Source organism: Amborella trichopoda, chromosome 4 (assembly GCF_054954075.1).
Source record: "Amborella trichopoda isolate Santa Cruz 75 chromosome 4, AtrichopodaSantaCruz75HAP2 v2.0, whole genome shotgun sequence".
Taxonomy (NCBI): Eukaryota; Viridiplantae; Streptophyta; class Magnoliopsida; order Amborellales; family Amborellaceae; genus Amborella; species Amborella trichopoda.
This window is the reverse complement of record NC_142339.1, coordinates 36,907,947-36,980,035: the sequence shown is the minus strand read 5'-3', so window position 1 is coordinate 36,980,035 and position 72,089 is coordinate 36,907,947. Positions and strand designations below refer to the sequence as shown.

At 36.1% G+C, this 72,089-nt stretch overlaps 1 protein-coding gene and 2 long non-coding RNA genes across 9 annotated transcripts in view; all 3 read left to right on the top strand.

Annotated features, from left to right (window-relative positions):
• The first annotated feature begins 3,598 nt into the window (after positions 1–3,598).
• On the top strand, positions 3,599–4,941 carry LOC148782429 (uncharacterized). Its single transcript, XR_016053537.1, has 2 exons — positions 3,599–3,722; positions 4,158–4,941. It is a non-coding gene; the product is annotated as an uncharacterized LOC148782429 (long non-coding RNA).
• Positions 4,942–25,766: 20,825 nt separating this feature from the next.
• Positions 25,767–53,544, top strand: LOC18423849 (Outer arm dynein light chain 1 protein). 7 transcript variants are annotated; one of them, XM_011629865.3, is made up of 11 exons: positions 25,767–26,595; positions 39,324–39,581; positions 39,905–40,147; positions 40,407–40,556; positions 40,767–42,304; positions 48,013–48,086; positions 48,202–48,283; positions 48,363–48,485; positions 48,599–48,705; positions 52,437–52,591; positions 53,038–53,544. In XM_011629865.3, the coding sequence occupies exons 1-11, from the start codon at positions 26,155–26,157 to the stop codon at positions 53,278–53,280; spliced, it is 3,414 nt and encodes a 1,137-aa protein (XP_011628167.1). In that variant the 5' UTR covers positions 25,767–26,154; the 3' UTR covers positions 53,281–53,544. The 7 variants fall into 7 exon arrangements, 4 of the variants coding, with proteins under 4 accessions (XP_011628167.1, XP_020531537.1, XP_020531540.1 ...); XR_002283336.2 differs by having other exon boundaries at positions 25,768–26,595; positions 48,609–48,705; XR_016053536.1 differs by having other exon boundaries at positions 25,793–26,595; positions 39,335–39,581; positions 48,609–48,705.
• Positions 53,545–65,863: 12,319 nt separating this feature from the next.
• LOC148782428 (uncharacterized) overlaps positions 65,864–72,089 on the top strand; it is an 8,454-nt gene continuing 2,228 nt past the window's right edge. The window contains exons 1-2 of the long non-coding RNA XR_016053532.1: positions 65,864–69,837; positions 70,062–72,089. The exon at positions 70,062–72,089 is cut by the window's right edge and continues 2,228 nt beyond it. This is a non-coding gene — a long non-coding RNA (uncharacterized LOC148782428). The remainder of the gene's footprint in view (positions 69,838–70,061) is intronic.

The following is a 72,089-nucleotide window of genomic DNA, read 5'->3' as shown; positions in this document are numbered from 1 at the left end:
TTTTCACTCTTTCTTTGTTGATGATGTTTTGCGAAAAGGTGAGGTTTGTATAAGACATTCTCTTTATATTGTAGAAGCAAGATGCACTTCTAAAATTAAATTGGATATGTATTTCGAATGTCAGAAATCTTATGATGGCTTAAAACTGTATTTTTATCTTAAGTTTTAAAATTTTGAATTTCAAAAAATAGTATAGATGAAGCAGATCTATAAGAAATAGAAAATCTTGAAAATCTACGTTCCATATAAATTGTTAAAAAATGTACTATTTCTAAGAGTTGAAAATTTCTTTTTTTTTTCTTCATATCCACATATCTTGAGGTCGAGATGATCAAGTGGAAGCTTCACCATCAGCGGAACACTCCCTATCTAAGGATTTTTTGGGTACACATCAGTTCAATATTATAAGGTTGCCTTTACGCACGTGAATATGTTTGTTGGGCAATGATCATGTGTATTTCCAATATTGTGTTATGGTGCATGGGGCTTATAGACTGTACATTTAGATATCTGAACAAATTAAATTTTGTTAGCCCATGTAGGGCCCTAAAATGTTTTCATGTAAAATTAATGTTTACTTTTTTGCCACTTCTCTCTTTCCCTATTGAAATGATCCCTCTTTTTTCTCTTTCCTCACTACTATTGGGTGAGTGTGGTCATTAAAGGTCTTATTAGTGCTTGTAAAATGAAATTATATAGTGGAACATGAACTCACTGGGAGTGTGGTCCCTTGGGGACCATACTAAGTAAACAATATTTGCTGATACTGGACTATGTTTCACGTGCTAGGTTAGTTTCGTTGGGGAAAACCATGTTACCTGGGCTCAGAGAAACAAACCGATGAGGGTTATATGGGTTCTCCCTTTGATGAGGTCGGAGTATGTCTGGATAAGTAAGCCGATGGATTGTGTAGCCCTTGTGTGTGATGCAGACCTTCAGAGACAGGGCTAAAGCGTCATCATTTATACCATCACACGGAATGCACATCAATAGCCTTTTTTAGAAAAGGGTACTACCTTTAGGCTGAAGCGTGTGCATGTGCAAGAGATACCCCTTATTTACCATCAAGCTATAGATTGCATCAGGTTAGGATGATATTGGTTTTGTCTCTAGAGGGACCTGAATTCCATATACTGGGTCTACGACTCATGGCCCATTGGCTAGACTTTAGTGACCCCCTAATGATCCCCTGCATAGACTGTGGGTCATGAGCAACACTGGGTCTGTTTGAGAACTCATGTGTGGTTTGTAGTTCGCGGTTGAACATGCAGTGCCCTAATGGATATTTATTCCTATACCATTTTTCCATCAAAGTTTTTAATTGTGTTTATTTTAATAATATATGATTTTTGAATTGTTATTTGAACTTTTCTAAATCTTTGGATATTTTATCTATTAAATTTGGATTTAACAAAATAGAAATATTGATTTTATAATGATTAAATATTCAAATAATAATCTTGTATATTTTTAAAAATATAAAAATAACATAATTACATGGGAGGCGTAATAGGTCTTTTGGGGCCACCATTGCATAATAGATGGCGCCCATTATATGCCACCATGGGAGGCACGCCCCACCTAGAGAACCTTCTAATTTTGTAGTCAAGCTTTAAAGCTTGAGAGATAAGCTTTGAAGCTTGAGAGATAAGAAAGTATAGATTTTGGAAAGCTTAAGCCTTGAGGAAATTTTGAATAATATTTTGGTATGCATGAGACAGGTTATGCATAAAATAAGAAATGATAACATTATGATACATTGATTTCTTATTTTGAATTAAATGATAGGAAAATGGTTTAAGAAGTAGGGGATAATAGTCTAACACCTTCTATAGGATATTGATGGCCCATCTATGGAAGGGATAGCTCACATCTCTCACCTCACAAGTCACCCAAGATCAATGATGCATATTCAATCTCACATGAGTGGCAAACCAAGGAAAACCTTAAGAAACTCGAAATCTTATTCAAAGCACTATAAAAATGGATTGATCTCTACCAAATCTCTACACCTTATCTCTTACACATAGTTTCCATTTCTCCTTCTCTTAACCTACTAAAGGGGGCACGCCCCACTCAGAATATCTCTCTCTCAAATATAAACTCTCTCTCTCTCTCTTGAAAGCCCTAAAGGGGAGGCACGCCCCGGTCTCTCTCATCTTATGGTTCTCTCTCATGGTGTCTATTATGATCTCTTATCTCTCTTTGGGGTTAGACTATAGGGTTGTGATAGAAAAGATAAACACATCTCTATCATACTAGGTTGCAAAAGGGATTCACTTAGGGTTTGAGTTTGTGATCAAAGGGATTCATGTAGCTTGTAATCAAATGGATTCATGTTCTATTGGTATGGCTTGTCCAAACTTGTTTTCCCAATTGAGATTGAAAGTTGACCATTAGATCTCACACCATCGGAAGGTGGTGACTCGGTGTGAGGGTATACCCGGTTGATGTAATCTCCGGCATTCTCTTATATTTCTTCTACATTTATTTATTATATCTTTTATTCTTAACCATAGGTTGTCTTTTCTTTGTTAATGAAAAGTGTAGTTTTGAATGGCTTCAAGTTCTTGAGATCCTATTGTATTATTTTCTTTTCTTTTATTTGAAGTTGTTATGTTTTAAAAGGGCTTCTTGTGAGTCATCTAGACTGTGAAGGAAAGAAAAGAATTGAAAAAAAAAAAAAAAATTTGTTATATAATCCGATTAGATCACACGTGTTCTTTTTTCAACTACTTGGTAGCACCCCACTCTCCTCTCCCTGGTGGATTGTGATGCTGACTAATTGAACTAAGTGAAAGACATCTCCCTCTTGCACTGGTTATCTCTAATTATTTTCTCTCACTAATTCTCCTTCTCTCTCTAAGGAACAATGATATCTATGTGAAATTGGCTAGGAATTTTCAATTAAAAGTGGCCTCAATGGCTTTGGCAAGTATTGAAATGATGGGTGGAGTATAATTTGTTTAAAGAAAGAAGATTTTGAAACGCATGTATGCCACTCTTAAACTTAGTCCCACCAAAGTTTAAGAGGTTGTTTGTGTTGTTGTTCAAATCAGGACCCATCTAGCAATCTTTAAAGTTAGAGCAGCGCATTGAAGTCAATAGGCTTGTTGGTCTTTTGCATAAGATTTTTTAAACCAATGAAGGATTGTTCTATAGAGTGAGGGATGTTTGTGGGATTTGCTCTCTGAGAGAGAGAGTTCTTTGCCATGTGCATCACTCATTCTACTTTGCATAAACTCCCTACACTCAAAACTAGAAAAATTATAAAATGAAGGTTTGTGGCATAAACTCCCTACACTCAAAACTAGAAAAATTAAAAAATGAAGGTTTGTCGAGTGAGAGAGACAGAGAGGGAGGAAGATCTGAATGGTTTGAAGGGAGAAAAGAGAAGGCCCTATAGGTTAAAAAGGGATTTGTCAAAAAGGAAGAATGTAATAAATGTGCATACAGAAATAAAATGTATAATTTTCAGTTGTCTTTTATTGTCACTGTATATTTGTATAGGGATAATGTGGTCTACACTAAATATGTATTTGTATATAAACCCTTTTAAGGTTTCATTCCGTGTTATTGAGAATTGATCGAGATTGTTTCTCTCTCTAGACTGCTCCTCAGCTTTTCATCTTCTCTAAATCTAATATGGCATCAGAGCCACAAGGATCCGATAGTCTATATCTCTTATCTGTTGCTGCTCACAGATCGTCGTTTTTGTAAAGGTCAGTAATCAAATAATTTTTTTTTTTTTTTTATTTCCCTTGCAAAAATTTACCTATCAAAAATTTCTCAGCAAAATTTCTCCGTCAAAATTTACCTCACCAAATTTCGCCCGTCTCCATCAAAGATTTGTCTCGCAAAGCTTTGCCTTGCAAACTTTGTAACAACTGCAAATCTTTGTCTCGCAAAGCATCCACTTCTCTAAAGCTTTCCTTTGCATATCTCCGCTGCAAAGATTTGCCTTGCAAATCTCTTTAACTGTTGATGCTTGCAAAATTTGCTTTACAAAATCACTTTGCAACCCTAGACGATCACTTTGTTATATTTTTTTAGCACATTTCCCTCCACCAACACTGCCCACACCCTAATTCAACCACACATGGACCTGAGTTTTTTCATAGTTTTGATATTCCTACTTCTCATTATCTTGAAATCAGGGATTACCACCTTCAATAACTAACCCTGATGAGCCGTCTTTGTCAAGTGTTGATCATGCATCACCTCCAGTTGTTGATCCTTCTATCGGTCTTATTCCCCTTTGGCGGTCACTTCGAAAGCCCGTTCCACCTGATCGTATTAACTTACCAGTGGTTAGCCCATACCATACTTGTTCTCCTGCAACAATTACTACTCCATTGTTTCATGAGCCATCTTCTTATTCTCAAGCATCTAACCTCCCATGCTGGCGTATAGCTATGAATAAGGAAATTGCAGCTTTAGAGGCAAATCACACTTAAGATTTGGTCTCATTGCCCCCAAAAAAGCGTGCCATTGGTAGTAAATGGATTTATAAAGTCAAGTTACAGGCTTATGACACTCTTGATCGGCACAAAGCCCGATTAGTTGCTCAAGGTTATACCCAAGAACATGACATCGATTATGAAGAAACTTTTGCTCCAGTTGCTAAGATGACAACTATTTATACTTTATTGCACTAACATCTATTCGTGAGTGGCCAATATGGCAGATGGATGTCAAAAATGCATTCCTTAATGGCTAACTTCAAGAGAAAGTTTACATGCGTCAATCACCTGGGTTTGTTTCTCAAGATAAGTCATTGGTTTGTCAAATTCGTAAGCAATTTACGGTCTCAACCAAGCTTCCCCTGCGTGGTTTGAGCATTTTCGGGTTGTCATTCTTGGAACTGGCTTCACTCAAAATAAATATGATAACTCCATGTTTATTCGTACCACAAAGAATGGAATTTACATTATTTTATTATATGTTGATGATATTCTTATATCTAGCAATGATTTCACTTCCATCAAGGATACGAAACTACGATTGCAAGTAAAATTTCAAATGAAGGATCTTGGGGAAGTATCTTATTTTCTTAGCCTTGAGATCTCTCGCTCTAAACGTAATATTTACATCCATCAATAGAAGTATTCACTTTATCTTGTTTCTAGTATTCATTTGAATGATGCGAAGGTTGTTGACACACATATGGAACTCAATGTTAAACTTTCTGCACATGTTGGAGGTCCTCTTCTTGAGCCTACGATTTATCGCAAACTCGTCAGCTCCCTCATCTTACTATGACTCGCCCAGATATTGCATATGTTGTCCATGTTGTTAGCCAATTTGTTTCAGATCCTCGACTACCACATCTATCATCAGTTCATCGAATTTTACGCTATGTTCGAGGTACTTCCAATCGTAGACTAATCTTTGACTCCATATCCTCTTTAGATCTCAGTGCATATGCAGATGCAGATAGGGTTGGTGATCCAAACACTTGCCGTTATACTACAGGATATTGTGTATTTCTTGGGTCATCATTAATATCATGGAAGAGCAAGAAACAAGACGCTATTTTCAAGTCAAGCACTGAGGCTGAGTATCGTGCTATGTCCTCTGTTGCTAGTGAGAATGTTTAGGGTCGTGCCATTCTCAATGAGTTTGGTATCTCTTTTCAAATCCCATACCTTTATATGCAGATAACCAAAAATGCAATTAAGATTGCATCTAATCCAGTTTTCATGAGCAAACAAAGCATATTAACGTAGATTGTCATTATGTTCGTGATCGCTATATTGATGGTACATTATCTCTCCCTTATGTTTCTTTTACTGCGCAAATGAATGATATTTTCACCAAATCTATGACTCGGAGCCGCCATGATTTTCTAGTGGACAAGCTAATGCGTTCCTCATGTCCGCATCAGCTTGAAGGGGAGTAATAATTATGTATACAAAAATAAAATGTATAATTTTTAATTGCCTTTTATTGTCATTGTATATTTGTAAGGGATAATGTGGTCTACACTAAATATGTATTTATATATAAACCCTTTTAGGGTTTTATTCCTTGTTATTGAGAATTGATCGAGATTGTTTCTCTCTCTAGACTGTTCCTCAGCTTTTCATCTTCTCTAAATCTAATAGAATGAACTATGTACAAAGTAACCATGTGCATGAAAATACACATTATCACTCGTCTTGGTACTGTCTCACAATGGAAATTGTCAATATTAGAGGTATTCTGATCATTTTTAATCACTTATGTTCAAGACATACCCAATGAAGAGAAGATTTTTTTAGAAGAGGATTTAAATGGTCATGTAGATAAGGATAATAGAGGATAAGAAGGGGTACAAGGGGGATATAGTTTTCAAAAAAGAAATGAGTTGGAGGAGTCCATTTTAGACTTTGCTAACCTACTAACTAGCAATGGAAAACACTTATTTTTAAAAACAAGATGACTATTTAATAACTATTAAAGGGGGGATCATATAAAATGCAGATAGATTTTTTTGTAGTTAAGAAGGTAGATCAACCATCATGTAAAGACTGTTATATTTTCCCAAGAGATAATTTAACCATGCAACATAGGCTCATTGTTCTGGATGTCTGCATAAAGAGAGAGAATCAATAGGTATCCAAGAACTAGGTGGTAGAATTTTAAAAAGAAAAAAATAGACCTATTTAGGGATAAATTAGTAAAAAAAGAAAAGTGTAACTCTGAACACGAAATTAGTGTCATGTGGAATGAGATGACTAACTGTATTTAAAAAGTGGTAAAAGAAGTTTATGAGAAACTAGAGTAAAAATGACTTCTACTTTGGTCAATGATTTCTTTCTTTTTATGTTTTAAATTGTACCTTGCAAAGAATTATAAGCATGAGTATGTGAACTCTTCTTAAGACTCTTTAACAAAATTCGGGAGGAGGTAGAGCCTAATTGTTCTTGAGTGCTGTCTGAACATTTGATGTGCCCCATTCATTTCAATGTAACTCTTAAATTGGTCTTGAGTGTTGTCTCAACATTTGATGTGCCCATTCATTTCAAAGTTGCAATATTTAGGAGCTCCAAAATAAATTTTGAAGCCTTTTTTTAGCAAACATTTAAATATTAAGGGATTCTATACAACAAGACCATTTACTTTTGATATATGGTGGCCACAATTCCTTACAACCATTTGATGTGAAATTTGATAGCTTTGATGAGTCACAAAGTTCGAAAAAATTTCTTTTGAAGTTTGAGCTTGGTCAATGAAATAATTGCAGCCACCAAGTTTCACATCCAATGGTGAAGATTAATGTAACCACATTGTATCAAAAGTAAATAGTTGCGTTTTATACTTTCCCAAATCTTAAAGGTAAAGGAAAAAATAATAAGGGCTTTTTAGTTAGTTAATCTATGAAAACGAGAATATGGATTTTAAGGAGGTATCGTCTGGTGTTTTAGTCGGGCCCCAAAATGCAACCCTTTCCCAAAACTTAATGGCCAGGGGGCTCAGCCCACCCGGCCTGGTGGGCTTGACCCTAAAAAGATAGAGCCTAGGCCATGAACGGTGGCTTGAGGGTTGGGGCCGGCCCAGTTCGACCCAACTGGGCCCATTTTTTTATTTTATCTTTTTTTTTTCTTCATTTATTTTGACCTGGCCTTGTCCTATGGGGATAATGGCCAGGCCAGGGCCAAGGCTGGCCTAACCTGGGTCAGACCCATTGCCACCATTATAGCCATACTAGTTCGACCAACATGTCGAGTTTCATCATTTTTACAATCCTTTTCTCAACATGTCAAGTCATCAAACAACGATTCCACATTACAAAGATCGATAAAGGTTCTCACATGTATTCATTTTTCGAAAGTTCCAACAAATTACAACGATTTTGTCGATCTATAATAAAAAGAAGAAGAGAGAAAACAAAATTTAAATTCTTTCTATGTTTTCCTTTCAATTGTATCCCAGTTTGTCATGTCGACTTCCCCAATTCGCAAAGCCTCATGAATTTGGTCAAATCCAAGGGCACTGCCGTCATTTCCCCTACCACACGCCAGCCGCAGCAAGCGCGAAAGTCTCGTCACTGTAACCATGACATGAGCCATCACACCCACATGAGTCACACCCCATGACTCCCAAGTGACGAACCAACGCCTTAGATGACTTGGATCCGAGTCTCAAGCTGAGATACAACGCCGGTGGCTTAGCTTCTGACAACCAGCTCTTATTACTATTCTTGCCCTTAGACAAAGGCATCCAACCTTCTAGAGTAGAGCCTTTGGCTTTAAAAACTCGATCCCACTCTACCTCGACTCTGCCAACTGATTTTGAGCCGGTAACTGAGCCGACACTCCTATGCCTGAGCTCAAAAACCACAGTTCCTCTGCTAAATTGAGCCAAGTCATTCCACTCGAGCCTTGCCGACTCGTCCCACGTTGGATTGGCTTGAGCCGACACGACCTGGGTCTCAAGGTGAGTCCTAGCCTTTCCCTTTTCAAGAAAAACCCTAACAAAGAGTGTTCCCCTCTGGTGTGGAACATGTCGAGCTTTAACAATATTGAGGTCGCACGTTAGAGTTGAGGTTCTAACCTTGATGCCGTCCATTTCAAGGGATTTCAATCCAGATAGGAGTTTTTTAAGACCCTGTCTGATATTGCCTTGAGTTTGGATGAAAATATGGTTCTTGGTTAGAGAATTTTAAGTGAAGGGAAGTTAGTGTTTTGGGGGTGTATATATAGGTTGAGAGGGGTCAATGTATATCTGTATTAAGTGGAAAGTTTAATGGCTTTTGGTGGTTATTTAAATGGTTCAAAGGCTGGATATGAGGGATTTGGTGGTTTTTTAAGTGGATTATGATCTCTTGGGATTATGGAGGGCCACTTTTATTGATTTGGGGGATCATCTTGTGGGTTTATTTAATGGCTTATTTAATAGTTTAGTGGATGTGGTGGAGAGATATGGTTAACACGTTGGTGGATCTACATGCTAAGCTTATCTTTTACATGTGGGTTTAATGGGCAAAAAAGAAAGGGCGGATCTAGGTGTCTTAGAATGACCCCTTTGGTGGCAATCGAGCTGGAGTTTTTATTGTAGAATGAGAATTGGTACTCTCAGGCTTTTCTCCAAGGTCGCATTCTAGATGACAAAATAATAGAAGCGACCCTATCCTTTTTATTTTTTATTTGTTTTTTCCGATCTTTCTTTTTGGAAGATGTTTTGTAAGAAGGTGAGGCTTTTATAAGGCTTCTTCAAGTAAGGTGCACTTTTGTAAAAGAAATTGAGAAGAAGAGTCCTGAAGAGAGAGAAGACAATACAGATTTACGTAGTTCAGTTACTTAGACCTACATCCATTGGTGAAGGGTTATTCTTTTGTGCCCATTACTTCAATCATCCAGTCTTAAATAGAAGTTTACAAGATAACAACTAAAATAAAAACTAATTCCCTACATATCTCTTGAATATATCACCAACTTATCATCAAGATATTTTTCAAATTTAGTTACCCAAAATAAGAGATATGGATAACTAACGGGCAATGATTTAATGCAACGGTTGTATCATAGTATAATGCAACCACTCTTCTAGAAAACCATGTTTGTGGTATTTGTATGACCCAAAATTTTGTACACACACTCTCTTCATCTCAATAATCAATCTCAAATTTATTTTTTTTAATTTGAACCCTAGATATGGTCAAAATGGATCCCCTTCAACAACGAATCTAGACCATTCATTTGGTAAATTTCAAGATTTTAGCCTTTACAAACTCAAAATAATTTTTTTCTTTTTTAACATTGTTCATCTAATGATAATAAAGCCATCTAAAAAAATTAGAAAAGAAAAAATCCTTCTAAGGCCTAGATCTGAACATCATATCAACATGGACGGCCTGTGTTACTTGGGCTAAACAAATACTTTCTAGTTTGTGTTTTCATTTTTTTTAAATTTTTTTTTTTTTTTATTGTTCATTAGAATGAAAATAGTGTATATTTTAAAATTTCGGAACAAATAAATGACCTTAACATAGTTTTTGAAGATTGTTGCATTATATTACAATACAACCGTTGCATGAAATCACTACCCATAACTATGGGAAATTATATCATCCGTATACCATATCGAGTAGCTAGTTGTACACGGGATATGGATAACTATATCATCTGTGTACCATATCAAGTAGCTAGTTGTACATCAAGTAGCTAGTTGTACACGGTTATTTCAACACTTCATATCTATCAAGCCCAACTTGCTTAATGGTTCTTGAAACTGTACTTTGCTTGTGGCCTTTGTGAGGATATCAGCAAGTTGATTTTTGCTTCTGACAAATGGAGTAGTAATTTCTTTGCCTTGAACTTTCTCTCGCACAAAATGACCATATGTTTCTATATGGTTAGTGCGTTCATGAAATACAGGATTTGATGCGATATATATAGCAGCTTGATTGTTGCAGTTCATAACCATTGGACGCAAAATATTGAAACCCATATCTTTGAGAAGAAATTTTTACAAAATTAATTCGCAGGTTGTAGTATTCATAGCTTTGTATTTGACCTCTGCACTAGATCGAGCAACCACCGACTGTTTTTTACTTTTCCAAGTTATAAGGTTACCCCCTACAAAAGTACAATATCTTGTGGTGGATCTTCTATCTACATGACTACCTGCCCAATCAGCATAAGATTAGGTAATAATATCAGCATGACCATTGTTTTTCATTAAAATTCTTTTCCAAGAGGTAATTTAAGGTACCTTAAAATTCGATTGATAGCTTCAAGATGAGCAGTTTTTGGAAAATGCATGAATTGACTTACCATACTGACCGCATAAGCAATATCAGCTCTAGTGACAGTAAGATATACAAGTCAACCAACCAAACAATGAAACATCTCATTGTTTTCCAAAGCTTTGACTGAGTCTATGTTGGTTTTATAATTTGTCGCAATTGGAGTATCATTAGGTATATACCATATTTCACTAGTTTCACACAAAAGGTCCAAAACATATTTCCTTTGGCAAATAAAAATTCATCTGTGAGAGTAAGCAACCTCAATTCCAATTTTTTTTTTTACTTTTCGCAAATCTTTAATATCAAACTTCGTATGAAGGTAATCTTTCAATTTTATTATGACATTTAAATCATCCAGTCTTAAATAGAAGTTTACAAGATAACAACTAAAATAAAATCTTTCAATTTTGTTATTGCATTTGTGCCTCCAACAACCCACGCAGTGCCCAAATTTTTTACGTTCAGTGCTTCTAACTGCAGCAGTTGTGCCTCCAATGACAAGATTGAAACAAGCAATAGCTTCATTAAAACGACTAGCTAATTGTACATGGTTATTTCAGCAACTTCAAAAAAATTTACTTGGAGATGTAATTCTAACATCGGAGATTTTATGATGGCTTGAAAATTTATTTTTATCTCAAGTTTTAAAATTTAAAATTTCAAAAAATAGTGTAGATGTAGCAAATCTTTAAGAAATATAAAATCTTGAAAATCTATGGACCATATAAATTGATAGAAAATGTACTATTTTTAAGGTTTAAAAAATGCTCTTTTTTCTTCATATCAATATATTTCGAGGTCGATATGATCAATTGGAGGCTTCATCAACATCGGAACACTTCTATCTAAAGGATTTTTAGGGTACACAATACTTCAATAAGAGATCGAAATCATGAAGTTCATTATTTTAACAACAACAATTGATGGCTTTTCAAATTTCTCACCCCACAAGTTTCCCTAGATTGACGGTTAAGATTTGACCGTACAAATTGAGGCAAACCCAAAGGTATAGGAAATCTATAAAAAGAGGCTCTCACACTTCATAAAATCTCTACATCTATTCTCTCTTCTTTATCTAAGGGTTTATCTCTCTCTATAGGTGGAACGCCCCACCTAGGGCTTCAAAATCTCTCCCAAGTTTTTCTAAGGGGGACACGCCCCAACGAAAATCTCTCTCCAGCCAAGGGGGGCACACCCAAGTAATCTCGCTCAAGCCAAGGGGGGCATGCCCAAGTCATCTCTTTATCTCTCATTTCTAAGTAGCACGCCCAAGCTAAGGTTAGCTTGTGGTGGTTTGATTTTTGGGTAGCAAATGGGATGATCCTTTGCTAGTAAATCTCTCCATCTCACTTTGATCTATCTCTCATCTCTTCAAAGATAAAGCCAAAGGGGCTTGAGAAAGACTAAGGCATTGAGGCCTTAGGTAATTGATTCTAGATGGAGATTCATATGTCATTGATAGAGTTTTGCCCATATGTAGGAGTATCAAAAGACCGAACATTGATCCCAAGCACCAACGGAAGGAGGAGACTCGGTGTGGGGTGTACTAAGCCCGGTTGAGATAATCTCCAGTAATTTTACTTCTTTTAATCTTTATTTGTGATTTGATCTTCTCTTCCCATAAAGTAATAGGTTAGGATTTTGATTTAAGGAATTGTATTTAATAGTAGTGGCAAGTGAGAGCCATGTTTCTTTTTCTTTTATTGTGATTTAAGGTTTTGATTGTGAGTTCATTCTAAAATCTCATATTTTTTAAAACTCATCTCTGAAGTTGTTGAGCTTAATAATGGTAGACATATATGAGATGTTAACAGGAAGGCTCTTTATGAAAATTGTCTAAGCTCAATTTTGATGAAAGTTTGAATAGAAACCCAAACCCTGCAAGATTTGGTAGAACTATTAGAGATCATATAGGTAACTACAATTACACATATTTAGGGCCATGTGGCCACACAACAATTAACGAAGCTAAGGTAAGAGCTCTCTTGGAAGGACTAAAATTAATAAAAATATTGAGGGCCATAAGATTATTGAAGAGATTCAAACAATGGCATTGCTTGGGCAAAAGGAGAAATGAAGCCATCTTGGAGATTATGCAACATTTTAGTTGAAATTCTTTTTATTTTAAATAGTGGCTTCTTTGAGCTATCTCATTGTTTAAGGGAGGCTAATATGGAAACTAATATTTCAGCGAAGAGTGGTGCACTCTAGCAATCATTGGTGGTTGCATCCTTTCTTTCTTGAACCTCCTTTGTACTCATTCTTGGATGGATGAAATTCATAGTAATCGTTTTTTTTAAAAAAAGGTTGCAATATTATATGAAGCTTTTCCCTTACGGAATGATATATTTACCAAAAAAAAAAAAAAGTAGACATTTCCCGCTCTATAAGCAAGTGGTTTTAAGGCTCGTGAATATGTTTGTTGGGCAATGATGGTGTGTATTTCCAATACGGTGTTATCGTGTATGGGACTTTTGGACAGCACATTTAGATATCAGACCCAATTAAATTATGTTAGCCCGTGAAGGGCCCTAAAAGGTTTTCAAGTAAAGCCATTGTTTACCTTTTTCCTACTCATCTATTTCCCTATTGAAATGATCCCTCTTTTTTTCCCCTTCCTCTCTACTTAGTATCACCCCTCTCTCCTCTTCATGGTGGACTGTGATGCTTCAATTTAATTAAAGTAAGTAAAAGACATCTTCCTCTCTCACTGGTTCCACTCTAATGATTTTCTCTCACTGATTTCTCCTCTTGAAGGAGCAATGTTTTCTATGAGAAATTGGCTAAGAATTTTCTGTTGGGTTTTTGTAACTATTATAGGGCTTAGGAGAGCTTGTACTAAAAAATTTGATATAGTGGAAAATAATTTCAGTGGGAGCATTGTCATGTGGGCATGTAACAAAACCGATGAGGGTTTGAAGGTTCATCCCTTGATGAGGTCAAGGTTGCCCAGGAGAGTCAGCCAAGGGACTGTATGACCCTGGTGTATGATGGTTGGCATCTAAATATGAGGGCTAATTGCGATGTATGTCCCAAACAAAATGTCATCAAAATCTGTTCCTAAGAGCCCTTATGAGTTATGGACAGGTAGAAAGTCCGATCTTTCTCATTTACGTCCTTGGAGGTCAGCTGTATATGTTCACATCCCTTCTCAATTGACATAGAAACTAGACATGCGGTCTCTTAAGTGCATTTTTTATCAGATATTCTGAGCATTCGAAGGGATATGTGTTCTGTCAAGAACATGATGTTGGTGGGATGAAGAAAATAGAATCTCACGATGTACTAACAGGAAACGGTCTCGTATGTCTAAAGAGCTCTATGAAGAACTTTAATATCAAACAAATGTTGAGATAGTTCCTTCACTTGAGGATAATAGTGGGAGTGAGCCACTGGTTGAGAATGAGCATATAACACATACTGAGTCACCGACCATGCTAGAGATACCTATTGAGAGTGGATCGCAAATCGAACTTCGAAGAAGTCAACATGGGAAACTTCCTCGTAGACACTTTGAAGTAGAGGGTCTCGCATGCATTTCACTTGATGCTGATGAGCCTAGCTCATTCCAAGAGGCCTTAAATGCTCTTGTTGTGGACCAGTGGATATCTGTTATGAAAGACGAGTTTAGCTTTATGTTGAAGAATCAAGAATGGGAACTTGTGAATCTACCGCCTAATAGAATATCAAGTGAAATTAAGTGAGTCTGAAAGTCAAGAGGAAGGCAGATGGAACTATATATAAGTATAAAGCCCACTTAGTTGAGGAAGTGGAGTACAATAAGACATTCTCTCCGATGGTGAGAATGACCTTGATTCGGCTAATCATAACTCTTCCAAATGGATGTGAAGACTGTTTTCTAAATGGTGACTTGATATAATAGATCTATATAAAGCAACCTAAAGCTTTTGTAGCCTTTGGTCTTGAGCTCAAAGTGTGCAAGCTCAAGAAGTCCATATGGTCTCAAACAGTCATCAGGACATAGGTATATCGAATTCCATAGGGCTATAATGACTTATGGTTTTGAAATATTTCAAGAAGACTATTATGTATACATTAAGAAGTATAAGAAAAGCATCCAGATATTGTCTTTGTATATTGACGATATTTTATTAGTTGGGAATGATCTGGAGCAACTTGTTGCCACAAATGAGTGGTTGTCCTCCAAATTTGAGATGAAGGACATGAATGAGGCGAGTTACATACTCGGTGTTAAGATACATCGAAATCGCTTTCAAAAATTTCTTACTATGTTACAAGAAGCATATATCCAAAGGATTCTTAAGCGATTATGTATGCAAGACTTGAAAGCCATAGATACTCCAGTTGAGAAAGGACATACTATAAGTCTTGACATGTGTCCGCAGACAGAAGCTGAGAGGAACAAAATGTCTCGTATTCCATATGTAAATGCAATTGGTAGTTTGATGTACATGATGCTCTGTACGAGTCCAGATATTGTCTATGCAGTAGGTCTCTTTAGCCAATACCGAAGTAATCCAGGAGGCAAGTAGTGAAGAGGATTTTTCGATACCTTCGGGGAACCTCGAGTCAGGTGCTATGTTTTCAAGGAACCGATTTGCAGTTATAGGGATATAATGGTGATGATTGGGCAACAGACGTAGATGAGCATCAATCGACTTCAGGTTATGTCTTTTTGCTAGGAGGCGGTGCAGTCTCATGGTGTAGCAAGAAGCAATCGTGTGTCACTCTTTCTACGATGGATTCTGAATATATTGCTTGTAGTGGAGCAGTATAAGAAGCTGTATGGTTGAAAAGATTCCTAAGGAATTTGGGTGTTGTTGCGGCTGGTAATAAACCTACTACTGTATTTTGTGATAATACAACGGCACTTGCTTTTACAAAAGATATCGCTATATTTGAGACATTGTTGCACATGGACATGTGGTACTAAGTCATATTCTTACAATTAAAATGGTGGGGGATCCACTGACTAAGGCAATGGTCAAGACCTCACATCAGACTCATGTAAGAACTATTGGCCTCAGGTCCCTATGAGTTTATGTTACACTATAGGATCTTAGTACCCTGTTATAATTAAATATGGATGTTATTTTATGGATGGTTTGTGCACTTTAATACATACTTGTTCACAATAGAGTGAAATTATCATTTAATTCGTTGGCAGGTCAGAGCTTACTACTTGCATGAGCTACCCTCAATTTCTAGGATATTGGAGGATGAGATATACACATGGTGCATTTATCGCCTCAACCAAGGGTTCGAAATGAGATTTCATAAGGGAATTGACATGATCAATTCAAATTGATGTCCTGAAGATCATGTAGTCTGTAAGTAGCCAGGGATGAACATCAAGGATGTTTGAGTTGACGCATGGATGTGACTATGGGGCGCTAGGTGACGACCAGTTGTATGACTGCGAAAAGACTATAACCTGTATGGTGTGGATTGCACATTTGATGTGATCCACCATGACGTGTAATTCATACCACACGTGTTATATTAGTGACCAAAATACCTACTCGTGTGGAAAAAGATGATCATATTCCTTGTTGCCACTGTGCGAGGCTAATAAGTAGGTGACCCATGATGCCCTCATGGACCTTAGACTGTATTAGGAAACTTTACTTCGATCATTCACTTTGGCATGTACTCCTTAGGGTCAAGTATGAGACTTGTCTGGGATATTGTTGAGACAATGGTCGGGGTCAGAGTAGAATATGTATGTTGTAAGGGAAAACCATTTGATGTCACACTCTATTTTGATACCACAAGAAAATAACACACATTACGCGCATTGAAAGTAGTTATGTATAAATGGACGAAGTAGTCTTCTAAGCTGGGCTCATGAGGGATTAGTTGAGAATTTAGTCCGGTGTGGTCAAATAGAATCTAGGGCAGTTGGAGCAGTTTTTTGTTTTGCAAGTATTGGAGAGATGAGGTGTTTTATGTAAGGTGGTTGGAAACTTGATATAGTTCTTTCTAACAGAATATTCGCTCCAGTACGTCGTACACCACACTTTCCCTTTGTATGGAAGAATACTCACTACGCGATAACGAACGACAACTCTTATTTGGGCGTGTAGCCCCTCCTACATACGGGATGAGTGGGAAATGTAGATATGAGGGTGCATCCCTAGTGTGAGGGTACACCTAAGTGGATCACACCCCTTCATGTTTGACTTAGGTTATTACATGAAGGGAGGTGGGGAGAGTTTTCATCTCTTCATGAAGGGGTTACCCTCCCATGAATGGTATGCACCATGTACCATAACAGTGCCCATTCATGAGGAGGATATTCCCACATGAAGGAGAGGGCCCCTTTCTCTCATTATAAAAGGGGGAGGGGTGGAGGTCACTACACGCATACGAGAAGGTGTGAGAACTAAACTCTTGAGAGATAGAGAAAGAGTGAGAGAGAGTACAATCGCTCGCCCATAAAGAGGGACCCAAACCTGAGAGATACAGAGTTGTTGAAAGAGTCGAGCTTGGACTGCTCCTATCACATTTTGTGAGAGTATTCGTGAGCTTCCACCTTGCTCAGGATTTACGGTGCGGAACAAATTTCGGCAGCTCTAGTGATAGTCGAACGTGCCTACGTGAGTTGATTATTCATCTCCACATTCGTTCACCAAAACTGTTTTGCGAGTACTCAGGTATGATGCTTGGTTCCCGATTGTTTTATTTTGCTTTTGCTTCGGCCGTTGGACCGTATTTTACCAACATAACCTTATATAAACTTTTTACCTATTATATTTATCAATGGCCAAAGCAAAATTAGGGGCATATCAAGCAAACCCAAGTTTCTAAAGAAAAAAAACCATGTATTTTTCCCATTGTCAAGCTCACAAATCCTCTACGACTGCATAATCATTGTAAAAAAGAGAAGCATTTTTTTCTTTGTTGTAAGTGAGAAGCGATTTTATTTTAACAAAGTTTCATAAGAGATATCAAGAAAATTACAAATTAACTGAAAAAAAAGCTGTAAAATCACTAATGAGTTTTTTTAAAAAAGGGCATCTTTCATTGGGTTATTTTATTAATTTCATGCTTCATTTTATTGAGACAAAGTAGAGAGAAAGGGAAAGAGAGAGTTACCTTGGCACAGAGAAATGAGAATGGGGAGATTTTTTGTGCAAGTTGAATGGCTGCTATGGGCGATATAATTAGCATAGACAAGGTTAGAGAGAGAGAGATTTAGGAAAAATAGAAGAAAATTGATTTTTAAGGGGAGGGGCATGGATGCAGATTTTTTAATTTTGAGCTTTAAGAGTTAACTGTTTCTAAAAAAAAATGTTTCTGCTAAAAATTAATTTCTATCCTAAATTTTGTTTCAAACGGAGAAAATGAATGATTTTCCTAAAAAATTATTCTGGAAATATTTTTCCAGGGATCTAATCGACATGTTGCAAAATTATTTATGCTAATTTTGTAATTTTTAGAGAAGAAAGGAGGGAGAAAGAATGAGAATTGATGGGTTTAATTATTTTTTTGTATTCAAATTGAGTAATAGTAGTATTCTCAGATTGGCCCTCGAGTCCTGAGCCAACTCATTTACATAAAAGGCCAAAGATGATTTTATGATATGGAACGAATTGAATGCAAATATCTATGTTCAACAATCTCATAAAATTTTTATAGAAAGGTTAAAAATAAATGAATTTATGAAAGAAAAAAGACCAATGAGGACCTCACCACAATGTTTGAAAAGCCGGTTAAATAATTTCTGCTCGGCCAAGTTTCTCAAGCTCCTGAGTTGTTTCGAATTCAAGGTACAATTCGGATATCTTAAAATAATTTTAAAACTATAAAAATCTCAAAAAAAGTAAAAAATATATTTGTTATGTTTATTTATGTCTTATATCATTTTAGCAAAGATTGGAAAGTATTTTGCCCATAAATACTTATTTTTACTTTTTCCCATCTTTTTTTGAAGAATTTCAAAAGTACCCTCAGTCACAAACTCATTTTTTAAAATCTACTTATTACTACTTTTTTTACAGCAATTAGTTGTATTTTGTCAAATTTTACTTTGAATATATTTTTCCTATTTTTTGATATTTTTTATTTTTTAAATAATTTTCAAGTGCTACAGTAGTTGGCCTTACTTAGGCCGAGTTATTTGGACTTGGACAGGTCCGCAGCTGCGGCATGGGATGAGTAGTTGACCTAAGTCAACTTTTCAAGTACTGGTCCTCTCTATTTATTAAGGAAAAAGTTTATATAAGGTTGCAACCTTAAAATGTAGAATTACAGATGCACATCAAAATCCATTGAAAAAAGTTGTTTTAATGTTGAAAAACCCTCTAATTGATCATCTCGACAACAAGATGTATGAATATAAAAAACGATTTTGAGTCCAAGAAATAGTGCATCTTGCAACACATTCAAGATTTTCATATGTTTATAGATCTACTTGATTTTAACCATTTTTGGAGTTTAAAATTTTATAATTAGATATGAAAATAGATTTTGAGATAATTCTAAGAATTTTTATACCAAAATTACATGTTATAATAAAATTTTGAGCAGCACCTTAATTGGATCGTTTAAGGTTGTAACCTTATAGAAACCACACCCATTTATTAAACCTCTCTATTTATTAACTATAGAGAAGGAGAGAACCCTTGCTTTTTATGCGACTTGAAGTGAGAAACCTTGCTTTCCCTAATACCCGATGCAGGAAAACTCTTGGCTTTTTATTAGTCTCACATTGTGGACATTGAGGGCTTATATAGGGCGGTGAGGCTATAAAAGAGGGTACGTTTTATTGGCTTGAACGTTTAATCTTAATATAAGCCTTTAAATAAAAGGGATTGTCCACCTACTTTTGGTATAAGGAGGTCACAATTATTTTCAACCATTGTGAAAATTGGATTATTTTCAACCATTGTGAAATATTGGAGATGGGTTTTGTGGTACATTATGAAATATACCATTGTGAAATATTGGAGATGAGTTTGTGAAATATTGGAGATGGGTTTTGCGGTACATTGTGAAATATACCATTGTGAAATATTGGAGATGGGCTGAAGATGGTTTTGTGGTAAACTGTGAAATATACCATTGTGAAATATTGGAGATGGGTTTTGTGGTAAATTGTGAAACATATATACCATTTGTGAAATATTGGAGATGGATTTTGTGGTACATTGTGAAATATTGGACATGGGTTTTGTTAGGCTACACCACAAGATTGTGAAATATTCGAGATGGGTTTTGTTAGGCTACACCACAAGATTGTGAAATATTCGAGATGGGTTTTGTTAGGCTACACCACTTGTGGTGTAGATCCTTAAAATGTTCAACATTATTATCCTATAGTATAGTAACTTTTTGTTTAGGGGTATTTTAAGTAATTAGTCAATGGTAAACTATAAATTCCTAATATGTCACACCCCAAGAATTTACAATACTGATATTCCTGAGATGTGATAGTCAAAACATATATATATTTCTTGATAGGACAAATTTACAGTGGCGAGGTCTTACAAAGTAACAAAAGAAAGCTAGCACAACAACAATATCTTCCAAGGTTGATCTTGACTAGCACTCAAAATGAATCCGTAGTTATCCTGAAAAAAATGTTTACCATAGTTTGATGAGTTTGGCTACTCAGTAAGTGATCATCATAATCCTAAAAATAATCATCGATGAAAGATATAAACAAACTTTCAAAATGGAAGTCAATAACAAATAATGCGAGCACTAGCATTTATAGATAACAATTTCACCTTCAGAAATGCACAATTAAATACAATCCAAATGATTGAAATGCATATAACACTTTAACGGCAGTGCATAATTCAAAGGATTTCACAAAATACTCTACTGGCGTCCCAAGTAGGTCACCTATATACCACATCAGCGTCCTGATGCGTCTACTTAATCCCTATCGGCGTCCCAGATAGGTCCACTTAATCCCTGCAGGTTCACTTATACCTCACCGGCGTACCGGATGAGTCCACTTAATCTCTATCGGCGTCCCAGATAGGTCCACTTATACCTCACCGACGAACCGGATGAGTCTACTTGTATACTTAAAGTATTTCTAAATCTCTTTAAACATTCGAAAGCAGCAATATCATGTACTCAATATATCACTAAAATCATTAATATGAATTTCACTGAAACCATTAATAACAGTCACTTTCATTTTAAAAATAACCAATCAAATATTTGGGCTCAAATTTAGAAAGGTAGCAGTTCGTAAAGATATTCTAGCGTAATTGCCAATCTAATATGTATAGAAAAACTCTTCTAGAAATTCAAGAATACGGAATTATCACAATTTATGGGTTGTTAATTTGCAAATAAACATTTCACAACAATGCTATAATCAAATGCAAAAATATCAATTTTCAGATAATAAGGCAGTCATTTGCACATGAAATTTACAATGTCTAAATATTTAAAAACAGTAGAAAGAAATCTCACAATTTTACTCAAAGCAGAAATATCAGATTTATTTCTAATAATTTGATAGTATCTAAAATTTTCTAACAATAGACAAGAAAAATAAATAAAATTATATTTCTAAGAATTTACAGCATTTAAAACTTCTAACATAGATAAAATATCACAATTTTTATTAAAAAAATTATTTTTCAAGATAATGAGGTCGCGTGCGCATAAAATTTATCGCGCCTAAAATTCATGATAATAAGCAGAAATAATTATTTCATTTTATTTTTAAAAAGAATGGATTATTTTTCGAGACAATGAGGTCACTTATACACAAAACTTATAAAATAAAGATCCTAGACGGAAATATCACTATTTATTAAAAACAGACTATTTTTCAGGAAGACGATATCACTTACACACAAATATTTGAGAGGGAGCTTCCGATAAAAAATTCGGTTTGAGAGAGGAGTTTACTGTGTTTCAACCAGAAAGAGAGAGATCTCAAAATTTTCTAGGTTGGGAGTGCTCACCTCCCCTATTTAAAATCTTATAACGTATTATTATATTATTTTATTAGGCTCTACCTCATACATGAGGTGTCGCGTTAAAAGTCTGTTTTTAACATATGAAAACCACGTCCACTAAAGGACGTGGCAAGCAGCAAGCAAAAGTTTAAACCAAGTAAAAACTTTTGAAAATAGTGATGGTCCCTAAGGACCATCATGCTCAAACGGACCATCACCTATTTAAAAGTATCTTTTCTCTTTTTTCTTTTTGTTTTTTTTTTTTTTTGTTTTTTTTGTTTTTTTTTTTAATTTTAGGATTGTTACATAATATAAACAAAAAAATGTATTAACAATAGTAGACAATGACATCATCGGTATTTTAAGTAATTAATCAATGGTAAACTATAAATTCTTAATAGAAACATAAACATTTATTAACAATAGTGAACAATGATATCACCGTTATGGTGTGTGACATCACCCACAAGATGCGTTAATTGTTTTTAACAACTAATAGAATGCTACTATTTTCTTATAAAATATCCATTCTATCATTCTAAATGACAAAAAATGCCCCTACTTGAAAAATTTTGTATTACAATTCAAGGGACTTTTAGTGTCAAAAAATGTTGAGCATTCTAAGGGTATAACAAGATGTAGCCTGAAAAAACCCTATAGAGATACTCAATATTGAATTGGAATCTATATTTCAATCTTGAATTGGAAACTATTTAATTTTTAGAGGGTGAAATCCAAGTGTTAGAAAACTCAAATTTTAATTTTTTTTCTTTTGATAATAATCATCTAATGATTCTTAGGTGATTCTCAAAATTTCAGATCGATAAAATCCTCCAAAGTAGGTCTTAGTCCTCCAAAGTAGGTCTTTTGATTGAGGGAATAAAAAAATAAAACAAAGTAGGTCTTTTGATTGAGGGAATATAACTAAACTATAAGGGGGAATAGAACAAAGTAGGTATTTTGATTGAGGGAATAGAAGTAAACTATAAGTAAACTATGCATTTTGATAAAATCCTCTAAAGTAGGTATTTTGATTGAGGGAATAGAAGTAAACTATGCTCTATGCATTTTGATAAAATCCTCTAAAGTAGGTCTTTTGATTGAGGGAATAGAAGTAAACTATGCTCACAAGGGAACATAGTGTATATACTATTAAATCAGCGTTGTTAAAAAATACCTAATCATAGTTCTCTCTCTTTTCTTTTCTTTCTTTTTTTATTTTTTTATTTTTTTATTTTTAATGTGTCCCCGCAAAGTTATTTTTATTTTAGGAAGTAAAAGATGAGACCATTTATGTTTGGTACAAGGTGGTCACAATTAATCTTGACCATTGAATGTCAAATTGGGTGGCTGCATTTATTTCATTGGCCAAACTCAAAGTTCAAAATAAATTTTCTCGTACTTTGTGACTTGCAATCAAGAAATTGTTTTATTGATGCCAATCTATGGATTAAGAGTTTATATCCCCAAAATTTGGGTTCCTAAAATTACTCCTAGTTGGGAATTTAGCCGCGGAAGTAAATGGACCATATACTCCTGAGGGAGTAGATTATCTTTTGGCCTATTGAGCACATATACTATGCTCCCTCGAGCATAGTTAACTTCCTCTCCCTTAGTCAAGGACCAACTTGAGAAGATGTTTTCAATCTAAAATTTTGGGAACCACTTAAGAATCACTAGATGATTATTATCAAAAGAAAAGAAAATTGTAACTTGAGTTTTCTAACACTTAGATCTCACCCTCTCAAAATTGTATTGTTTTTATTCAAGCTTGAGGTATTATTTTTTTCTAGTGCTTAGAGGGCGTAATTAGGAATTCTTTTTTATCGATAATCCATGTGTTAAGAGGTTATATCCACAATATTTGGGGTAATCAGATCGTATACTCATGAGGGAACATAATATCTCTTGGCCTGGTGAGCATGTATAATATGCTCGTTTTGTGAGCATAGTTTACTTCTACTCCCTTAGTCAAAAGACCTACTTGGGAGGATACTATTGATCTGAAATTTTGGGAACCACCTAAGAATCACTAGATGATTATTATCAAAAGAAAAGAAAATTGAAATTTGAGTTTTCCAACACTTAGATCACACCCTCTAGAAATTGGACAATTTCTATTCATTCTTGAGATATTATTTTTTTTCAAGTGCTTAGAGGGCGCAATTAGGAATTCTTTTTTATTGATGTTAATGTATGTGTTAAGAGGTTGCATCCCTAATATTTGGTGTCCTAAAATTAATCCTAGGTGGGACTTTACATGAGGGAGTAAATGGATAGTATGAAGTAGAATATCTTTTGGCTAGATGAGCATGTATACTACGCTCCATTGGGAGCATTCTACTCCCACAGTCAAAAGACCTACTTGAGCGAATTTTTTCAATCTCAAAATTTTGCAACTATTCTAGGTAGAAACAAGTTGATATTATCCTTTTTTTTTTGTCCCCATGTCCTTTCCGAGGTGGCAACATGGGGGCACAAAAAGGAAATAGAGGGATGGGCTTCCTCTCCATTTTGGCATAGCAAGGGAGCCCTTCCCTGTATGACGTGCTATTAGCTCGGTGACATCTAAGAATAACTAGATGATTATTATCAAAAGTACAGATTTGAAATTTGAGTTTTCTAACATTTAGATCTTACTTTCTAAAAATTGGATGGTTTCCATTCAATTTTGATATATTATTTTTTTCAAGTACTTGGAGGGTGCAATTAGGAATTTTTTTTATTGATATTAATGTATGTGTTAAGATATTATATCCCCAAAATTTGGGGCCGAAAAGTTAATCCTAGGTTAGATTTTACCTGAGGGAGTAAATGGACAGCTATGGGAATAGAATGTCCTTTCGCCTAGTGAGCATGTATACTATGCTTTCGAGAGAGCATAGTTTACTTCTTCTCCCTCAGTCAAAAGACCTACTTGGGAGGAATTTTTTCAATCCGAAAATTTGGGAACTATATAAGAATTACTTGATGATTATTATCAAAATAAAAATAAATATTGGAATTTGATTGTTCTAACACTTAAATCTCACCCTCTAAAACCGGATAGTTTCTATTCAATCCTGAGATATTTTTTTTTCAAGGGTTTTGAGGTAGCAATTAGGAATTTTTTTATTTATTGATATTAACCTATGTGTTAAGAGGTTATATCCCCAAAATTTGGGGTTCTAAAATTATTTATAGGGATTTTACCCAGGAATTGAACAGACAATCTACACTTCATGGAGTAGAATATCTTTTGGACAGTACACTCCCAAGGGAGCATAGTTTACTTCTTTTAATTGTTTGCAGTTTTGCGTGAGTTTTTCCGGTAAAAAACAAGAGACATCCCCATAGATGGGTGTGTAGTGTCTCCAACAAACAAGTATGAAATTCGCTACATCCTATCTTTATCAGACCCCAATCGATTATTTCTCGGGTGCGCTTTGTATGGAGCCGAGGCTCTAAACAATCAAAGTAATGCGTACCTTCAAATAGTATCGAGAAATATGGTTTCCGTACTAAAAAGCCTTGTAATAGCTTTAAAATATATTTTGATCTTTAATTATAAAATTTAAACCTTCAAAAGTAGTGTAGAGTGAGTAGATCTATTAAAAATTGAAGATATGAAAAATTGACGGTCCAAAAATTTGTTACAAGATACATTCTTTCCAAAACTTGAAATTTATTATTTTTTTTCTCATGTCCATACATCTTGATGTCGAGATGATCAATTTGAGGATATTTGAGCATCAAAACAACCTCTTCTAGTGAAAATTTTGATGTGGGCTCTATTTTGTTTGTTTAAAGCCTCGGCTCTATAAAAATGTTTTCCTTATCTCTTGTATATAACATTTACAATTCAAAAATTATTTGATGCCGTCTTGACCGGTCTTGATTGCATTTCTATAATATGCGGTCTAGAGGTATAAAGCATCCATCGACAATATGGATGCAAATAAATGGTCTATCTAAAAACAACGGCAACTAATAGGTTGATATGTTTTCTTGATATAATTATTATTTTTAGTTTTTATTTTTAAAATATAACCTCTATGTTAAAGATTGTATATTCTTTAAAAATTAGGATCCAATAATATTTAAAAAATATATTTATTGCCAACGCCGCATTTCTACCATATGGGGGCTGCCCCATAAAAACCATACCAGCATTAATCCATCTCTCTCCAACTGAATTGTCCTTCCTCTCTCTATCATTAGTGCGGCAGCGCACAAATGATCCTCTGTGCATCGTTTCTCTTTCTAAATTGATCCCCTCTCTCTCTCACATATGCGCAGTAATTCATCTCGCTCTCATTAAATTGATCTCGCTCTGTCTAAATGATTCTCTCTCTCTCTATCTTCATTTTTGCGCCAAATTGTTCCGCTCTGTATCATTTGTGCACTAGTGCACTAATTCATCTCTCTCTCTAAATTCTCCGGGCTGGCCATGGTCTACTTTGCGAATCCCCCTGCAAAAACGCCCTAATTTTGCAGCCCTTTCATTACCAGCAATAATGCCTGGTCATGGCGATCGTCACTGGGGACCGCTACCTGGATCTCCTCGTGAAATTCACAGAGAAACACGCTGAATCCCTATTAGAAGGAACCCTAATTCTGAAACTGAACCCAGTGGGTCTTCACTATGTTCATTCGAGGCTTGAAGCCCTTGAAGAATTGGAAGGCCTCATTGCAGGGGCTCCTGTTGATTACCTTCGTGCTTATATCTCTGATCTTGGAGATCACCGGGCTCTTGAGCAGCTTCGTCGAATCCTTCGACTCTTGACTTCTCTGAAAGTGGTTTCCGTTCTTCCTCCACCTGCTAGGGATCCGGCTCCTCTCTCTCTCAGGCCTTTCAATCGACTGAGGTTTCTTGAGCTTCGAGGGTGTGATCTCTCGACTTCGCAGGCTAGGGGGCTTTTGGAACTCAGACACACTTTGGAGAAGATAATATGCCATAATTCAACAGTATGTTTGGTTATTTTTTGGATGTTTGCTCTATAATCTGTTCTGTTATTTTGTTGGAATCCTCTATGTAATGTGGAATTTTCTTTATCTCGGCATTGGAATTTTCTTTATCTCGGCATTGAATTTCAATAAGGTAGTTGATATATACTATAATAGCTAGAGTTCCTGGTCCATGGTAGATTACATGAAGCACTGGATTGTATTTTCTGTTTTCTATGACTGACTCAAGAAGTTTGCCTGTATAACTGGGCATACCCTCGAAAGTTTTGCAAATTATGGAAGCAAACAAGAGTGCTCTTATAGATGGAGAAGCAATGCTAAGGAATACTGAAAAATATCTGAATTGTGGTTCTGTGGATACACTGATACAAGAGTGCTCTTATAGATGGAGAAGCAATGCTAAGGAATACTGAAAAATATCTGAATTGTGGTTCTGTGGAAACACTGATACAAGTCTGCTGCTTAATTCAATTGGCGCTTCAACTACTGCATGATAGCCATCATCCAATTTTGAGTTTTACCTTATTTTTTTTGGTTCTGAGCTTTCTAGATAGAAGATAAAAGAAGGGAAAGGTGGGAAAAGTAGGATTCATAATAGGAAAATAGGAGTACAAGGGATCAAAATGGGGAAAAACAACAAGAGAGTAACAAGAAGGTCGGAATGAACTTTTAGTCTGCATCATACATCCCTTTGCAGCCAATTAAAGAGCCAGAACTCATAAATTTTTAATTCTAAGATCATCCCTAAAAGAAAAAGAATAGGAAGAATTGAAATAAAATCAAATATAATGTAAACTCACAAAGCTCATCTAACTCATCAGATAACTCATCCAATTCAATGGAAAACACAGCTTTTGTTAGCATCACCAGGACTATTATTTAGTAGATAAGAAATGAGTGGGGTTACTGAAGAAGCAATCTGTGTTCGACCAAGGCCCATAAGCCTTAGAGAAAAGAAAGAAAAACACAGGCAACATACTTGTGAATAGTCATAGAGGAAAAAGGTGGAAAAGAAATGGAAATCAAGTATTAAGAGGAGTGGAGGGGAGGTATCGAAAAATATCGAAACACAGGTATCAAGGGAAGCAAAAATGTTCTCAATCAAGAGAGAGCAGCCCCTCCACTCTGTCCTAGGTAAGAGTAATACTGTCATCTTTATCTTGTGGACACAGAGGATTAGGATAAAGATGACCCTTTGGTCAATATTTATTTTATATTGCCTGCGGATCACTTGAGTATCATTTTGGTTAAGGGTTTGAATTTGACTGTCTAAAGTTTCCAGCCCTCCTATTGAAATGCTCCAATTTCAAGATCCCTTTTGTGGTAGTGTAACTTCTCATTCTAGCCATCGGTCTGTGTTTTGCTTTTTCGTTCAATGAAGCTTCTGGAACTGTTATTCATTGTTGAGCCACCACCCCATACCATTTCCAGATAGGGATATTGTAGGTGGTATAAAACCAAGGGGCTAGATTCATAACTTTAAAAATTTTCCATTCTGTTAAAACACAAGGCTTTAAATACATGAAGAACTCAATACAAAACCATAATACATAAATTCCAGCCTTCAAACTTGGTTTATACCAACCTTAATAAATAAAATTACAACTCTAATAGGTCCCTTTCTCAAAATACAATTAAGGGCAATACAATGTCCAAATATTGAAAATGTACATCTTTACAACATATTACAAGACTTATGCTCAAATTCATCATTCTATAAAAATTACATAATGATATTTTCTTCAATCTTCATTCTCATCATATGCCACATTGTCTTATACAAATCATATAGTCACTCATAAGAATCAAATGAGATTTCAATTCACATAAACAAAAAGTATAACATTAAAGCTCATATCACAAGATTTTAAGAACAATCTCAATATTCACGTAACATACTCAATTCTATCATTCATTAATCACTCAATGACAGTAAATATCAAATTAACATGCAACCAATCATGGGGGAGGCCATGGTTCAAACCCCTTGTGCCCGGTCCACGATCAGGGCTTTTGAGGACTTAATTTTGTCCCAAAGATGAGTTTGGGAAGCTTATACACCTTTACAAACATTTCATATGGTCTATAATCAATAATAAAAACAACCCACATCAGTTTGTAAAAAGAACGAGAGAGATTCGATTAAAATCGAGCAAGATAGAACAAAACTATGTAGTATAGTCCACCGGACCACCAAAACAGATTGCATGCAAAAGTGTGGATTCTAAATGATTGAAAGAGGTAATGGATCTCTGGAATTTGAAACCTAAGAAATGCATGAGAAAATTCGTATATAGAAAATCAAGGGTAAACCATACTCAATCAAAGAATCACCAAGGTATGAAGCATATACTCAAGTAGATGACCACCCTATAAAAGGCAATCATAAAGATCACGTGAAACAAAGGATAAAAGGATTACAAAGCTGGTGTAACGAAGAATTTACAGCAAGATTTGAAGTGGAATGGGGTGAAGAACATTAGTGAAAAACTCGATAGAGGGTTACCTTGAAGATGGCTCAATACGAACTAGATCTCATGTAGTGAATGATCACCCCAAAGCTTCAAGTATGATCAATGGAATGCAAGTTCTACAATGGCTGTTGCATAGAGCTTATAGGAGTTCCTTCTCTCTCTTTCTCTAGGTTCTTTCTTATTTATGAAAATTTGTTTTTTAAAAATTAGGTTAGGTTGGACTATAAGATTGTATTTATATGAAGTGTGTAAGTAGGATTAGATCTCAACCCTTGATGCACATCATCAATGGCACATGAGAGGCCAATTATCTCTAGCCACTCATCCCCATTTACTACCAAGATGAAGGGGCGAAATTTGCCACCATTATCACCCACTAAATCCCTATGTCAAAGCCACATTTACCTTCTTGTCCTTAGCGCCATACTTTTATTATAAACATGTCCAAGTGTACTTGCAAAAATACCCTTAACATTTAATAAATTCATGAGTCTAGAGATTGTCCAAGGGCAAGGGGCAAATAAGTAAATGGTGTCTTTGCATGGGAAAGGCAAAAAGAGGGTTATGACACCACCGATAGGATCGGCCCAACTCACACCCTTCACATGTACTCCACACCTTCACATGGGTCACACCAATGAGGTGCATCCACATGAAATATTCACATGCAATGTAATCTATGTGGATATTTATTTTAATAACAATTTTTATTTAAAAAATTCCCTTGGCTTCGCACAAGCCAAGCATGTCACATGTGTGACAGTTACCCATGTGATTAAAATGCAACTCTATGTTATAACCAAATAACATAAGGTTTGGAAATCAAATTACATAGTTAAGTGTTAAAAGGGGGCCTAATGTGAGGGGCCCATGGTGCCACGTGGTCACCCTATGGCCACTCGGGTGCTACGTGGCATCCATATGGATGTCCTCATTTGTAATTAAAGTCAAACAATTTTGAAAAACACATTTTTGGTGCTTTAAAAAATCCTGAAAAATTTTCAAAAATCCCATTAAATATTTGAAACATATTTTACATATTTTTACATTATTTCTCATCATAATTAAATCGGACTAAAGGATATGTGAGATCTTAATGTTTTGACTTAGTAACATGAGTATTCCATTGGGTTAATCCCGAATGATGTTCCACCGGTATCTCAAGCTGACCCAACAGATTTGTGCTCCACAGTTTATGACAGAGACACATAATTGGTCACATCAAAATCACTAAGCCAGAGCTTCCCACTATCCGGCTTCTCAATGGATTACAGGTGTACCCCTGTGGGACATATTATTACTCTATTACAGAGGTCCTCTCAAAGCACATTTGTACTAGTTCTTCTAAGTCGGATAACACTAGAGAAAAGTGGCTACCCCATACGATTGTGGTGCACATGCCATAAAATGGTCTTGTGTCTGGATACGGGCTCATGTCCCATAAGCAATAACCATTCCATAGAGGGTCAGCTCTCAATCAAACACTCAGGTTCTATTGTTCTCGATTTGGAATCTCCAAGTCGTGGCTTATCACATCAACTATAAGGCATTCTAACCTATACAATCCTGACTCGGAGGTGACCCTCATAACTCCCTTGAGAGATTACTCCTTCCAAAACGTAAGCTCTCGATGCCTCATAAAACTCGGGGTAATATGCTGGGCCCCATTGCGCCAAGCACCCAGATTCAGTCTCTCTCTTTAGTTCGCACTGAGTGGAAGACTCTTTAGCTTTAAGGCCTTGAAAGGCCATATAGCCAACATATATCTGATGCTTTGTTGTTGAATTCTAAAAGTTCATTATAAGAGGAACTTTGAACAAATGTTGCTTATGTAACTACCATGAACTATTCTTGAGTTACCAAAGATATAATAGTCAAAGACACTGCCAAAAGCAGTCAATGGGTGCTTTCTTTACTCCAGACTCCGGACCTGAAGTTTTTGCAAAAGAAGGTAAAGGAAAATCAGAAGACCATTGAAACTAGATTTTGTCCTCAGATGGCTTGCATGCTATGTTATGTCTGGTGCAGTGATTGGAAACTCAAGCCTGAGCAAGGAAGAAAGCAGAGCCTGAGCCCGAGTACCTAGTCTGACTTGCCCGAGTCTTGGGCAAGACTTTGCTGAGTCTCTTGAAAACTAATATAGTAGGGTTTCAGAATGGGTTGGATTTGGGTAACTCTTGAGGTTTTGGACCCAGAACTGGGACCTTACAAGGTCTCATTGACACTGGTGAGTCCCAGACTGAGTCGCCGAGTTTTCAATCACTGGTTTGAGGTTGTTGGGCAATATGATTAAAGGTTCAAGGCCTGCAAATTTTGTGAGCTTTGAGAGCCCCTACGAAGAAAAAGTCATGTGTATGATTGCATGCTTGAGAACACAAATAAGCATGGACAGAAGATATGGGGTTGCGAGATTGAAGGAAGAGAGCTCAATAATTCTTGTTAGTTGTCCTCTGGGAACAATATTTTTTGAAATTAGTTGATATGCTATCAAGCCTTGCTCTATCTAGTTCCCTTCGTAACCAAAATATCCCTTCTCAAAGAGACAATGACCTTCTTTTGAGTATAGACTTAGCACATCTCCCAAAGCTTAACGTTTTACTTTGTGAGGATTGCGTTCCAAGCTCCTGAGAAATTGCTTTCTCTTTGATATCCTGAATAACCATCAATATGGTCTTTATATATTTATCACCACCCTTTAACATAAACTCTGTCTTGGGGGTTCCATTTCTATATTAAGGTTCTTGTATTCCAATGGTTATTATTCTTGTAGTGTAAGTGTTGACTGCAATTTCTCGCACTCAGTGTTTCAAAAAGCGCTAGGCTGGTCCTTGGCGGCCTTGGGAATCTAGGCCGCCCAACGCCTAGGCTGGTGCCCAGAACTTGGGCGGCTAAGTTGAATCCAAAAAGGATTCTACAGTTATATATTGTATAAAATATAATAATTAGGTATTTAGGGCACATCAGAATTCAAAGTATACTACACATTAGCAGACACTCTATACATAACCATAAGTCGGTCCATAATCCATATCCAATTAAAATTTAAAATTTACTAGTAATAGTTCAATCAAAGTTCAAAGTTTAATAATTATTCAACATTCATCATTCATCATCAAAAAAATTAGGGTAAGCTGCATTGGCATTATATTCATCGGAGTCGTCACCCTCCTCGACATATTGGTCATCCTCATCCGTCTCTTTTGAATCTGCCTCTTCTTTCTCCTCCACCCTCGTTCTCTGTGCAAAAGATCTAGTGGCCCTAGGAGGGTCAGCTGATGTTCCTGAAGCATCCATGACCATGTCCCTTGTCAATTCTTCATGCCCCTCGACTTCATCATCATCAACTAACCACTCTATAGCAGGGGTCTCTCTTATCTCTCTTAGCAAACCCGTCTTTCAAGAATCGATTATACTTAACAAAGACTAGGTCATTGAGCCTCTCTGATTCAAGCTTGTTTCTTCTCTTTGTATGAATCTAACAAAATCAAATCAAACTAATTAAAATCTATGGTTCATGTATTATTAATACAATTATATAAATTACCCTTACCGCCTTACCCCTTCAAAAGTACGCCAATTGCGCTCACAACTGGATGAAGAAGTCGTTAGGTTTAAGATCCGAGTGGCCAACTTTTATAAATTTGGAGAACTACACCCATGTTGGCTCTACCAATTGGCTGCAAAGATATAGAATAAAAACATAAATAAATATTAGAATTATAAAAATGAAACTTGATTATTATTACTACCTGGATCACTTTTGATCCTTTGCCTCATCGCCATTGGACTCCCTAAAGAGTTTAATGAGCACTTGTAATTTATCAGCTCATCAACGCATATAATATCCTGAATATCAGGATCAGGGACTAGCACATCTACACACTTATTAAATCCAGTCATAATTGCGTCATTTGTGTGTATATCCTTGTTAACATAAAAAAAAGCTGAGTTCAAATAATAACTAGCTGCATGCAATGGCCGATGTAGCTGCCTATCCCACTTCTCATCAATAATCTCCCAAATAGACTTATAGCATCAAAATTTTGGGCTCTCTCTCTTTTGCATTTCTCCATAGCCTCATATATAGCCCATAGAAGGCTTGTCACTATCAACTATGCGAAGGACTTTGACAAGAGGAAAAAATACCTTAAGAGCGCCCTTCATCCCTCGCCAAAAAACCTTAGAAAGGATAATATCGCTCACCTTGCATGCTCTCCAGTCATCCGAGTTAAACATCTACCTCAACTGCACTCTCCTCGAATGTATGCTATCTAGGCATAAATACCAAGTCGCAAATCTCGTGACCCCAGGCCTCACAATCTCTTTCTTCTTTATAAATCTTCGCATCATGATGAGGGTGAGATGGTGGCCATAGATGAAATTTGTAACTGACTTTGCCTTCTTCACTGCACCTGATATCTCGGTTAAACTGTCAGGAGCCTCAAGCATGAGGTCTATACAATGTGCTGCACATGGTGTCCAAAAGATTCTAGGATAAGCTATGCGTAACAAATTAGCTGCAGCAACATTACGAGCAGCATGGTCTGTGACAACTTGTACAACATGATGCTCCCCAACCTACTTGATTCCCTTCTCTAAAACTTGGAATATGTAATGGGCATCATGGATATGATCAGAGGCATCAATACACCTTAAAACAATAGTCCCTAAAGGACAAATTCACAAGCAAATTCATCTAATTTCTTCTCTTCCTATCACTCCAAGCATCAGTCATAATAGAAACCCTATACTGAGCCCATGCATCCTTAACTTCTACCGCTTCCTTCGTAACACTCCCAAATTGGCCAATTGCCTCTACCACGGCATAAAAGCTACTTAAGCGAGCGGTGTTGAAAGAAATGCTCATCTCATAAAACCATGTAGCAAGATAATAAGCAGTTCTATCTCTCTCTTCCTTCATTTTATTTTCAATGGTGGTTTGCTTCTTTGCTTTCTCTCCTGCAACCTCAGGGTCAGGCCGTGGCAAAAATCTATCCATTGGGCCTTTAACCCGAGGCTTTTTACTCCCAGAACCAGAACCAGAACCAATTACAACTCTCTTTCCCTTTCCCCTAATAATGAATTGTTCTACTTTAGCTCTTGACATCTCTCCCCAATCCCATCCTTATCACTATCATCATCATCATCATAATTGACCCGATCCCCAGACCTATTCTCTGCTATGGAGGCAAATCTCTCATCTTTTTTCATTTTTACCATATTAAAAAAAATGGTTATTTCCTCTTTAACAACATCAGGAGTCTTTTTACATGGGGCAACATCCCCCTTGATACCGGCTAGATGTTTCTTGAACCGGTTTATGCCTCCTTTTATATCCTTCTCACAAAAATTGCATTCTATGCAATTTTATCATTAGGATCTGGGTTGCCGTCATATTTCCAACCGGGATCATCACTCCTATTAGATCCTGAAGAAGACATCTCAAAATAATATAATTTATACAAGCAATAAAAAAAATCACTTACTTTGAGTTTGATTGCTCAATCTCCAAACTTCCACCTCAAAGATGCTTCTAAGGACTCAAAATCTTCTAAAAAAAACCCCAATAGATTTATAAAATATAAAAAATTAAATCTAATATCAATGGGTGATGTTTTGTTTAATTTCTTATAACTTTGAGAAACTCTTCGATCCTAAAGAAATCACCAAAAAGTTAGTTTTTTGGAGGCTTTCTCTCTAAAATGGGTTCCAATAAGTTTTAGGTTTCAAATGAACCTAAAACCCCTATTTTTTGCCTTTTAGTATAAAAAAAATGAACAAAAACTGACCCCACTGAAAGCAATTTCGACCTATGGATAGGGCGTTGGACCTGGGCGGCCGCCCAAGTCTGGGTGCTGGGCGGCCGCCTAGGTGGTTTTCTGGGCGTCTTGGCAGGCGCCCATGAACCACTGCTTTTTAGGGCGGTTAGGCCTGGGCGATGTAGCCAGGATCCCAAATCCGCCTACGCACTGGGCGGTCCGCTTTTTGGAACACTGCTAGCACTATCAAGCCTTGCTCTATCTAGTTCCCTTCATAACCAATATATCCCTTTTCAATAAGACAATGAACCTTCTTTTGAGTGTAGACTTGCCACATCTCCCAAAGCTGAACGTTTTACTTTGTGACGATTGTGTTCCAAGTTCCTGAGGAACTACTTTTTCTATGAAATCCTGAGTAACCATCAATATGGTCTTTATATATTTATCACCACCCTTTAACATGAACTCTGTCTTCAACAGGTTGGGGTTTCCATTACCATAGTAAGGTTCTTGTATTCCAGTGGTTATTATCCTTGTAGTGTAAGTGTTAACTGAAATTTCTAGCACATGGTAAGTTTGGATGTTAATGTTTAGACCCATGCGCATGCCTGAACTTGATTGTTGACATTTCAGGTTTGGACATAATTGCCTCTCACCCACTTTTATTTTGCCCATTGTATTTATTGTGTGCAATTGTGGTTCTTCTCTCTGCTTCAAATTTTTGGTTCCTAGCGTTTTTAGCCACCTAATTTATCATTTTATATTACCTTTGTCCACAATGTATTGCTCTTTCCCTTTCGTTATTTTTGGTGAATGGTAACACTTTTTTTATGCCAGTGGTCTCTTTTGATTTCTTATCCTTGATACTTATTAGACTACCTGGTCTCCCCCTTCTACAATGACCCTTGTGATGATTAGTGACATGGATACCAACAAGAGTGTCAATGTGTCATGTATAATACATGTCTAAAGAGTCTGTACTTCATTGTAAAAAGCTAACAGTGACAGGTCCATACAAGCCATTATTTGAATAAAATAGTAGAGTTTCTAGATATATATGTCTATAAATTTTTTTTTATAACATATTTTCTGTTTTATTAATCTATAATAAAAAATGGAGGAGTTCTAGAGTTGGGGATCCCAATTCATGAGGTTCTAGGATCGAGCTCCAACATTAGTTAGTGCCATTTTTTTATTCACCTGCCGGGTCTACCTGTGCTGACTCGCAGAACCAAGCCGAAGGGGGTGTCAAGGTGACACTGGTGATGATCCTTCTTCGGTTCTCTACTTGGGTGCCTCATGGCTCTCTCCACTAGGAGGTGGTTTGCAGTCATCTATGGTCTTTAGAATTCCTATTGCACTTGGTACTCAAATTCTCAAGAACACTGTAATTCCACATTGTTCCATCTACTAATTTCGTTTGCCTGCAAGCTACTTGCACTCTTGCAGTAATCTTTCCTTACGTTTTCCTTTCTGTATTCACCCCTCAACAAAAAAAAAAAAAAGGTCTTCCTTTCTGTCTAATGGGAACTAGTGGGCAAAAATATCGAGGTTGAGAAACTATTATGTGTGTGTGTTGTTTGTGTGTTTGTGCTTATTTCTAACTATATATTCATGAATATGTGTACATTGTAGGAGATATATAAATTCTGGATCACGATGTTACTGTCTTGTGTGATGCCTAGATCCTAGAGAGTCAATTACTTCTGAGTACTGGACTTGGTCTGAGCATTGCCAACCCAATAGCAGCACTTTTAAGGAAAAATAAAAAAAATTGTTGAAACTTTCAAATTGTTGTTTCGGCTAGGGTAAAATATGTAAGAAAAATAGAAGTTAAACCTTTTGTAATCATTTAAAATATACTTGTCATAGTCTTGTACTTTTTGTTTATGAGAAGTTCATGCTGCCCACATACACTCTCCAGCCCATACGAATACCTGTTCATCTAAAGTCTTGGAGGGCATCTCCCCCTTTCTCTTATTCGAACAGTTGGAGGGCATATTTCTCTCTCTCTCATTCACTCAAACACACACACACATGCAGATTTTATGCTGCCCATCTCTCTTTCTTTCTTTCTAATTTCTGCAATATCAGCTTATGACCAAAACAGTCCTTAAAAGAATTTGTTCTTGGGATTTGTTTGACCCATAGGCGTTCTAAAACATGGAGAGCAATAAAGAAGAAACTGAAAAGGCCTAGAAATATATTTATTTAGGAGGGAAAATTTAGTGAACTTTGGCCATCCATTTTACATCTAGGCCTTTAAGACTTTAAAAATCAAAATTTCCTTTTTGTTTTAAATTGTCACTGGTGTTAATGAGGACCTCTACAAACTTAGGTGTCAAACAAAGCCTCGTAAGGCTTCAATCTAGCACGATTTTTCTTTCCCAAAATGGATGGGCTATATTTAATTGCATTTTCTGGGATAACAATGCCATTTTCTGGGATTTTCCTTTTTAGGTCCTCTTTTCATGATCTTGTTCGCTGAGGCAACCCATATTCATCTACAAAATTTGGGACCAACAAACCCCCCTTGATAGGTTCTTTTATGAATTTTTAGACTATTAGTTAATGCTGCCCGAACTATGTTATGTGGATTCTTTAGTTTGGGTGTTGTACGCATGTCAAACACATGTCAACATACATTCTAGCACATATTCTTTTGGATCTTGTTGTTAATTAACCATCGATTACATTAGAGGCTTAAGCAGATGAAGTAGATTCAGGATTCTTAGAAAGTTTTGGCAAAGTCTTACGTTGGCTGCGTACCTAACATAACCCACCTCCTTTATGCAGGTTGGGATGGGTTAAGGGAAAGTTTAAGGTTCGCACCCTTTTTAGACCAACATCAAGGACTTGACCTTCTTTAATAAATAATTAATTATTTCTTGCTAATCATCATGAAATGAAATATTAGTAATTCACTGTTAGATATGATTGTCTCTTCGTGACATAGCCCTGCTATTGAATCCTCTTCTTCATTGCATGAGGAATCTGAAGTACCATACTTATGTCAGACGTTGACAAAGGTACCCATTTCCATGCAACATGGAAATGTTGTCTTTGTGGTGCCTCAAATATAAGGTGCCTGTATAGGCAGTGCCTTCCTTCTTTCAAAAAACTGGTTATACTATATTGGAATTTAGCAATGACTTTAGTGCTGTTCAAATCACTATTTAGACCGAATTGTGATTCACACGTCCTTCAGTTCTTGAACTGTAGAGTCAAGGTTCTAGAGTGAACACATCTCTCCAATGGCCTGCTAAAATCTGTCTGATTTGAAAATCTTGGTTGCACCTATTTGCATCACATCGTCTTGCAAATGTCTATACCTTTGTGCATGTGTGACTCAAGTAAGCCTCGTTGTATTCTTAGTGACCAATGTGCTCCAGGGTTACCGGACAGTTTGGATTGTTAGCAATGGATCTCAATACATTCCATTGGATTTGATATTAAAAGCTGAAGCTGAATATGCCCTAGTTTATATACCCCAAATGGTTGGGATAAGGCTTGGATGATGGAGCTGAATATGCCTAGTTCATATCATATGATTTCGTATCGGCTTAGCAATATCTAGGAACTTATGAGAGTGGTAACTATCTCATTCTGCCCTTCTCAAGGGGTATAAGTTTGAGTACAATGGGGTAGGATGATGGAAGTACCCCACATGTAGTTTTGGGCTCATACTTGGGTTGGTGCTTCTCTTTGGAGCTTGAATCCCCTTCAGATCTTTGTATCTCGTTCCTTAGCTAATTACTTGGCTAGTAGACTAGTTCAACGAAAAGCACCACATGGATGCAAAAGAATCATTATTAATAAAGTCAAAGGTAGGATTATGTCTATTACACTTTCAGCAGTGGTCTTTTATTGCTGTGCTTTTTGAATGACTCACGGTACATCTGATCAAATTGAATTATTGGGTGGCTTTAGTTTTTGAACAGTGTTGGATAAATGACACATCCATCAATGCATGTTCCTTGTGTTAATACTGCTCATTCATATGTATAGGGATTTTTTTCCTTTCTAACTTATCAAAAAGTTGGAATTTTTGTCTTTCTTTTATCTGTAGACCTAATATGTAGGGATTTTTCCTTATGATGTTGTTCTTCGCATTGAATAGATGGTCTATGTCTGTCGAATAGTCTCGATGATCTGTAGATTTGAATAATTTTTTATAAAGAGTGTTAATTATCGATTTACTTTTAAAGCCTTTTGTAGTTTGGAATATGATGCTTCTAGTTACATATTACTTTTCCTAGGCAATAATTTCCCAGTGAAACTTCTACTTTTGGTTGTTATATTGATCTTTGCTATCATATTTATTGTTTGTGACATGACTTTATTCATCATTTATATTATGTTGTGAAAATAGTCTTTTCCTACACATTGCTTCTTCAATCATGATACTGGCTCAAATGCTCATGCATAGTGCTGTGCAAATGTAACCCTATTTGTCGTTTTCATGTATTGGCATGATACTATTGTTAATTTTCAGGATGCTCTCAGGCATGTATTTGCTGGAAGGATCGTGGATATTCGTGATTGTCCCTTGTGGAATCGTTTGTCATTTGTTTCATGCTCCTGCAATGGTTTAGTTCTTATGGATGAATCATTGCAATTGCTTCCAGTCGTGGAAACCCTGGATTTGAGCCATAACTCTTTTGCCAAAGTGGATAATCTTTGGAGATGTACGAAATTGAGATACCTGGATCTTGGATTCAATCACCTTAGAACAATTGCTTCACTGAAGGAGGTACCCTGCCTTGTCACCACCTATTCTTAGCCATTTTTATTCTGTGGTTCATTTTATGTGATTTGGGTTGTATACAAATGTACCTTGCCTTGCCACTGCCTATTCTTACCCGGTTTTATTCTGTGGTTCATTTCTTGTGATGTGGATTTTATGCAAGCTGGTTAGAGGAATATCGTACCATAACAGACAATCCTTGTTGCCTTCAGCACAGCATAGTGATTCCTTAGGACATCATCTAAGCATGGAACCTACTGTAGTATTTCACCTTTGTCATTTCGAGATTCAGCCATTGACCTCTTCCATGGATTTTGTTCGCCATGCAGGTGACATGCCCAATTACTAAGCTTGTCCTGCGTAACAATGCTTTGACAAGTTTGAATGGGATTGAAAACTTAAAATCAGTTGACGGGCTTGACCTTTCTTACAATATTCTTTCCAACTTTTGTGAGATTGAGCTTCTTGCAAGCCTACCATCTCTTCAAAACTTGTGGTTAGAGGGCAATCCAATCTGTTGTGCTTGGTGGTACCGACCTCAGGTTTTCAGCTTTTTTACCAGTCCAGAGAAAGTAAGGCATTATTTTCCTACCTTGGAATTGGTTGCCACTTTTTGTGTTCTTTGCCCATATCTTGTATAATTATGATTTGCTGTCTATCTTTGACATGCTTGTCATAATATAGTGGAACTTTTTATTGGAAAAGTTTCCTTGGGCAAGGGATATTATGCTAACACTTCAACATACTTTCCTTCTTTAGTTGGTTCTCCCATTTCTCTTTTCAGCTCTGAGGCATTTGACACTTTCTATCATTTTTTGGTTCATTCTCTAGTTACAAATAGACGGTAGAGCACTCAGTGCAAAAGAGACATGGAAGATGCAGATCCTCGTTAAGAAGAGGCAAAAGCGCCCTGCTGGATTTGGGTTCTATTCTCGCGCAAAGGAGTATGTTCAACAAGATGGCAGTTTCAACAGGCAAAGCGTAGGCCGTTTCTTTGAACTTATTTGTTAGATATGTTCATACCTTCCTTGACTACACTTCAATGTTTGTTATGCTTGCTATTTTTGTGGTGACAATAATGGTTTTATTAATGTGAGAGTTAGTTTAGAAATTGTGGGCTCGCCATTGGCCTTCTAAATCCCTTATGTTACCGAACTGCTGTATCATTCTGTTGTTTTGTTGTTTCTACAGAAAAAATCGTCCAGGCTTGCTTGTATTGAGGATGCAGAAAGGAAGAGTATTTTCGAATCAAACGATCATGAATCAGGATCCTGTGATAGTGAGCAACAAAGAATAGACGACAATTATGTTCCTGAGGATGAAGCAGAAGTTCTGGGCCTAATGAATAGAATTGAATTGATGAAAAAAGAAAGGTCTATTCTTTGGTTGCGAGAGTTCAAGGATTGGATGGATCATCAAAGTGACGGGGATGCAGGGGAGAACAGTAAGCTTATAGGCTCAAGTCCCAGGAAAGCAAAGTATAAGAGAAATAGAAGTCATAAACGCCTTGGAGAGATCTCAAGATATGTTTCAGACTTGCAAGATTCAGAGGATGAGTCTAGCACAAACATTTTAGAGTCTGATACTTTATCTCAAGATAATTTTCATGGTGACGATAGCCACAGAATTATCAATTCTAGCAAAAACTTCATTTTTGGACCTTCAGCGATGAATGATAGTCGGGAAACCACACCACTGTCAGCATTCACGAAGATGGATCCGATGAAGGACCTAATGAGTGCTTCTGCTAATGAGGTGCAGAATTTACTGCAACATCCTGATGTACTTATGAATGAGATGGGCAGTGAGAAGGATGGAAAGAGAAGTACTAAGTCTATGACATCCTTTGATGAGATAATGGAATCCCGCTCTTCTTCTGTTTTCCTGGCTTCGCCACCTCATTATAGAGAAGACATACTTCATCGACGGCAAAACCTTGAGGAGGAATTCATGCAGCTATCAGCTGGTTCCTATACGGGTGGCTCATCAGATAGTGATACCAGTAGTGATGACACTGATTCCTTCATACTCAATGCCTCCTTTGCTGGAGTTGATCAAACACTGAATGGAGATGCCCTGAAGGATAATGTAGGAGGCAAACTTGACGAAGAACTCTCTGTTGAAGATTATTATGAGAATATTCATGGCAGTGATCATGACTGTCGCAAAAATGGAGGAATTAGTTATGAATATGCTGACCAAACAACTGGAATTGTGAAAGTTTCTATGTTAGATCATGCCAAACCATCTTGTATGGATGATATTTTGACTGACTCTGGTGGTGGCATTGCTGACCAAGTTATGGCCCAAGGTGTTGATCTTTCAGAAGTGCCTAAAAGGAGGCGAAAACCAAAAACAAGGGTTGTTTCACTCCCTGAGAGTTTGCCTATCGGAGAGATCTCCCAACAAATTACTGGTGTTTTGGATACTGATTGGGCTAACTTGGAATATGTTCAACAATTGTCTGAAGGGAAGAACTCCAATCGTTCAGTTAATAATGGTGCAAACTGGATGCTGAGAAAAAGAATGGATGAATCTCTAAGAGATAGTGCTGATGGTTCTCTTTCAAAATTGAAGTCTGATGAATATCCAAGTGATGAAAATGATGACTTCATAAGGAACTACTTCTGTTTGAAGATTGCAGATCCAACAGTGTCTGAAACTTGTCAGCGTTATGTACTTTGCAGCCATCTAGATTTACGCCACCATGGCTCAGGTGTTATGGAGAGGTATTCTTGATGACCCCGTGAGTTATTTCATGGATGAATTGTCTGGGAAGTTTGTTAATGGATTCATGTTTCTCTGTTTTTTTATGAATAATTTTGCAATTTATCTTGGGGATCGAAATTTTCTGAGCTTTCCAAGTACATTATGAAGGTGTATGTGCTGAAATGATGGATGGCTCACTTTATGCTTCATAACCCAAATATCTTTTGGCTGCAAACATTTGTGAAGATGGTTTATTAGTATTATCATAGCTTGATTAACTACTAAGATGCTGGATTTTGCAAAAGACAGATTTATAAATTTCATGCCGCTTTTGTGATACTTTTATTTCATGGTGCAGTTATTATGGTTATTGCCTTTGTTGTTGATGATATTCTGGTTTATAATTGTATAAGTAATATGCTTCTCTGTTTCCAAATTGTGCATCCCAAGAGGATAATTAACATGCTGAAGTGGGCTAAATTTATACTATGTGCAAAATATTACTGCCCTGTGGTCTGCTAGAACTCATTCAAAATGTGTTTGTAGGACCAGTTCTTGCTGAAACAGATAATTTTTAATCTGTCTTTCTTATGTAAGTGTTTTATTTTCATTTTGTATGTTCTAGTGTGTGGAGCAAAAAGTATTTAGGTGATTTAAACCAAGGATTCTCTCAAGAAATTGACACCCATGTATTGCACATAAGATGTCCTTTATAATATTTACCTTAACTGTCTTGATCATATGTTTATTTTCGTTTTATATATTTTCGTGTGTGTACCAGAGTCACTTATAGGTGATTTAAAGCGAACTGTCAAAGTGTCTCTCAAGAAACCCCCACCCATGTTCTACCCTTTTAAATTTCCTTGTTCTTGTATAAACTACTGGACTAGATGACTATAAGAGGCATTCGGTATACTATACTCTAGTATAGAACAGAGGCATTCTGGGCTGACTACTACGACTACATGCGCATCTAGATCAGTGGCTTGGAAGCCGTAAGGCACCCTTGACCATCTTCCAAAGTTCTAAATAATCTACTGGTCAAATGCTGTAGGAGCGGACTGCTCTACATTCAGCCACGCCATAGCCCTCAGCGCTATGGACGGGGTGACAGAGGTGGAAAGAAAGCCCGTTCACTCATAATTGCATAAGGGGCCTTCCTTAACGTCGAAGCTAAGTGTGTCGCCTTCATTGAAAGCCTATAGCACGTCTCGTCCGGCTTGGCTTGGAAAGCGAGCTTAGTTAATTGTATCCAAATTGACATTCTAGTATGGCACTGGTGGTGGCCAAATTCCACAGATTGGGAAGTTGATAGTCGCAATGATGTCTGAACTTAGATGAAATTCAATACAGAAGATTTTAGATAACTACTAATCCCTCCAATGTGAGTTACTGTTAAAGGCAGTTAACAACTCTGTTCTGATCGATCTTTCTTTCTTTTTCTTTTTCTGTTTTTGTGTGGAAGGTAACCATGCCATTCAAGTGTGAATTTATACTTTTTGTGGAATTTGAGAATGCAAACATACGGAGGCGCATGGATGGGGAAAGAGGCAAAAAGGAATAAGAAAAAGAAAATGACAGGAGAGCACCAAAGTGGCCTCTACTGGGTTATGTAGTTTATTCTTACTAAGCCTTCCTCTACCATCCCATTTTTAGCCAAAATATCCATCTCCCATTTTGCTTCTCTACTGATATGATAACATGATCTGCATGCCTTGTGTGAGCTACTACCTCCTCCATAATATCAACGAGTCTCCCAGGAAAACAAAATCCCGTAGATCGGAAATAACTAAATTACTGGAATCTCCATGTACTAGAAAAATCTTCAAGAAGAACTTGCGGTTTAGTCCAAGATCATTGAGAACGGCTAATACTTCCAAAGAGGACACGGAGACAATGCTCTTGGGTACCTCAATATTCCTCCCACCTCAACCATCAAAATAGTGAATCATCATTGTCATCCCAATTGTCCTGTGAGACTGTCGAAATTAATCTTGACTACCTCCGCCGGAGGAGATCGCCTAGAGGTAGCTCACCCCCCACCTGATTGTCAGCTAATGCCACATCCTCCAGTTCCTTAGCATATCTAAAATTCGGTTTCCCGCTAAATCTTTCTAAAAGCCCATGATTTAGTGTTATCTTGGATTCTCACAAACTCATCGGCCCTGTACTAAAAACATAGTTTACAAACACCAAAAAAACCTTGATAGTAAGTCCATATGTTTTTATCATAGAAATGATATCCAAATATGTTTTGCTGATTTTTTTTATTCCATTGATTGAAAACAAATTTTTTTTTTGGGAGAAAATTCACTTGTATTGCATGAAAAATGAGTTACATCAAAGGGGGGCCGGGGGAAACAATGCTATACAGCAAAAGGGAAAAGAAAGGAACTTGTGAAACAATTAGGAAACATAATTTTAACGAGCTCCCTCCTTAGCTTGGGAGTTAGCATTGTAATTGGCTTCCCGGTAGACATGGATCCAGGAAATAGTGAGACCTCCGAGTTGTCTTGAATGGTTAATTCGGGACTCCAACAATGGTTAAACTTGCGAAGGCCCTTCATGAGGGCAAGAGCCTCAGCAAGAGTCAAGTCCACTAAGCCAATAGGACGGGAGCAAGATAAAAGGGTCCTGCTATCATGGGTTTGGAAAAGGCCTCCAATTCCTCGCGGCCCAAGGTTTGCCTATAGAGCAACCATCAAAATGGAGCTTGACAAAGCCAGGCTCCGATGGAGATAGTCTCCGAAGCAAGGCTTGGGCAATTCTAAGGGGTCAAGAGATAACAAAGAATCCCAATTGCTGAAAAAGTCGTGGTAAGCATAATCTTTGAAGAGGCGGTGGTTTTTGCCCCAGAAGGAAACAAGATTTTTGACTTTATCAAACAATGAAGCAACTCTCAAGTACTCTCCTGAATATTCGATTGCGGTAAATGAATATTGGTCATCATAGGGGCAGGAAATCCCATGGAGATCCAAATAAGCTAGCATTGAGTGCAACAGAATCTTATTATCTAGAAAGGTTAATGAATGAAATAGTTAGGACTAATCATCATCATCATCTGACTCTTATCCAAACTAGTTGGGGTCGGCTACACGAATCTTATTTTGCCATTCCACTTTATCAAGGGCCATATCCTCAATCAGGCCATAAGTCACCATATGTCTTCTCCTACTTCCATCCGTATCCTTTTGGGTCTTCCCCTTGCCATGTTAGAGCCTTCTACTTGAACCAAAATGCCCCTCCTAACCGATATTGTTCTAGGGCAACGCTGCACATGGCTAGCCCACTTAAGTCTACTTTCCCTCATCTTATCGCCTATTAGAGCCGCCTCTAAGTTCTCTCGAATGTATTCATTCCAAATTCTATCATTTCTTGTTTTGCCACTCATTCTATGGATATATTGTTTCTTGACCGCCAACTCTCTAGCCCATAAAGCATAGAAAGTCCCACAATCGTCCTATAAAACTTTCCCTTTAATTTCATATGCATGCGGCGATCACATAAACTGTGGAAGCACATCCCCACTTCGCCCTGCCAGCTTCAATTCTATGTGCGACATTTTCATTTTGCTCTCGATTCTCATGGATTATTGACCCTAGATATTGAAAATAACCCTTTAGTTATTTTTTGGCTATCATTCTTAACTATTTTCTGTACTCCTATTATTATTAAATTTGCATTCCATATATTCTGTTTTAGTCCGGCTAATTTTAAAACTTTTAGATTTTAGAGCTGCCCTCTAAAGTTCTAGCTTTGCGTTGACACCGTCTCTAAGTCTCATCAATTAAAATTTTATCATCCACAAACAATATACACCATGGTACCTTATCATGTAGATGCTTAATGAACTCGTCCATAACCAAAACAAGAAAATATGGGCTTAACACTAACCCCTGATAAAACTTGCTTGTCTCTCTACTAGTTGTTCTTACATTATTTAGCACTCCCTCGTACATATCTCTCACCATGTTGATATGTATGTTAGATATATGCCCTTTAGAGACTCCTTTCTTTTCCTATACGACTAAATTACCTCTAGAAATCCAGTTGTATTGAGCTCTTCTTAGTTGTTGAGGGGGATTCCAAGAACATTATTCGATGGGCCTCTGGCCTTTCTCCTTGGCCTTGGACGCTTGCTCATATATTTGACAAGATTGTGCACATTTGTAGGGGTATGGACGTCTCTTGGAGGTATATATGGCAAGAAGGAAACCATGAAGCTGATTCTATCGCGACGGAGGCTGTGTCGTTGGTTTAGACACTTCCATATTCCTTACTTTTGTTTCCCCATGGGACCTGTTTTGTACTTACGATGACCTCTATACTGGTGTTTTTATATAGGGTTCCCCTTGGGGGGGGGGACTTCTATATTTTTGTACACAACTCCCTTTCTTGGGGATGCCATTTTTTATATTGAGCTCCTAGCTTGTGGGATGCCTCATTTTTTACCTACTATACTGGTATCTCCTTTTCTTTAGTAGTATTACACTGTTAACGTCTTCAAAAAAAAAAAAGAGAGAAAAAGACCATGTGGTCTTTTTTCTTCTCCTTAAACTTCTTAATCAATTGCCTAAGTACAAAAATAGCCTCAATCGTTGAACTCCGGAGCATAATCTAACTGATTTTCTGATACACTCATTTTATGTCTTAGTTGTTACTTAATTACTCTCTCCCACAACTTCATAATGTGGGTCACAAGTTTGATCCCTCGATAGTTTGTATAGTTTTGTATGTGTCTCATTTGTTCTTGTAAATAGGTAACCACAATACTTGTCCTCCATTCATCTGCCATTTTCTTTGTTCTCATCATCTTAAATAATTAAGGCGAATAATAGTTTATTATAATTCGAAATAAAAGAATGACCAGAATTATGAAATACTAAAAGAATGACCAGAATTATGAAATACTCAACATCGAAGGTATTGTAATTCTTTTCCTATTTGTTGATCTGAGGTATTGTATTTCCTAATTCCCATTCCTTTCTGAGCTGTCAGATGGCATTTTATAATTACCTTGATTACTTCTCAGCTCAAAAATCCACCGGCTAAAATAAAAGCCTTTGCCTTTTTGATGTGGAACATGCAAACTTTCAGATTGAGTAAATATCTAGCAAATTTTTTTATTTTTAAGACTTCTTACATTTTCATGAAGATAAATTGAGACATGAACAGGTTAGAGCCCAACCGGCAGACAATTGACACATATGCCTCAAACTTGAGGCATAAATACCTTCCAAACTCCGCAGTTCTTGGGTTCTCTAACCGTCATCTGAAGGTTTCCTTAGGCATTGTTGTTTGCCTCAAATTCTCAGTAATGATTTAAACTAAATTCTTAGATATTTGTACACTCTTCATATTAGGCATTACTATTATCCTACTGATTAGACGGGGATTTGTGGAATCAAGATTTCTTGGCCACGGTATGGACATGAGAATTACTACCTGTTATGAAGGATTATTTAGTTGAACATCATTTGTCCACACAAACATGACTGGCAAAGTAAGAGGTGCACCACCTCTACCATGAATATATTTACATGCTATTCTTGGGTTATAAAAATACAAAAATTATAAGAGTATCCTATCTGATTTTCCAATGTTTATTTATGCTCTAATTAGGCTCTTTATATTCATAGACGGTGTTAATAAAAGCATCTGTTCATTGCTGATATATATGCATACTTCATCATACATTTCTGATTGCCAGTCTTCCCTTTGTTTTCAGAGAAATCGCTGTGTTGCTGAGCAGTGAAAACAAGCTCTACTTGTTGTCGATATTCTCCAGAAACTGTAGGCAAGGTTGGATTTGTCTTTCCCTTTTTTCTCTGGACTTGTCTTTATCTACCAGTTGTTTGTGAGCCATATTCAATTCATAGGCAATGTTGCTGCACTTTGTTTTAATGAATATTGGCAGAGGTTGCTTTGGAAATTTTGGGAATCTATAGGCTTGAAGCCATAAAAGAGGTGGTGGTTGGAATGGGACTTCAGATTTTGAGGTAATGTAGGTGCTTTTCTTCGTTGTGTTAGGAAACTAACCAGTTTCTTTTTCATTTGACTAAAATTTAATATTGGTAGGTTACACATTGATGGAGGCGCAACTTACTTGCTCATAACAGAGACAATTGAAAAATCAAAGGAGCTGCTGGCTCTACTGCAAATCACATCCAACAAAGAAATGGATAGCTGTCGTTTGATAAGGTTATTCTTACAGGATTTGATTGTTTATCATCCCTCTTCAGTCACATGCTTCTGTTTTAATGTAAAGTATAGATTCATGGATTGAGGTTGGCCCACGAAAATTGAAATGGCAGCTGGGAGCAGGTTCAAGTCAATTTGCTTTATAAGCATATCTGTGGGGGTATGAAGATGAGCATTGTCCTATACTCATTGTTGCTGTTTTGGCAAAAGAGTTCCAAAGGTATGTTTTTGACTAACCTTGCATGATTAGTATTTATATTTGATAAAACAGCCAATGTTATCTGGTCAATGTGCAACCCACTTGCCATGTCTGTTAAGTATGAGAAATAATACTTCTTGGTTATAAGTGTTTATCAATGTGTCTATCAGGCTTTGGCTTAGTGGTGGACGTAGCGTTTGGGTGAGGAACGTCAGGGATTGGACCTTCTGAAGTTTGTCCTAACCATATCAAACTATTAAGGATATAACTTGTGGGGATCCATGGATAACTCTACAAATCTCATTCTTAATTTGTTCATACCGGATCTGTACAAAATCTTGTCAAACTTATAACTATGCTGGTCTTATTTGTTTTATACTCTTGTAATATACTAATATCTGATATTGTCATGGGCATGTTTGTATTATTGGCAATATCAATATGTATATGTGCACACACAGACATACATACATATATATAAGGACATTCAAGCACGCAATGGTTAGCTTTGGACTATTCATTGCAGATTTAGCCACTCTCCTCTACTCGCGCATTAGCTCTGTCTTCTTTCTTTTATGGTATCATAGCTTGTTGGTTGGAGAATGGTTCAAGAGGCTTTCATCGAAAGTTGACATTTAACCCTAATTCTATTTCTTTCCCTTTTCTTTTTCCTGGTATTTTTCTTCTCAAATTCAAACCCTAACTCTACTTCTTTCCCTTCTCGAGTCTAACCTTTCTTTCACTACATACCCTAATCTTCCTACCTCCTCTTAACCGTTTTATTCTCTCAATCAATATTCTTCTATCATACTTACTTTTGTCTTGAAATCAGATTAGAATCTTTCATATTCTTCCTCTCAAATCAGATCTCAAAAATCCAAATCAGATCTGCAGGAACCCTAAAATTAGATGTTAAAACCTTGAACATGATATGCTTGACCTAAAATCAGATCTAAAAATTTCAGATCAGATCTAAATTTTCTTTCAAAGTTTATATTTAGGGTGTGAAAGTTTCAAACCCTAAATTCTCGTTTTTTTTGTGAAACCTAACTAAAGTTTCAAAAACCAAATTCTCTTTGTTTTGTGAACCTTAATTTTCCATCATGTATTCTTCCACATGTGGTCTCTATTAAATTTGATTCTACCAACTTCATTATCTTGGAATAGTCAAATTATTTCAATGATAGATGGTTTGACACAGGCCAGTCATTAATATGCTGGATAAACTCCACTCCCTCTGGACATTATATCTCAAGTGATAGGTCTTCATTCGACCAAAGAATTGTGGGATTTCCTTCATGAACTTACTCTCAGTCATCTAATGCAACTTGATGCATATATCTACTCCAGCTGTGTAAGAGATAGAACTTCTCCATTAGTAGTACTTTAATAAAGTGAATGGTTTTTGTGTTCAACGAGCTGCAGTTGGTCATGAGGATGATGATAAAATACTTTACCTACTTAGAGGATTAGGTGAAGAATGTGACATGTTCATCCCATCTGGTCATGTCTGCACCACCTATGCTTAGCTCTAATGAACTTCGCCCTCTCTCATTACAACATGAAGCTTCATTTAAGAAATATCAGTCGCAACTGAAAGATGTTTATGATGCCTTAAATGCCAACTCTTACAACTCCAACATGGCTACTAGAGGATGTGTAATCTCCATATCAGTCCAAAGGATTTAGCACACGCCACTCTGGATCACCTAGCTCGATGGCACATTAAACTCGATCCTTGCTGAATCTTCATAAGATGTTAATCTTTATGGAAAATCTAGAATACTAGATAGGATAGATAGAAGAGAGCAAAACCAAGCAAGAGACACCTTAACATAGTAATGTTTACACCTCAATTCAAGATCTAGTGCTAGGCTTACATGGGCCATGCCACCCTAGGCTATCTTGGGTGGGGTGTGCTACCCTGTGGTGTGTGTGTGTGTGTGTGAGAGAGAGAGAGAGGGGCAGGAGGGGGGGGGGAGGGGGGAGGGAGAGGCTTCTTACGTGATATGATTTCATGGGGCAAGACCCCGTATTTATGGTGATGTCTAGGTTAGGGTTTGCTATCTTATTTGAGATTCAATTGGGACTATTGATCCTAGTGATCTGTGGGGTGAAGCGAGGCTTTTAATCTCAGCCTTCAATTCCCCAATCAACCATCATGATAGAGGGAATAATCTAGAACCATATACCTCAGTTCCTTGACCCATTCTCTTTTAATTTAAAAAGATAAGAGACTTATCCAACAGATCTTGTTAATCCTTATCGCAATTCAGCTAGAAGGTTTCCAAACCTTCTAGAACACTTCTCTAACCTTTCCTAACTTTTCCAAACTTTATCAACTACCAAGTTTAACTTGGTCAACAAAGAAGAAGGAAGGAAAGAGAGGGTTGTGTGGGCCTAGGAGCCCAGTGTGGGCCCTTTGCCACTAGGCCCCATGTGGGTCATAGGTAATTTTAAAGGCCCCAGACAATTTTATACCCCTCCAAGTACTTTTAAAATGAGTCATAAATTTGTATTGAAAATTACATTTATTTAAAATTTAAAATTTATCATATAAAAATAAAATATATTGTGCACTTTAGAAATTCATTTTTTTGATTAATGAATTTTCTAAAACATAAACAAACGTGATTAAAAGAGAATTGGAATCATCGGGTCAGGAATATGTGAAAATACTAAGGCACTTTACCTATGCTAGTTCCCAGGGTCGACAGACTATCTTCTGAATTCAACCCTATGGAACCCATGACCCATAGTCAATTTCAAGGAATTTCAAGGGCTCATGCTCGGTCCATCAAATATGGCCAATAAATCGAGGGAACGTAGGTCTAGTGCATGGATTACATGTTACCCTCTAAGGACAAGTCAGGTCTCACATAGATATGTGCACACTATTGCAATAGTGCGGGGGGCTTCTCTTTAGCACATGTACATGTGTCACCTCAACACGTCATTCCCCTAGATGTAAATATCATGTGTATATGTTGTGCGGTGGTAATGTTGAGGATTTTGCCCTTACCCATCAAGCAACCAACCACACACAGGAGATCGGTCACCTCCTAGCTAATCCACCTTGGGCATCTCTCTGACCTCAACAAGAGATGACCCTGGAAACTATCTACCGTTGTGCTTTATGCCCAGAGCTAAAAGGTTTTGGACTTCGCTCCCCGACCTAGACTCCCAACTCAGGTGAGTCAATATGCACTATAGAACATGCCTCTCTAGTCCCATATGGACCGCACTCCTACTAGAATCATAGGTTTTTACATGCTCTCATGGCTTTTGAAGGCCACATGCCCCAACAATTTTCCCTTTATGTGCTTTGACAATTGAGCACAATTAGAATACTTTGTAGTTTAAGGATTCACACATGGCTTGACCATTTGAGTCCTATTTTTGTATTTTATTTTACTATATGATTTGTGTACTAGGCTATAATTTGGGTTTCCACTAGTTTCATAGCACTACCCGACTGTCAGATGTTAATGACAGACGGTTGGGGTCTGTCATTCTTCTACAGAAAGTCCAACAAATTTGATAGACGTTGTGTCCCTCTGCTCAAAGTCCAAAAAAATCGATGGACTTGGGTGGAGAACCAAATAATCTATCTATTGTTTTGATCTAATGGTTGGGGGAATGCTGAAAGCTTGAATGATACTGCAGTACCTTTTCCATTTATTTCATGCAATTACTTGACCTGTTTCCCATTGTATGCTTTAATTATTAAATACACATATGACCGTGGGCAGGAAAATCATGGCTGTTGAGATCACTGTTTGTGATGGAAGGATGTATGCTTCTATGTACTGAAGAGTTCTTGAGTTTTGGCTCCTCAGACCCTGAAGCATCCCCCACATATTTCTCATCTGGCACTTGCTGCTCCATCAGTAACATAGTGGAGATGGTATGGATTTTTCTAGACCCTCTTCAGTGTATCCCTTATTCTCCTCTCTCTCTCTCAATTTGCCAATGGAAAAGGGCTTTTTCTATGATTTTATTCTATTGATGTTTATTTTATCAATAATGATTATTTTTAATCAATGTAAATTCAAAACAAAAAGAAAAAAGAAAAAGCCTCTGGACATGGATGAATGACCATCGCCTCTGGACATGGATGAATGACCATCGCTTCACTTACTGAATTATATAAACTCATTTCAAGTACCATTTAGTCCGTGTGTTAAATTGTTAGTGCCAATAATTAAGCATACATGGGCAAGGTCCTTGGGGGTTTACTTTGGTCATAATCAGAAATGAGCTGCTCATCTTAGAAGCTCTAGAGAATTCCTTTTGATCTTTGCGCTCTTTGTTTTTAGTGAAATAAAATTAACAGGGATGTGATAATTGCAGGTAATCGAGCCCCTAGAAAGCAGGTGCATTACCTTAACTTTGGGCCATGTAATGTCAGAAAATACCTCATTCTCCCCCAAGCTAGGAGAGGGAAGCCAGGAGTCAAAACACAAAGATTTGCAGCCGATAACTTGGAGACTCAAATGGTTCTCTGAAGACACCCTTTTCAAGTTTGTGGCTTTGGTGAATGCCATATATGCAGGAATGACCATGTCTACCCTGCCTGTAAAGTGTATGTCCTAAAGTTTCCTCTTGTATCATAAGTTTTTCTTGTCATTCATTCATTCATTTGTTTTGAATATTTTGGGAATGTTTATTCTTTTCTAGGTTTGGCTGCCTTCTGCTTTGGCAGCTGAGCTGATTGTGTGTAGAGGCTTCTGTATTTTTCCTTCTAAAGCTTGTTTCTATTATTCCTTAGATGGTTGAGAATGCTGCAAATTTTATTGATTTCTAGTTTGTATGCTTTTAAGTTGTTTTTTCATTTAGATGCAGCAGATTTCCTTGGAACTGGCTTTATTTCATGGTGTACATTTTTCAGAAATGCTTCTCGTTGGTTTAGCCAAAATTTCATTGCCACCTGGATTGCACACACTTAAGCCGTATCGCTTCTGAAATTGATCATGAGTTTGGTTTTAGTTCTTATTAGATCGTTTAGAAAAGCATTAGTTGTTAAAACTCGGTCAAAAAATTAGATAAACAGACGTTAGAATTTTGATCACGAAGAGAATGTGGTCTTGAGCTTGAGTAATAATCTATTCTAAAAAAGATTAAGCCATCCAAATCCTATGATGAGTTTTTTATGACTCTGATGATGCATCTGTGTACAAGGAGTTAAGGCCTATGTCGATAGTGTATGGCTCTCTCCATTGAGAGCAGACTGTATACTTGCTCCCTCAGGCTAAACAGCTTTAGCAGGGATTTTTTTTTCTTTTTTTTTTTTTTCATAAACTATTATCTCGGCATCCACTTTGGACGCATCAGATGAGTATTTTCAAAGGAAAACATACTTGGATTTTGAGTTTGGAAAGATTGAAATCTAATTATTTAAAAAGTTGGCGGTTTTTTTTCCAAACTTTTTAAGTACATACAAAATATATTTGAAGTTTTTATCTTTTGAGATCTTAAGGAGGTTACATCCCCAAAATTTATGTATTTCTCCAAATTTAGGGTCCGAAAGCAACTTCTACTAGTGTATGGAGTGAATGGACTTATATGCTCCTGGGGGAGCATATAATCTTTTGACTAAGCTCAACGGGCCGCTGCAGGAAGTGAGGAAGCAATTTGGCCACATGGTTAAGCGTATGACACGTGTTATTGAGGCATTGGTCTGCTTTGCTGTTCGCATTGGAGCATCGAACTATAAGGCGCATGGAACCAGTGTTCCACAACCCAGCCGGGTTGACTCGAAACTGGCCGGCCGGGTAAAGTGGAACTGACCACTAGCTGAGCTGGTTTTGCCAGGTTTGATTGGTCCGGTTCGGTATTTTAACAAAAAATATTTTAAAATATATATGTATATGTATATATGCACATGTTTCAAAAGAGCAGAAAAATATTTTTGCCAAAACTTGTTCCTCCATAGCGAAATGATCCTGATGAAGGGCCCTATTTCCTCTTCTCATCGATCATTAATTTTCGCACCTGTAGAAAAATTAATTCCCATTATTTTAAGATGAGGTTAGGTCACTTTCTATGTTTGGGCTTTTTAGAAGGGTGTGGTTTGCATAAGGTTGCAACCTTAAACAATCCAATTAAGGCGCATATCTAAATTTTATCATAAATGTAATCAACCTTAAACAATCCAATTGAGTCGCATGTCTAAATTTTATCATAAATGTAATTTTGAAATAAAAAATTCTTAGGATGGCTTAAGAATTTATTTTCATTTTTAATTATAAAATTTTAAACTTTAAAAATGATTCAAATCAAGTAGATCTATAAACACATGAAAATATCGAAAATTGGCAGTCTAGATAATGTGTCGTAAGATAAACTATTTTATGGATTCGCTTTTTTTTTTTTTCATATTCATACATCTCGATGTCGAGATGATCAATTAGAGGGTTTTTCAACATTTAAGAAAACTTTTATGATGGATTTTGGAGGTGCATTTTTAAGTCTACATTTTATGGTTGCAAAACCTTGTATAAACTTTTCCCTTTTTATAAAATGATCTTTGCTTTTTGGGTTTAGGCTAGAGACTCTGCTTGGGAGTTGTAGTTTCAGGTATATATATAACAAAATGAAGGTGCTTAGGGATTTTAGGTTGTGTGGTCGATTTCAAATATGAGCATTGCTTCTTGGTGTCCGGACCCTTAAAATGAATATTAACGCTTGTGTGCATATTACATAAGTTGCCAAGCCATGGGGTTACAACCAATTTGAGGTACTTTCCTGGTCTGATAATAGGGAAGTGTTTTACTGAAGTAGATATTGCGGTATCCACATACCTTCTATTTGATATTAAAAAGTGGATACTGCAAGTTTTATGAGTAACCACAATAACCTCAATAATGTGGCATGTCATCTTATATGTCTTGGGTTATTGTTAAGGTTGCCAACTCTCGCATGAACTGGGTTTTTGTTGGTTACCCTCTCACTCTCATTGGTTCCCCTCTCACTCTCAGGAGTTTGCTGCTAGGTATCTGACCAAATAGGACTATCAAGTTCCTACGTAACCAATCTCCAAAATACCCTAACGGCCCGTTTGGATCCACTGATTTTTTAATCCTAAGAAAAGTCAAGAATTGAGATTTTCAGGAAATGCCAATTCCCTGTTTGGATCGCATTTAGTATAAATCAAGAAAATGCAAATTTCTTGTTTGGATTGTCTGAAATATCTTTTTCTTGGCAATGCAAATTCTCTCTCTACAAATTTTGAGATAGTCCCTCTCTCTAAAATTTAATACACTCTTTCAAAAACTTAAAATTTGAAACAATTTCTCTCTAAAAATTTTGAGGTAGCTTTTTTGCTCTAAAAATTTTATCTACTCTCTCTAAAATTTGATATAGTTTCTCTCTCTAAAATTTTGAGATACTCTATATCTCTCTCTCTAGAACTTAAAATTTGAGATAAATGCTTTCTCACTCTAAAATTTAAAGTTTGAAATAGTTTCTCTCTCTAAAATTTGCAAGTAGTTTCTCTCTCTAAAATTTTTAGGCAGTTTCATGCTCTAAAATTTTAATATACTTTCTCCATCTAAAACTTAAAATTTGAGATAGTTTTTCTATATAAAATTTTTCAAATAGTTTCTTTCTCTAAATTTTTTAGGTACTTTCTCTATCTAAAATTTGATATGGTTTCTCTCTCTAAAGTTTTAAGATATTTTTTCTTTCTAAAACTTAAAATTTGAGATAATTTCTCTCCTTAAATTTTCAAATAGTTTCTCTCTCTAAAATTTTAATATACTTTCTCTATCTAAAACTTAAAATTTGAGATAATTTCTTTATCTAATATTTTTTAAATAGTTTCTCTCTCTAAATATTTCAAGTACTTTCTCTATCTAAAATTTGATATAGTTTCTCTCTCTAAAGTTTTAAGATATTTTCTCTCTCTAAAACTTAAAATTTGAGATATTTCTCTCTAAAAAATTTCTGATATTTTCTCTATCTAAACTTTGATATAGTTTATAATTTCTAAAATTTTAATATGTCTCTCTCTGTAACTTAAAATTTGAAATAATTTCTCTCTGTAAATGTTTTGAGATATTTCTCTCTAAAAAATTTTAAGTAGTTCCTCTCTGAGAAATTTAATGTAATTTCTCTCTCTAAAATTTAAGTTTTGAGATGGTTTCTCTCTCTAAAATTTTAATATGCCCCCTAAAACTTTAAATTTGAGATAGTTTCTTATCTAAAAAATTGAAATAGCTTTTCTCGCTAAAAAAATTTGTATATTTTCGCTCTCAAAAAAATTTCATATACTTTTTTTCTAAAATTTGATCTAGTTTCTCTCTTTAAAATTTTAATATGATTTATTTCTTTAAAATTTGATATAGTTTCTCTCTCTAAATTTTTAATATTTTTTTGTTCTTCAACAATAAAATGGATCATTTCCATGAAATGTCAATTCCATCTATTTTGGAGGAATTGAGATTTTCAAAATTTAGGCTTAAAATGAGCATTCAGGAATCCCATAGAAATCTCAATTCCAATGGAAATGTCAATTATAAGTAAACCAAACACGATTGACCTAGCTTTTACAGAAAAAGTGATTCCGAAAAATCTGAATCCAATGAGCCAAACAGGTCCTAAAGGAATTAATTTAAGGTGAAGTTCAACAAGATTGGGGAAATGAGAACTATTAACCCCACATTATACAATAAATGACTTTATATGTTTTCTTGACTCCCACAGTAGATGTATGTATTTGGAGGGACTATTGGCATGGCTAACTCGTATGTACTTTACGCACAAGACGTAGCTTTATTTGAAAGGATTATGTTAGGGTATACATACATATGAGTATTTATTAATATACTCAAGATTTTCAGACATTTAATACCTCTACTGTAGAATATAGTAAATTTTTGTATATAGGCATTTTTTGTAATTATTCAAGAGCAAAGTAAAAATTCATGATAGAAAAAAGAGCGTTTATTAATTAGTGGATAATGACATTACTTATATGGAGCATTAAATGCCACTAAAATCTTATAAAAATATCTATCCTACTTCTCCTAATGACGAAAAATATCATTGCTTAAAAAATTTTGTATAACAAAACAAGTGTCATTGGTATTAAAAAATACTGAGTACATTTAGTAATTAGTCGCATGTATGTGTACCCTAACATAATCCTATTTGAAAACCATAAGCATGGCCAACTGCCTATACATATATATTGGCTTTATTTGTAAACCATAAGCCTGACCAATTGCCCATGCATGTAACATGATTGGAAAGTTTTTAACTTTGAGAAAGGTTTCTATACTTCCCCTATAGCATATAAGTTCTATCCTCCCCCTACCATCCGGCCGTCCAATTTTGATCAAGAGAGCCACTCACCGTTTGTGATCTTAGATCTGTCATCTCAAAGTATTTTATTTTTAATTTTTTTATAAAAATTATATGAATATGAAATTTGGTACGTGCCATCTTCTTATTAGGGCGCACTTATAAAAAAATATTTAAAATAATTTTTTGATAAAATATAATGACCAAAATACTTTTTGAAATTTTTAAGGGTATTCTGGTCATTTTATTTTGTTGAAATATTTTTTTTATATTTTTCGCTAGCGCAAGTTTAATAGAGGAATGAATATCCAAATTTTGGTGTCAAAATAGTTTATATAAAAAACATTAAAAATAAAATGGTGTTAAGACGTGACATTATAATTGGGGCAATCTTAGCCCTCCATTCAGAATGGAGGGTTAGATAAAGGAAAGTATATTAGTTTTATGTTATAGGAGAAGCATATAAAGCTTGCCCATTAACTTTTATGTATATCGAAAAACATGAATCAAATACTTCCAAGGGAAAGTAGACCATGTACATGCCATAACAATTGGTATATACGATATGCATGCCATATACATCATGTGCATGGTGTACTTCCCTTGGGAAGATTATGTGATCTCCCCCATGTGAAAGTTACTCCAAAGGGACTACGAGCTAAAATATTTCTTTCATCTGTTAACATGTATGGCCATAAGGCCGAGTGTGACTTTGCCTGGGTTGGAAGGCCTATGATTGTGGTAGGAATCATATGCTTAACAATTGTGGAAGGAGTTATATGCTTATGACATCCAATGTTCACATGAACCAACGTCCATATGAATGTTGGATGGTTCATAGACCCGCTGAGAAATATAACAGATAACTTTTCTTTTTTCTATAAAATGGGAAGCTTAAGAGAGGAAGAACACAACAAAAGAAAGATATTTTTTTCTATAAAATGGGAAGCTTAAGAGAGGAAGAACGCAATAAAAGAAAGAATGATATGCATAGTTTCATCTATAAACACATAACTCTTCTTCTCTTTCTCAAAAAGGCACGAAAAATCCAAGATCTGCGATTACCAGCCTCACGATATCTCTTCTCTGATCTCTGGTTGATTTCGCGCTCCATCAATTTTCGCTACCACTGGTATCAGAGCACGGTTGTTATGATGATCTTGGTGCTGTCATAATTTTCTCAATCTCAATTCGGCTTTTTTTTTTTTTTTATCCCGTGTGCCTGAGTCGTTAGTTCTTTCTTTGATCTTTTATTTATTTATTTGTATGTTATCATCCCTTTTGGAATGTTATCTACATAAGGGCCATCATCAAATTTTACTCTATTATCGCCGCTGTTTTAAGAAAGTCCCATTGTGTTTACAAAACAATAAACTCCTATTGACAATATTGCAGTGAATTTCAATACGTACCACTGAATGTCACTATTATTATTATTATTATTATTTTGACTTCATACTCATAGAATATCTTGCAAGAATGTAAAAGTCACTTGCTATTCTGATAAGAACGTAGAGTCACTTGATAATCATGTTGTTACCTTGTTTCTAGACAACCAAAATTGGCATCAATATCTAGCTGGTAACGAAGTATTTTTTTTAAAGATATTTCATGGAGCCATATTTTTAGGATATTGCGATAATGCATGCAGAGATATTTTTTAGGATATTGCGATATTGCATACAACTATATTTTTGGGATATTGCAATATTGCATGAAGCCATATTTTTAGGATATTGCAATATTGCATGCAGCTATATTTTTAGGATATTGCGATAATGCATGGAGCCATATTTTTTAGGATATGGTGATATTATATGCAGCCATATTTTTAGGATATTGCGATATTGCATGCAGCCATATTGTTAGAATATAGCGATATTGCATGCAGCCATATTTTTAGGATATTCCGATATTGTGTGCAGCCATATTTAAGAGAATGCTTATGATTATAGCAAAATATAAAAAGATGAGCAACACCCATTTTTTTTTAAACTAAGAGAGTTAAAAATATTTTTGGTGCCCCAACCTCATGTATTAGTTGCGTGCAAGTCATTGCAACCCGCCCATTAAATTGCACATATATAGCATTTCTGATAAATATTTTGTGATGGATTATCTGTTACAGAGATATAGTCACTCAAGTATATATCTTGTCTTATTTATTGCTGATATTTTTTATTAAAAAAAAAGAAGATTATAGAAGACTTATTCTGCTCAATTTTAGTATTGCTACTTTTTTAATGCACTTACTTGGTGTGATATAGAAATTGATTTGTCTACTTGATATTTTTATAAGGGCTCACACACACTTGATATTGCTTTTGCACCCCATGTAAATAATATAAAGGGAAAATTTTATATTATAATTGTAGTGTTTACTCATAAATTGAGAGATTGCCTATATCAATTTTTTTTTGGCATCTCTTAATAACTGATATTGTTTATGAAATAATTGCAGCTCTCTATGTACAAGTATTGACCACATATTAAATTTTGGTGCCTTGTTTGGCTTCTTTAGAACTTAGAAAGAATTAGTATGCTCACACAAAACTTAGCAGATGGACAGTAGAATTGTCATAGCTGAACTTTCTAAAGTTGAAAAATTGAATGGAAATAATTTTGGGATGTCGAAGAGGAAGAGGAAATATCTTCTCATCCAAGATAGAATAATATATGTATTAAGAGAATATCCACCAGAAGTTGGTGATAAACCAACTGAATAAGAAAGAGAAAGGCTAGAAAATTTTTTAGAACATGACCTCATAGCAAAACCATCTATGTTAACTTTCATGCAAGATGACCTTATTAAGGCTTTCGAGCATCATGAAACATCTAAGAAATGTTAGAGACAATAAACACTAAATGTGACTCAACCTCTAAAACACGCCTCCAATTGCTAATAGAGCAATATAATTCATTTAAGATGAAAGAGGGTAATAATGTAGTGGAACATGTTAACAAGATACTCGTTATGGCTAAGGACTTAGCCATTGCTAGGAATGAAGTCCCTAAGCGCATGCAAGTTTCCACTCTCTTAAATAGTCTTCATGGAGGATAGTAATAATTACAGTTAAATTGAATGCAAAATCTCTTACATCGGGGACCTACCTATGCAACTAGGCTTAGAGTAAGAGCACATGAACAAAGATAAAAAGAGTGAACTCATGCTTGCTCAATGACCTCCCAAATTTAGCAAACACAATCCTGATAACCAGAAATTTCAAGGGAAGTTTAACAAGATGAACAATAAGTTCAAAAATAAAAGAACTAAGCCCTACAACCAAGAAACTAAACATGGACTGCCAAAATATTTTTTATGTGGTCAGCTAGGTCACTTTAAGAACCATTGCCTATAAAATAGAAACTCGCAAAATCTAAAGAATAGTGGGAGTGGAAGCAAGAGGCGTGAAATTGTTTGTGTGGTCTTTGAGTGCTTACTGGTAGACCACGACATCAAAGGATGGTGGTTGGACTTAGTCGCTAATTGGCACATCGCAAGCTCAAAAGGCTTCTTCGAGGATTTTAAAGAAATAAAAGCCATGGAGAAGTGCATCTACATAGGGAACAACACCTATTCTGATGTATTAGGTGTAGGGACTATCGATTTTCTATTAACTGATCTATATTTTGTCCCTTCTATGAGACGAAATATTGTATTTGTCCCATTGCTTATAAGAAAGGGCTTTGAAGTCCGCTTTCGATCATTGAAAATATCAATTGGAAAGCATGGGCAAATTTATGATTGGGGGCACTTAGTTGATGACCACAACTTATTCATTCTTATAAATGAGAAAGTTGATAATAAAATTTCGTCTTATTCTGATTATATTGATTGTGTAATGGTTGTTGATGCATGTACTTGGCACCGTAGGCTTGGCCACATATGAAAGGCAAAATAAATGAGTTAATAAAAGAGGTTCTTATTCCAAATCTTAATAATGTGGAATTTCCAACCTGTAAGCACAGCTTGTCAGGAAAATGACTAGAAAGTCATTCAATAAATGAGAGAAAGCTAATGAGTTATTGAATGTGGTCCCCTCAATATTAAAACTCATAGAGGGATGTCATACGTCATCACCTTTCTTGATCATTTTTCTAGATTTGGATATATTTATTTAATCCACCATAAATCAGAAGTTTTAGAAAAATTCAAAATATATAAAAAAGAAGTAGAAAACCAATTGGGTAGGAACATCAAAGTTCTTAGAACTGATAGGGGAGGTGAATACACTTCTGAAGCTTTCAATACTTATTGCCAAGAATATAATATTAAAAGACATACTACTATGCATTATATGCCACAACAAAATGGAATAGCTAAAAGACGTAATAGAACCTTTTTAAAAATGACTAGATCCATGATGACTCATGTCAATCTACCCAAGGCCTTTTGAGGAGAAGCAATAAGCATATCTATGTATATTCTTAATAGGGTCCCAACTAAGGCAATTTATTCTACCTCTTATGAACTGTGGACATGTATAAAATCTGATCTATCCAATTTAAAGAAGTGGAGGGTCAATTGTACATGTCCTAATTTCATATCAGCATAGCAATAAGTTAGAAAACAAAACTCTAGTTTGTAATTTTATAGGATACCCCAAAGGATCAAAGAGATATCGATTTTATCATAAAGATAAGGGACTCATAGAAAGCAGAGATGCCGAGTTCTTATAAGATTTTATTGAAGAAAACATATCTGTAGTGGATAATGATAATCCACTTAATATCCTAAATAACTTAGAACCACTACCTGCAATAGATATGAATAACCCTGATCAACATGATGATGTTGAAGTACCCACACACCCAATGTTAAGTGGTCAAAAGAGGTCTAGAGCTCCTCCATCGTACCTTGATGACTTCTATGTCTATATGAGTGAGGAAACAGACAAACTTATTGACTTAAATGAAATTCATGACCCTTTTGACTTCAATGATGCTATGAAATCACAAGAATATTGAGAATGGCTTAATGCCATGAGAGAAAAATTAGATTCTATAGAGAAATATAAAGTTTGGGATCTATGTGATTTGCCATCAGATAGGAAACATATATGTTCTAAATAGGTACTTTAAAAACAATTAAAATCTGATGAATCGATTGATGAATTTAAAGCTAGGTTAGTAGCAAAGGGCTTTACCCAAAGAAAGAGAGCCAACTATGTCGACACTTATTCCCCAGTTGCAACGTTTATATCTATTAGAATAATTTTGGTAATCATTGCATATTATGACCTAGAACTTTACCAATTGGATGTAAAGATTGAATTCTTGAATGGTGAACTAAAGGAAACCATTTACATGAAGCAACCCGAGGGCTTCATAACTAAATGTCAAGAAAATAAAGTATACAAATTAAATAAGCCTTTATATGGTTTAAAACAATCTTCAAGACAATGGTAATTAACATTTCATGATGCCATCCTACAGATGGGATATGAAGTAAATAGATTGGACCACCATGTTTATGTCTTGAAGAGTGGAAGTAAATTCACAATACTCTCATTATATATAGGTGATATCTTGATAGCTACAAATGATTTAGAAATGATTGATAAAACTATGTCATAGATTTCTTCTCGGGTTGAAAAGACGTCTAAGTCAGTCAGTTTTTCATGGGTAACAAATTCGCATTAGCATGAAAATCCTCATGATGGATATTTATTATGAGAGATATATCCGCGAAAGCGTGAGAAAAACCTCATGACAAGAAATTTCTTAAAGGTCTTGCTCTAAAGTGGGAGTATGCATGTGATTGATTACTATACTCGGCTGTCATGGCCAAGTGGGAGATTTTTGACATGTATGACCATAAGGCTTAGCGTGACTTTATCTGGGCTAGAAGGCCTACAATTGTGGAAGGAATAATATGCTTATCACATCAAACGTTCACATGAACCAACGTCCATATGAATGTTGGATGGATATCCCTAAGATCAGGGAAGACCCTTTCTAAGAGACCCATTGAGAAATATAACGGATAGTTTTTTTTTTCCCTATAAAATGGAAAGTCTGAGAGAGGAAGAACGCAACAAAAGAAAGAAAGATATACATAGTTTCATCTGTAAACACAAAACTCTTCTTCTTTCTTTCACAAGGGCAAGACAAATCCGGGCTCTGCGATCACCAGCCTCAGTTGGTGTCGCGTTTCATCAATTTTCGCTAAAATCATCATGTACCCTAAGATTCCTTTTTTTTTTAATCAACCCCCAACTGACTTCATAATGGCATTTAAGACACAAATGCTTCTCTCCTTAAATAACAATTAAAACAACATAAAAAAAAAAAGGTTTTATAAGGTTGCAACTATGTGCCATAAGTGAGGTGCACCCCAAAAATCTTATTAAAGAGAGTGTTTAGGCATTGGATAACGGCCCAATTGATCATTTCAACCTCGAAATATATAGATATAAAAAAAAAGAAAAAGAATTCAAAGTCCAAATACTAGTGAATATTGTAATATGTTATCGCGAGTGTCTATTTTTAAATGTTTATTGATGTGCTCATTCTATACCAATTTTAAAATCTTAAATTTTATGACGGAATAAACATAAATTTCATGATGAGGTTTTCAACACTTTATGAGCAGATTTGCAATGTGTGCCTTACTTCTATGGTAAAAGGAGGCAACCTTTAGACAATTTTCATAATAAAAAGGGATTTTTTAAGAAACAACCTTTTATTATGCTCTTTTAAGAAATTGCGTGTGTTTATTTTTCTTTTTTGAATTTGTCTTTCTTATTTTTTGTGGGTCATTATAAGGGACGAGATAGATGTTCTTAAAACAAGGTATTTTCACCACTCATTGAATCAATCTCTCTCTCTCCAATTCAAAGGACAGGAAAAACATGAATATTAAAAACACTCCCTAGTTGCTCTTCCTTAGCCACCACCACCCCCTCCTCTTCTTTCACCTCTAAGACCGGCAAAACCCCTTCCCCCATTGCTGCTTTCCAACTACTCCCAAATCTTCATCTAAATTGGGTATTCCTTCCTCTTCTCTCACTACCATCAAGTCATCTTTCTGAGCTTTCTTCGATGGAGCCTCGTGTTATCGTGCCCGAGTACTACAGGCCCAAATGGGTTAAAGAAATCTTAGCCAAAAAGAAGAGGAAGAGGAGGCAAATTTAACTCTAAGTCCATGAAAATTTATCCATGAGAGGGTGAGGGGGTCTGGTTTTTCAAGAAAAGAGATAAGACATAGAGTAGGAGGGAAAGGGGACAGAAAGTGGGGTTGTAAGGTTTTGGGGTTTTGAGGGGGAGGGGTTGGAGGGGTGGAGAGAGAGAGAGGGGAAGGGGGATGAGAAGAGAGAAAGTGATTCGAAGAGCGAGCGAAGAGAAAGGGAGTAGCTAAGGTGAGCTTGGGCGAGGGCCATACATATTTGTTACTTAAATTTAAAATTGGGTGGTTGTAAGCGTGTCATTAAATACATACGTACAATGGATTTTATCAACTCACGGGCTAATAGCTACAATGTCAGCCAACGATCCAGATTAAATCTGAACTAACCTAACGGTCACGATCTGATTTCGTATTTGATTTTTTATTTTTTTTTCTACAAATTCAAATAACTTGAAATTCTAAGCGTTCATTCTCATCAAGGCACACCTAATAAAAATATTAAAAAAATATAATTCGTAAAATATAAATTGATCAAAATACATTTGGAATGTTTCGAGGGTATTTTACTCAATTTATATTTTGTGAATTAATGTTTTTATATTTTTATTAAATTCTTATAACTTTTAATAATAAACGTTCAAAATTTCAAGTGATTTGAATTTGTATAAAAAAATAAAAATTGAAATACAAAATAAGATCGTAACTATTGGATTGAACCCAGATTGAATCTGGATCGTTGGTTGACTCAATCAACTCGAGGATGGCAAGATCCTTTCCATGTACATGCTACTGTACTCCGGCTCGCGTAGACAAAAGAGGTTCGCCGAACGGATGGGATGAAGGGAAGGTCTCTTAAAGGCGGTGATCCCTTTGGCCAACGTTTCAAAGCAAATTTTAAAAAAGGAGATACATAGGTTGTCCAACCGCCCGCGTCTCCCTCTCTCTCAAACAATACCTAGCCTGCAAAAAAACACCCATTTTCTCCATGTGCCTAATTCTATAAGGGAGCGAGCATCACTGCGATTTTTTCCCTGCAATCAGTTTTCCATGAGGATTTCAAGGCCTCTGAGATTGAGGTATCACCCTTTACAATATCCTCCTTTGTTAAATTTTTTATTTGGCAGAGTGAGCATCTTCAATTTCATTGTCCAATATTTGGGGTTTTTGTAAATTGATGTCAGAACAATTGATAATTCTGATTCATATGGAAGGATAATATGCGACAAATATGAAGAAATAGCCATTGTTCATGTGTGAATTTACTGCATTTATTTGTATTTGATGCATTTGCTTCCTTGTGCTTCATCTATTTTCTATCTGTGTCTGTGTTATTTTAATATCTTAAATGTGTATGATATGGGGGTTTCCTGCTACTTCAGTACGCAGTTTGTACGCACACATTATTTCCCTATTTTCTTAACCTGTATTTTATCTACTTTTCCTGTTTCGTTGTGCTTTCATAGATCCTAAAAATCTGTGTATTTCATTTGTATTTATGCAATTGCATTGTCTATTTTACTTTGATTTTTTTGTTTCGTTTGAAAATTTTCTGCCCAAGCTTCTATTTTTTTGAATGTATATTTCAAATATATACAAGACTGAATCAATAGTCAAAATTGTCATTCATTTTCTCTATGGAAATTACATTTATTTAATCTTTGTGTTTAGCAAAATCAGGATAACACTCTTTCTTTTATGAAAATGCAAACTCACTGAAACCATTCTGAAGACACTTTTAAATAAATAACAATAATTATAATGATGATTATGATGGTGATGATGATAGAGCTCTATTTCTCTAACAAGGCAGCCCCTTAATCCTTTTATACATTGTTGAACTAGATTTTCAAATAGCAGGATAGGTTGGATCTCATAAAAATATCTACCATCCTTCATGGTCCTATAATGATGGGGGTTCCTTTCAGGAATTTTATCCCCAACCTGCGCAGGTTTGTACTCAAACCTAGTGTTTAAAAACCTCTAGTTTTGATTGAACCCAGTGTTTAAAACCCAAACAATTTATATTTTAGGTGTACTGGAGAAAATATCTGTTAAGAGAGAGATTGCCTTTAGTGATATTGTTTAGGGCATTCTTTTATTCTTTATCCAAAAGAGTAATTTTGTCCACTGTATATATATACACACACACACTCACTCACTAATGTGTAAACTGTGAGTTGGGTAATGAATAAAATGCACAAAGGTGTTCTCTTTATTTTCTCTCTCTAGGGTTTCATAAGCTTGACATGGTATCAGAGCGAGGTACCATGTTTCATCAACACCATTTGCATCTGTAAGTGCATCCTTCCTCCTCTTTCTCTTCATGCATTGCTAAATCTATTATCTCGTAAAGTCCCTGCTTCTTAAGTGGTTTAGAATACAGTGAATACAATGGTTTTATCTCTCTCGCCTGATATTGGCTTTTCTAGAAAATCATTAATCGTTTCCCTCTCTTCTCTATTGTAAAAGTTGTTTAGTGGACTCTCTCTCTTTATATCTTGCTAAGATGTCAACCCTCTCTTTCTCTATTGTTAAAGTCGGTTCTCTCTTCCCTAAGTGGATTTTCTCTCTATCTCTCTCTCTCTCTCTCTCTCTATATATATATATATATATATATACATACCTTTCTAAGGCATCAAACCTCTCTCTTTGTGTCTTGTAAAGTCAGTTCTCTCTTCCCTACTGTTAAATTTAACTTCGGCACTAATTCAGTCGAAGTAGGTCCTGGTCTGTCCTTGTCAACTTTGGCACCGATTCAATCAAAGTAGGTTCTGGTATGTTCTTGACAACTTCGGCACCCCTCATACCAAAGTAACATATGTTCTTGTCAACTTCGGCACCTCTCTTACCGAAGTTGTTTCTAAAAGGTCAGTTTTTAACTTCGGCACTAATTCAACAGAAGTAGGTCTTGGTTTCTTTAACTTCGGTATTCTACCTACCGAAGTAGGTCCTAGTTTGTTGCTTGACTTCAGAAACTGTGGTGCTGAAGTTCTTCATGTTATCTCTCTTAAAATAGTTCCTTATGATGAATGCCTTTTTCCAAAACCTCAAGTCAAGTAACCTCTCTTTTTCATTATAGCATCACTGAATTTCCAACCTTTCATCTCTATTAAACTTGGTAGAGACAACTACCTCAAATGGAAGGTCCAAGTTTTAAATTGTATTGAAAGTTTGAATATCAAAAGTCACCTTGATAGGTCTAGTCGCCCATCAAATGAATTTATCTATGAGAAACCGCAAAAATATCAAGGCACCAATCTAGAAGTATCAAAGGATCCCACTAAGAGAGAGTTTGACCCTAAATTTTTAGAATGACGACTGAAGGATAAAACATTATTAAGCTGGCTGCTCTATTCTCTATTGGATAACTTACTTACTAAGTGATGCACCTAAAGACAAGTCAAGAAGTGCGGGAGACACTTTACAATACATATCAAAGAAAAACGTTTGCCAATGTTTTCCAACTTAAAACTGAATTGATCAGTTTACAAAGGTCCTCAATTAGTGACTGAATATCTGAACAAGTTCAAAACTATATGTGATCACTTTGTAACAATTGGTAGTCCAATAAGTGATTAAGATATGGTCCTCTATACTATCAAAGGTCTTGGTTCATAGTTAAAGTCCTTTAAGACTTCTCTTGTGACCAAACCTCCATTTCTGTCCTTTTTAGAGCTTCGATCCTCCCTTCTCACATATGAAGCTCGATTTGTATCTGCATCGACCATTGAGAGCATTGTTTGCAAATCGAATCAGAAACCGTTAGCCGGACACGGGCCTAGAAGCGGTTTAACCGGCCTTAATGGTAAACCGGCGGATTCAACTGCTCTAATCAGGCAAGTCCATGGTGATAAAAAAAGTGTTGAAAAAAAAAAATAAAAAAATAAAAAAACTACAAAAATATGAAAAACATATAAAGAATGATTAAAACAAAGCACATTCAAATGAAGTTGAAAATTAATGAAAAGAATAGATTTTAACCCATTTTATATTTTTCTAGGGCTATTTTTTAAATTTTCTAAAAAAGTTGGGAAAATATGTCATTTTTAAAATTTTCTATAAAAGATGGAAAAATGTAAAAGTGAGATGGGAAAATATGTTATTTTTAAAATTTTCTAAAAACGATGGGAAATATAAAAGTGAGTATTAATGACCAAAACAATTTTTAATCTTTACCATAATGTAAAGAATATTTAAAAATACATTACAAATCAAATTCTTTATTTTTGAGAATTTATATACATTTTTTATTTTTTATTTTTTTAAATACCGATTGATCACCTTAACCGCCCAAAACCGGAACCGGCCAGATCTAACCGGGCAGGTAGCTGTTAGATCGGGCGATTTTGTGAACAATGATTGAGAGTAATCCTCAAGCCTCGTTGAACACATCACCAAGGCACAGAGGTGGATATGGTCGAGGATGTGGCCGTTATGGAGGTAGAGGTCGCAACCAAAATCAGCAAGGCATTCTGGGAGTCAACCCATCTTATCATAACCTTCTCAACCAAGAATGAGTATGCTGCCTCGTGTAACTTGGCAGTATTGTGGATGACATGGACATATTGCTAAAAACTGATGGGGCATAAAAAATGCTTCCTCATCCCACAATGCGCTAGTGCATGATTTCAGCAACCTATCGGTCACAACCCCAACTGATCAATCATGGGTTATGGACTCTAGTGCTCATATGACAGATGACAACTCTCAATTTTGAGGTATGATTCCTTACCACGGTCCCTGCATGGTTTTCACTGGGGATGGTACTGCCTTACCTATAACCCACATTGGATCTGTGACTGTTTCCAATATCCTTAGTTCTTTAAATATCCCCAATGTTTTACTTGTTCCCAAATTAAAGAAACAACTTATATCAGTATCTCAATTTGCTAAAGATTTTAAGTGTTGTTTTGAGTTTACCCCACGTAGTTGTTTTGTGAAGGATCTACACAGTGGGAAAGTGATTGATGAGGGGGTGCTGAGAGAAGGCTTATATGTGCTCCAAAATGATCAACTCCATGGTCTTGCTACAATTATCTCTAAAGTCAAAGAGGCACTTCTATTTTGTGGCATGAGCGCCTAGGTCATCTTAGTTTCACTACTGTCAGTCGTCTTGGAAGAGAGTTGACTCTTCCTAATTTTGTTGATGACCTACCTTATGGTTTATTGTGTTCATCTTGTCAGTTAGGAAACAGTCAGAGTCTACACTTGACTTAACTAATAGAAAGTCTAATGGTCGTCTTGATTTAATCCACAGTGATGTTTGGGGTCCAGCCCCAATTACTTCTTTATCAGGTTCTAGATTTTATGTTATTTTAGTGGACGATTATACTCAATGTACTTGGATATATTTTATGAAGCAAAAATCTAATGTGTTTAATTGTTTTGTTAAATTTCACACCTATGCTAAGCGTTAATTTGCTTCCAAACTCAAGGCCTTAAGGTCTGATGGTGGGGGTGAATTTACTTCTTATGTTTTTAAAGAATATTTGAGTCAACATGGCATTCATCATCAATACTCATGTCCATACACTCCAGCACAAAATGGTGTTGCTGAGCACAAGCACCGTCATATTGTTGAGAGTAGTCTTTCCATGAAGTGCTTAAGCGGCCTACTACAATTTCTTTGGCCAGAAGCCTTTTCCACTTCTGTGTTTCTCATTAAAAGATTACCAAGATCTACGTTATCTTTCATATCTCCCTTTCAAAAGCTCTTTTTGTAGCAATCCAAATTACTCTTTTCTCTATGTCTTTGGTTGTGTATGTTTCCCACATATTCATTCTTCTCTAGGAAAAAAATTTTCTCCTAAGGCTTTTGAGTGTGGGTTTGTTGGATACAGCTTAGAACATAAAGGTTATCGATGTTATGATAAAGCTTCAAGCATATCTTTATTGCAAGACATGTAACATTTGATGAAACTAGGTTTTGCTTTAAGAAGGAATGTTCCCAACTAACACCTCTCGTGGCATGCCAAATAATGTATTTGTCCTACTTCAATGAATTTTCATTTGCAGGAAAATGTACACTCGCAAGCACATATCTCTTCTGAGGCTACCAATGAACCATCTCAACAACACCACCTTCATTAGTCATCTCTTGATTTTGACATGTCTAATCTAGAACCTATTTCCTCGCCAAACAATTCATCACCACCTTACCTCTCTCCGAATTCAAACTTAAATGCATCTCCCACAGTGCAACATGATTTATCAAAAAGACCCTTAGAAGTTTCACCTATACCCCCGCACCGTTCTTCTTGCTCAACACAACTCCCTAAACTTTTGTCAGACTACCAGGTTTACTGTCAGACTACCAGGTTTACTCTACAACCATTCCTTCTCTTGCCACCACCTCTAAGCCCATAACAACAAAATTTTCTATTGAAAGTTTTACCTCAGAGAGACTGTCTTTCAATCATCAAGCATTTGCAATGCAAATTTCTCAAATTCAAGAACCCTCCACCTATGAAGAAGTTGTCTCTAACACTGGATGGCTAGCCTCAATGAAAGAAGAGATCAACACACTTAAAAGGAATCATACCTAGGAACTAGCGCCATTGCTTCCAGGAAAAAATATTGTGGGTTCAAAATGGGTATACAAAGTTAAGGTTAGATCAGATCATTCAGTTGAAAGGTAGGAGTCCAGACTAGTGCCCATGGGGTTTAGTGAAGAATATGGGATTGATTATGATGAAACCTTCAGTCCAGTTGTGAAAACACCCACTACTCGATGCCTCCTGACTCTGTCATCTATGTTTAATTGGAAACTCCATCAACTTGATGTGAAAAATGAATTCCTTTATGGTGATTTGAAAGAAGAATTGTACATGCAACAACCCAAAAGATTTGAAAATCCCTCAAGACCACGTCATGCCTGCAAATTAAAAAGGGCAATCTATGGACTCAAGCAAATTCCTCGGGCATGGTTTGAGAAATTCCGCTGTCAACTTCACAGTATTGATTTTCAAAT

Bases quoted from the DNA above. Each gene is read 5' to 3' on its own strand.
- LOC18423849 (XM_011629865.3), top strand. From the start codon at position 26,155: ATGGCGATCGTCACTGGGGACCGCTACCTGGATCTCCTCGTGAAATTC. The intron at 48,087-48,201 runs GTTGGATTTGTC...GAATATTGGCAG, and splicing joins CTCCAGAAACTGTAGGCAAG to AGGTTGCTTTGGAAATTTTG. The intron at 48,284-48,362 runs GTAATGTAGGTG...TAATATTGGTAG, and splicing joins ATGGGACTTCAGATTTTGAG to GTTACACATTGATGGAGGCG.